The sequence below is a fragment of the Lissotriton helveticus genome, chromosome 7 (assembly GCF_964261635.1).
Source record: "Lissotriton helveticus chromosome 7, aLisHel1.1, whole genome shotgun sequence".
NCBI classification, from domain to species: domain Eukaryota; kingdom Metazoa; phylum Chordata; class Amphibia; order Caudata; family Salamandridae; genus Lissotriton; species Lissotriton helveticus.
The window spans coordinates 1,935,905,924-1,935,978,012 of NC_136068.1; the positions used below are offsets into that span (position 1 = coordinate 1,935,905,924).

Consider the following 72,089-nt stretch of genomic DNA (forward strand, 5'->3'; position numbering starts at 1 on the left):
GGGAGCGAGTTCCAGTGCTAATGTTTGCAGATGACACCTTGCTGGTCTCGCGGACCCCCAGCGGATTACAAAAGACAATTAACGCTTTTGGGGAATTCTGCCGGATTCGGGGCTTGGAGATAAACACATCAAAAACTAAATTCATGAACCTGAATCCCGCAAAGAAATTCAAGGGGAAAATGAACTATAATGGGTCCTCATTGGAGGAAGTGAATGCTTTCACCTACCTAGGCATCTCCTTAAATGCCAACATGAACTGGAAATCTCATATGGATTCTGTGGTGCTAAAGTTTAATCAGCTGACAGGGGCAGTAGCCCAAAAACACAAATCTTCATTTACAAAACCCATCCAGCCAATAATGGAGATTTACAACATGAAAGTGTTGGGCGCCTGCCTTTATGGATCAGAACTATGGGGTTTCTCCAATTTGAATTCACTAGCAGCCGCAGAAAATAAATTCCTCCGTCGAATAATTGGTGTTCCGCAGAGTACCCCCTCGACTCCACTCCAATTTGATCTTGGGAGGAAAAAGATAGAGGATACGGTCAGACTACGCCCCCTCCTTTATTGGAGGCGTGTAAGAACTACCCCTGAACTGAGCCACTATGCAGCTGCTCTTCTGGATGTGGTTAATTCTGATAGGTTCCACAAAGTATTTTGGCTTAAGGAAGTAAGGAAGCTACTTCAAAAATTGCACCTTGAGCACTTGTGGACTGCAGTAGACCCACATGTTTTTCCATCTAAGATCCTATTGAAAAAAATGTATTGGGACATGATAAACAATACTGTACTGATTTCCAACCAACAATCTGTGCTGACATCCCAGTTTCTGGAATTTAAAACTACTCCAAAACTAGAACAGTACTGGGATTTGATTGCTAAGCCCCTAGACAGGAAACTGTATTTTCAGTTTAGAATTGGCTCTTTACCTCTCAATGCTTTCACGGTCAAATGGTCTTCCAACAATGTAAATACTTGCTCTCATTGTAAAATACATGTAGAGGACATCCCACATTTTTTGTTTGTTTGTCCATTATATGCTGCCCCAAGAAGTAGATGGTTGAAGCCGGTTTGCAGGAATTTGGGGACAAGGAAATATATAGAGGCGTTAAGAATTCTAAAATCAAATTGTGTCCCCAGCCTTGCAATTGCTGTAGCCAAATACATGGGATGGGCCTGGATTATTCGCACGCGCACTTTAAAACTGTAACTAATTACCTACAATGTCAACCTATTCTTCTAAGTTCTCTGTGCTGTGACTTGATTTTTAACATGTACAATTTTTAAGAGATATTCGCCAACAAAGTGTAAAATTTAATATGTATTTTAAGTTATTCTTAAAAATTTTGTGTAGTATTTATTCTGTTTAGCTTAGGGTTACATGCTTTTATGACAATGTTGTCGAATAAAGTATTTAAACTTGAACTTGACTTGTGTTGGTTTTGAAACGAGATAAATAAATTGCATTGTCATTTACAATGCCAATAGCTTAATCTGTCACAAATGCAAGACCTATTGCATTTGCACACAGAGCCGCACACACACACAGAGAGCCACACACACACAAAGATCCACACACACACACACACACAGCCACACACACAGAGCCACACACACACACACAGAGCCACACACACACACACACAGAGCCACACACACACACAGAGCCAAACACAGAGCCACACACACAGCCACACACACACACGGACACACACACCTACACACACAGCCACACACACAGAGCCACACACACACACACACACAGAGCCACACACACACACACACACAGAGCCACACACACACAGAGCCACACACACACACACACACACACACAGAGCCGCCACACGCACACACAGAGCCGCCACACGCACACACAGAGCCACACACACACACAGAGCCACACACACAGAGCCACACACACACAGAGCCACACACACACACACACAGAGCCACACACACACACACAGAGCCACACACACACACACACACAGCCACACACACAGGCTGTTACTGAGTGGTTGATCAGCAGCTGCTTGGCCTACCCGACTGACTTTATTAGTCATGTTGGCAGTCGTGGAAGGATGAAATGCCGAATCAGCAATGGCAGGATTAGCCTTCAAGAAGCCTGGCACACAATATCTCAACAGCACACCTTAGCGCGCGCGCGCTTCGTGCCCCTTCCCGGCTCCAGGGACTCTCCTCACACATGCCACGCGCACAGGAGCAGCTTTAATGCGATGAGAGCTGGTAATCCGGGCTCAGTCTGTGTGTACTTTATGAGACACCTGCCACAACCACATTCCTGAGCCCCGTGCTCAGGGGGGACATGCCACCTCCAAAAGATCCGGGGCTATCGCGCCACAGTGCCTTGAAACACAGAGCAAGCAAATACAAGCGCCCAGAGCAAGATATATGCTTTTCCGGGTAAGCAGTTGGTTTATTGTTTTTATTATCAGAATAGAAGAATTATACGAAGCAACAACGCCGCTGTGCTTTCCAGCATGATAGTGAACAAAATAGAAAAGGAAACGGAGTGTGCTTGCTCTGTAGCGGAGTTCCGTCCAAGGAATCGCCTGAAAAGCAAGAACATCAGACACAGAGAAATTAATGTACTGAGTTATTTTTAAAGATTTTCTTCTATTGGTGAGGCACCTGAAAGGGTTGATGCGTTTCTTGATGGGATATGTGTGAAATCTGTAGGGTGGGCTCGAATGCTGGCAGAGTCAACTCATCTTTCCTTTTTCTGAAGTCGATACACTGCGTACCTTAGATTGGAGAAATAATGACAACTGATTTTGCGCTTTTACTGATTTACTGCGCTATTAAAGAGAAGTTATTATCATTTTGTCTGATAATGTGTGTGTATACTGGGTTGTAGTTTCCAACACATCAGGCTTTCTACATTTTGTGGTTTTATTGTTTTTGTGTTTCTTCAAGCAGCGCCAGCACAGAGGTTTCAACTATCTTCCTGTTGTATAGCTGGGTTATTTTATTCTGTACTCACAGGTTGATGAGTGAAGCCTAGTTTAAAATGGAAAAAGTATCGCTTCCTGTGTGCTGCAAGCACCTGGACCCATAAAGAAGCTAAGGAACCTTTTACTTCTGGAGTAAGTCATGTCACCCAGTCTGAAAAGGACGGGGCTTAGATAGAAAGAAGAACGTCACTAGGACCTCTTCTCCAATGGCTGGCCACCGTTTAGGAGGCTAGCCAATGGAGAAGAGGGGCGGGGCTTAACCTCGCTAGTGATGTTCTCTCTATCCCATTAAGTCTCGCCAGCTCGACTGCGCATGTGCGCAGTCTTTCGCAGGCGGAGACCTAATGAGGTCCCAGTGCCACCTACTGTCCTCCTAATACTTCATGCCAGTAAAAACAACTCTTAACAAAGTCCCGCAAAATTATACTGTCAGAGACAATTTACATCACTTTCACCTAGTGACCCCTCCTAACATATCTCACCATTAAAATGAACCCTCAACCAAGTTCCACAATGCTAAAGTGCAAGATGTTATCTTGCGAGAAAACTGTGTCTTTATATCTACACTGTTATTCTAAGCCTACATGGTGATTGTTTTGCCCATCTTATTCCAATATTATCTCGAGCATATACTGTTATCTCAAGTTGATGCTGCTTCCTATCCTACCATGTGCCTATAGCAGCGACCCATCCTTTGTGATGTCTACTAGTCTATGCTGATATTGATATACTACCTATGATGTGGGTGTAAAACTTGTATATATGCCGTCGAATATAAAGGACGTTTCTGCAGACTGACCAATAAGCTCCATCACAACCTCCAACTCCTAGATACCATGGCCACTAAGAACCCAGTGACATCAACAGGCCCACCGGTGCTTTTCGGCATTCAAGGCCCCCTTTTCCTCAAAGGGATCCTACCAGATCGCCTTGGTGACCTTTTTTACACGCCTCTGACACTCGCATCCCACTCTTCCAAAGAAGTGCCCACCATCCATCTACTGAAGGACCCAATGTTACAATCAGGCGGCCATCTCTGCTGTTGGAGGCTGCCTCTTGACCACTATGCACAGCTCTGAATGCTTCTCCTGAAGTCTAACTTTGATTACCCCCAGAAACAACTTCTGAGTATCACTTCAACTTCGGGAGCGTGGAAAGATACGCCCCCAACTCATTTCTGCAAAACCTCTCCAAACATGCTGCTAAAAAGTATAAACACAAAATCCTTAAAGAACACCCAGAGACTCTAATAACAGACATCTTCTACAAAGCAACACACAGAAGTCTTAAAATGGACTTCATCTTCTACACTATGAAACCCGCCAAAAGGAGAGAAAACTTCATTCAACACCTTCATGTAACTAATGCTACCAATGTCCCTTATGGATCTAAACAAACTATATCCCTATCCCAGAACTTTAGCGGAGATCTGTCCATAACTATTTACAGAAATGGGACTATCCTAATCCAAACCACTGAACATAATTGTGTTCCCAGACTGGTTAAAGTGCAACTCAATGTGGGCTCTGTGTGCGTTCTTTAAGTTCTTATTATGTTGAGCCAGGGAGGTCTTATACCTTTCTTTATCAATTACATCATCGGTGTGATGCCAACGTTTTTCCAAAGACATTTTTCATTCAGTAAATCTAGAGAGAGCCACACTTCATATTGGCACCTGGCTGATTTATGGTAATGGGGCTAGCTGGTCTATGGTTGTTTTTACTATGGAGTTATAGCTGGCCAAACATTCCATTTGACTTTTATTCTTCGAACTACACGCACTTCAAATACCAGAGTGCTTAGGGGCGACCCGGAGGAGGGGCTAGCGGAGTGCGATCCATTGCAGAATTCTACTTATCGCTCCCTTGAGCGCCAAGCTGACGAGCTTCTGGAGACGCCCTGCGAGCCAGAGAGGCATCGAGGCCTGTGACGGTTACTTGGCGGCCTTCTCATCCACCCCATACTTGTTCTCTACTGATGAGGGAAACTATCCCGAAACCCGAGCCATGTCTTGGGTCTAGAGATTTTGGGAACAACGAGTACCTACTCGCACCAACTTTGGTGAACCACTTATGAACTTGACTTTTATTCTTCGAACTACACGCACTTCAAATACCAGAGTGCTTAGGGGCGACCCGGAGGAGGGGCTAGCGGAGTGCGATCCATTGCAGAATTCTACTTATCGCTCCCTTGAGCGCCAAGCTGACGAGCTTCTGGAGACGCCCCGCGAGCCAGAGAGGCATCGAGGCCTGTGACGGTTACTTGGCGGCCTTCTCATCCACCCCATACTTGTTCTCTACTGATGAGGGAAACTATCCCGAAACCCGAGCCATGTCTTGGGTCTCTAAATTTTGGGAACAACGAGTACCTACTCGCACCAACTTTGGTGAACCACTTATGAACTTGACTTTTATTCTTCGAACTACACGCACTTCAAATACCAGAGTGCTTAGGGGCGACCCGGAGGAGGGGCTAGCGGAGTGCGATCCATTGCAGAATTCTACTTATCGCTCCCTTGAGCGCCAAGCTGACGAGCTTCTGGAGACGCCCTGCGAGCCAGAGAGGCATCGAGGCCTGTGACGGTTACTTGGCGGCCTTCTCATCCACCCCATACTTGTTCTCTACTGATGAGGGAAACTATCCCGAAACCCGAGCCATGTCTTGGGTCTAGAGATTTTGGGAACGAGTACCTACTCGCACCAACTTTGGTGAACCACTTATGAACTTGACTTTTATTCTTCGAACTACACGCACTTCAAATACCAGAGTGCTTAGGGGCGACCCGGAGGAGGGGCTAGCGGAGTGCGATCCATTGCAGAATTCTACTTATCGCCTCCTTGAGCGCCAAGCTGACGAGCTTCTGGAGACGCCCTGCGAGCCAGAGAGGCATCGAGGCCTGTGACGGTTACTTGGCGGCCTTCTCATCCACCCCATACTTGTTCCCTACTGATGAGGGAAACTATCCCGAAACCCGAGCCATGTCTTGGGTCTAGAGATTTTGGGAACAACGAGTACCTACTCGCACCAACTTTGGTGAACCACTTATGAACTTGACTTTTATTCTTCGAACTACACGCACTTCAAATACCAGAGTGCTTAGGGGCGACCCGGAGGAGGGGCTAGCGGAGTGCGATCCATTGCAGAATTCTACTTATCGCCTCCTTGAGCGCCAAGCTGACGAGCTTCTGGAGACGCCCTGCGAGCCAGAGAGGCATCGAGGCCTGTGACGGTTACTTGGCGGCCTTCTCATCCACCCCATACTTGTTCTCTACTGATGAGGGAAACTATCCCGAAACCCGAGCCATGTCTTGGGTCTAGAGATTTTGGGAACAACGAGTACCTACTCGCACCAACTTTGGTGAACCACTTATGAACTTGACTTTTATTCTTCGAACTACATGCACTTCAAATACCAGAGTGCTTAGGGGCGACCCGGAGGAGGGGCTAGCGGAGTGCGATCCATTGCAGAATTCAGAAATTCCACAATATTCCCTGATTCCAGGATAATAGTTGCTGGGAATGTGTTTATAAGATGGTCAGGTGTTATTTTATGCCACTGACTACGGAGACTGTAGGGGGCCATGGAAGGGGCAGAGTTGACCCGGGGTACCCTAAGTTAATTAAAGAGTGATCTGTCCACAAAAGATGTTTGGAGAGTTGGTCAGGATAAGATTAAAGGCTCCTCCATGTCATGGAATGCCCGAAAGTGTCATATGGGTGGTTAATACATTTAGATGTGCTTGATCGTTTGATATCTAGGCGTTCCCGGCCCGTATAAGAGTATATCTGCCTGTGTCCCAAGTCAAGTATGAAAAGAGCAGTGGTCCGGGCTCCTGGCAACAGCTGGGCGCATACACATGAGATGTTTGTGAAATATCTTTGGTTCTATGAAGGCATCACTACAGTTCTCATGCCCTTTTATCTGCAGCACCACCGTCTTATAATGGGGGCGACAAACAGATAGGATCCCAGGTTGAACGTGGACACTAAGACACCGCAGTCAGCAGAAAGTGTTTGGAGACACAATCGTTTTGCACAAGCCCTATGCAGCCTAAGAGAGCTGCACACTACTTTTAGACAACGTTCAATTAAACGCACATTGTCAAACTATACATGAGGGGGACAGTTTTCAAATGTAACTCAAAATAGAAAAATCACTAAAGAAAGACAGGCAGGATTCAGGGTGTGGCAGACAGATCACTGTACCAGCCAAACCACCGGTCCTTCCACCAGCCCGGTTTTGGAGTTGGAGAGACTGTCATCTTTCCATTGGAGATCACATTGGGTCTGTCAATGAAAAACTTCTTCCGAAGGAGAAGGGGCACTCTGAGAAAACCCATCAGGCATTATTAGATAAAGAAGCGCTATATAAGAACCTTCAAATAAAAATGTAAGTCAATTTTGCATGTGACAAATGCATATTTAAATCCCTCGTAAGGGAGAATGCTTTCAAATACTCCTCATTCGGTAGCATTTTTATGGATTATTAACGAGAGGAATGCCAAAATACACACATTTTTTGTTTTCCAAATTAAATCTGGTATTTATTGGGTAAAAACGACTGACTTAAGTTCCCAACACAGGAGTGAAGCCCAGATCTCAGTATTAGAGGTAGCACTTCTCTCTTCATTAACACAGATGCAGAGGTGGTACCGTCTCAAGCAAAGAACCGCCTCTCACTCTGAGAGAAGGCACACTGGGGAGAATAGTCCACTCTGATACCACCAGCGCTAGACTCCCTGCTGAAAGCAGTCATGCTATCGAGATTTTACCCCTCTATTGCCAAATAAATTAGGCTCCTTGCTGACATCACAAATTATCTTTATAGTTTAGGGAAGAAATCACATTTAACTTCTTTTTCCATACAATCAGCAGTCAAATACCATGAATTCAAATACATTTTTTGTTTTTATTACAAATCAAAACATACATTTGTTAGTAATATTTAAAATCTAGTCATCATTGTGTACACTTCATAGTCTCATGATTGTTCATGCTGTATCATAATTTAGTTCATGTTAACGTTAAAGTAAATTGAGTTGGATCCTGGTATACACCTCTGTAGTGTGGTTTTTAAAGGCTCTTGGATGTCCATACATAGGTGGTGTTTGGATGTTTGGTTATGTATCATTAATACCGATTCATAAAGTATTGGGTTTGAAATGTATTATGGCACCAATGGCCGTACAAACCACTTGTTCGTAAATATAATTTGTTCAGTTTAGAACTTGTTGCTGTTAACATGAAAGTAAAGTGAGTTTGACCCTGGAGCAAACCCCTGTAGTGTGTTATGCATAAGGATGGGTATGCTGAAGAGCAGTCTCATTGCTTTTCCTCACTGGCTGGGTGGTGGCGGTGGTGATGATACTCGGCAGCAGGAAGAACTTCCCGGACTCAACACTTTGTTAAAATTACCTCGGTGGAAAGCATTAGTTTCTACTATCTGTGGCTACTGAAGATGTATCTTTTCTTCTGATATGCATATTATATTGGTGAACTCCTTCCTCTACACAAGGCTGGACTATGAGAGCACTGTTTATTTGTCAGCTCCAGCAACACAAAAGCACATTAGAGATGAGTCAGAATGCTACAATCTATCTTATTTGTGGTCTGAGGACCTCCCAACTGCATCACAAAGTTTCACTGTTTTCTCACGAGGCAGCACTTTTTATGTCCATTCATTCACCGGCTGTTTATAAAACAAGAGTTTCTTTTTACTTGTAAATACAAACCTGAATATCATTTGTGTCGAAAATCAGTATCTTTTGTGTTCCTTTACTTCTGAATCCAGATTTTTTTACAGTGCCAAGGTTCAAGAAATGTAAAGCAGGGAGTCGATAGTTTAATTCTCTATGAGCTGGAATTTTTTACTGCTCAAGATTCAATCTTTACCTAACACTCAATCTTTCAGAAACCTATTCAGAGCTAAACTTTTCAACAGCTCTCTCTCCGATCAATAATTTTGCCATCATGCACGGATTCTGTCCTTTCACCAGTTAAGAGTTGGTTGGGTGATTCTCTGTAAATAACACACGTCTAAAATATATTCATATACAATTAATCTCACTGTGAATCATTTACAGTCAGTGGTGAGCCAGCAAATTTCCCAAGAGTCCAGCTTGATATTGGACACCTCTGGGGAAGTGACACTATGGTGGGTGCTTTTACATATGCATGTGATGATCAAAATGAGCATAATTTTTTCCTGCGTCAGGGCTTCAGAGGTAAATGTTGTGCACTGCAAGCATTATCTCTCAGAGTTACAGGTCACATTTTCCTACTTTGACTTCTTGTGCCTTTGGACGTTGTTCTCTAGCAGCTGTCATTGAACCAGTCGTTGTACAAAATGGCCAAACACCAAACCCAGCTAAAAATATTCTCCAGTCTGTGCTTGTTAAATGTATTCAAGTGTGTTGTGTTTATAGGTTTTGTCACTAATCCCTGTAGTTAGCTGAAAACCCTTTCTGCAACTACTTCCAAATCCCCTGCAATGGTATGGTTTCTCCCCTGTATGTGTTTGCTGATGTCTTCGTAGTATTGATAATCGACTAAAGCTCTTCGCACATTCAGGGCACTTGAATGGCTTTTCCCCTAAGTGTGTTTGCTGATGATTTCTTAATGTTGAAGGGTCACCAAAACTACTTCCACATTCAATGCAGTGGTAGGGATTTTCACCTGTGTGCTTTCGTTGATGTCTTCGTAGGTCTGATAATGGACTAAAGCACTTCACGCACTCACTGCACTTGAATGGCCATTTGTTATATTCTGTATTTCCCTTTTATTTGGATTGCCCTTTTAATCTTGGAATGTGTATTCATTTGACTAGTGGCACTTGCCTTGCTGTTTATGTGACATCATTTGGAATGTGTTTGGGATCCTGAACTGATTTCAGCCTGAATGGATGTACTGTGCTCACTGACAATAAACTGGATTTCTTTCTATGGATTTTGATCTTTATTATTGGACTTTTACACTTTTCTCCAGTGTTTATTCACTGAGGATTCCATCATTTTGAAGATTCCTTAAAACTACTTCCACATTCGCTACAATGGAATGGTTTCTCCCCTGTGTGCGATCGCTGATGTATTTTGAGGTGTGATAAACAACTGAAGTTCTTCACACATTCACTGGCTTCGCCACTGTGTGTGTTCTCTGATGTCTTTGGAGATTTGATAACTGAATGAAGCTCTTGAAACATACATTGCAATGGTATGGTTTTACCCCAGTATGTGTTCGCTGATGTCTTTGGATTTGTGATAACTGGCTAAAGCTCTTCACACATTCATTGCAATGGTATGGTTTTTCCCCCAGTGTGTGTTCGCTGATGTCTTTGGAGTTGTGATAACTGGCTAAAGCTCTTCACACATTCATTGCAATGGTATGGTTTTTCCCCAGTATGTGTTCGCTGAAGTGTTTGGAGCTGTGATAACAGACTGAAGCTCTTCACACATTCACTGCATTGGAATGGTTTTTCCCCGGTGTGTGTACGCTGATGTCCTTGTAGATGTGATAACTGGCTAAAGCTCTTCACACATTCCTTGCAATGGTATGGTGTTTCCCCAGTATGTGTTCGCTGATGTCTTTGGAGCTTCGATAACTGACTGAAGCTCTTCACGCATTCACTGCATTGGAATGGTTTTTCTCCTGTGTGTGTTCGCTGATGAATCTTAAAAGTTGAGGATTGACTAAAACTACTTCCACATTCATTGCAATGGTATGGTTTTTCCCCAGTGTGTGTTCGCTGATGACTCCTGAGATTTGAGGATTGACTAAAACTACTTCCACATTCATTGCAATGGTATGGTTTTTCCCCAGTGTGTGTTCGCTGATGTTCTTGTAGATGTGATAACCGACTGAAGCTCTTCACACATTCATTGCAATGGTATGGTTTTTCCCCTGTGTGTGTGCGCTGATGTAGTACTAGATGTGATAACGCACTAAAGCTCTTCACACATTCACTGCACTTGAATGGTTGTTCCCCTGTGTGTGTTCGCTGATGAATCCTGAGAGTTGAGGATTGACTAAAACTACTTCCACATTCACCGCAATGGTATGGTTTCTCCCCAGTGTGTGTTCGCTGATGTACTTCCAGATGTGATAACGCACTAAAGCTCTTCACACATTCACTGCACTTGAATGGTTGTTCCCCTGTGTGTGTTCGCTGATGAATCCTGAGAGTTGAGGAATGACTAAAACTACTTCCACATTCACTGCAATGGTATGGTTTGTCCCTTGTGTGTGTTCGGTGATGATTCCTGAGAGTTGAGGAATCACTAAAACTAGTTCCAAATTCATTGCAATCGTATGGCTTTTCCCCAGTGTGTGTTCGCAAATGTGTTCGTAGATTTGATAACTGACTGAATGTCTTCCCACATTCATTGCAATGGTACGGTTTTTCCCCTGTGTGTGTTCGCTGATGCATTTGGAGTTGTGATAACCAACTGAATGCCTTCACTCATTCATTGCAATGGTATGGTTTTTCCGCCATGTGTGATCTTTTAGGAGTGCTAACTGACTAAAGTTCTTCACACATTTATTGCAATTGCACGTTGCTTCTCCTGTGTGTGTTTGTTGATGGCTCTTTAGTAGTGATGACAAACTAAAGCTCTTGCTGCTTTTGAATGATTTTTCTTTCTTGGTTAGTGTCTCTGGGTCGGGTTTATATTTGTCTGCATCCCATGACTGTGTTTCCTGAGGAGCTAACACGGTTGATAAAGCACTTGTGTTATTCTCACATTCCTTGTATGTGTGTGGTATTTTGGATGCTTGATTTCAGATTTTACAACGAAATACAAGACTCACCAACTACATATATTATACTTGTGGCAAGTAAAGCTTCTTTGTATGTGGTTATGTCTTTAGATTGTATAATGGTTTTGCATGTTTACGAGTGAAGATTAGTCTTCCTTCAGGTCGATGCAAATTGGGACAGTCTTGTAGATCATTGCTCCTCTCTCTCCTTCACTCTTCAGTTGTCTGGCTCCACCCCATTGTGCTTTTCTCTTGCTCCTGTGGTTTAGCCAGAAATAGTTTACAATATACCTAGTGCACTGAATGGTGGTCTACCATCATTACAGGAATGCTGTCTCCACCTCACACAGATCCAATCATTAAATCTTGGATACTTGTTTATACAGGCAGTGGTTAGTTGTTATTGCTGTTGCGTTAATTTTCTAGAGGTCATTTCTTCGTCTTGTGGCATGGAGGTGCACAGCTCAGACTCTTACATCCATTGAATTGCTCGTGACTGCTTCTTCCAGGATCAATCAGTTTATGTTCAGGTTCCTCAGTCTCTGACTGTGCAGCTCTTTACCTGCATATTGGAGCAAATTTTTTCGGATGACTTTTGCACATTTACACGATTAAAGTCATTATTCACAATCATTTGTGCATTAAAGGCTGGTTTCCTGTTGGATGTAAAGAGATTTAAAATTACTAAATGGAAATGTAAGAGAATGTAAATACACAATATTTAACTATTTGTAAAAGCCATCTCTTCTTTACCACTTTTTTAAGTAACCAAGAGATATTTCACCATACACAGATATTTAAATGCATTTTCTATTGAACATGCCACATCTTAATTCAGAAAAGGAGGTGATAAGTTAGTAAAGAAAGGGCACTCACGGAACACCCATTCGCTAGAGGTATAGCTTTAGGAATACGCACAGTCAAGATTTCATTTAAACAAGAAGACATTGTGGAAAAAGAAGTGATTAGGATATGCTGCTGTCACTTCAGTTTTACAAAGTGTATAACAACTGTAACTCTTCAGGAAGTATATGACAAAGGAAACTCTTCAAGATGTATGCAATAAAGATAACACTTCAGGAAGTATAAAACAAATGCAGCTCCATTCACACTCTTCTTGACAATACTTTCCTGTTCACACTGGATCAGCTGATATTCCAACTCCCATCTTTACTTTTCTGTTTGTTAAGTTATCTTTGCCACATTCCTAGGGATGGTTCAAGCATTTGGTGGAAGATTGCAGCATTTATAATGGAGATTTTATCACAGCCAGTGATATACCTTTGACATCCCTGCTGCCAAGAAGTGTGTGCTTTTTGTCTTTTTCTACCTTACCATGGTATCTAACTTAATGTCTTACGTTTGCTTTAACTTGTCTAAGAAGCTGTCAGACGGACGTGCGCTGCTCCCGGAAGAAATACGATCATTTTGTCATCACTGAATATTTATTGAAGGCTCCCAACACGTGACTCCTCCCAGCCGGTGGATGTCAATTGAGCCCTTAGATGAGACTTGTTAGAAATGGGATTTCAGGTTGGCTAGGGCTTGAGCCTTATCCAGGCAGAAACCACTGCTCTAGTCAGAGCAAGGGAGTTACACGCCAAAGATGACCCCAGCTCACCTCCTTGGTAGCTTGGCATGAGCAGTCAGGCTTACCCCGGAGGCTATGTGTAAAGCATTTGTGCAATCCACACAGCAACAACATACTAGGCACACCACAAAAGGAACTCCACACAAGTTTATATACAAAATAGCCTTTGTATTATCATAAAACACATTAGAATAGTAATCACACAATATACACTGTGCCGACTGGCACGGGGCTATATTTACAGGGGATTATATACACATGACAGGGCCACTTGGACCACTGTCAGAACCATCACTTAAATGTAAATGTAGTTGAGCTTATATAGCGCACAGCTACCCGCAGTGGGTTTCCCGGCGCTTGCTTAGGGAACCCTTCCTGGTATTCCCCTGTGAGATAGCAGGGTATCCACAAGGTGAAAGTCAGGCATCCCGCCGCGAGGGGCCGTTGTGGAGATTAAGCAAGCTATTGCCCAGAGTCGCAGAGTGTGAACCCGTGAGTCGAGGAGGCACCGGGGCGAGAATTATCGAGTCCGTGGAATTTTTAGCCCAAGACCCGCCGAGGCGGGGAATTGAACCCTGGTCCAGGACCGATCTCAGCTTCCGGGTCTGCTGCCTCTAACCCCTGAGCCACACTTCTCCACTTAGTAAAGATAGTAAACGGAGAATATATAATAAGCTTGGAACACAACCAGCAATTAATGGCAAACACTGGACTCCGCATCATCCTGTAACATAAATCATATTATCCACTGTATCACATTAGGCGTGAAATATATCCTGCACCAACCTCATAAGCCTAAACATATTAGACCATAACCTCCTAAGCATAACTCACCTTAGGAAATAGGGTGTGTAAATCATACTACATAAATCACATTTCCTAGCACCACATCCATCACATTAGGGCCTGGCACCCTACAAACCTGACAGTCGCTCTGGCCAACCGGCCTTCTCAAAGGGGTTCAAAATGCCCTATGTCCAAAGTGTCAGGGCAGCTGCCAACGCAGCAGAATCCATATGCGCAATTGCGCAGACCTAAAAGATGCAGCTGGCACTGAGTGATGCACAGCTGTGAAAGTAAGGGGCTTAAAGGTGGGCACTCAGAGGCACATCTCCTCAGCTGCAGCGGCCCACAACATTATTAGCGATGATTTTTGTAGTATGGCAAAGGCGGGCACTCAGCGGCACAGCTCCTAAGCTGTAACGGCCCACAATAGCGATAGCGATGATTCTCATAGGACGGCAAATGCGGGCACTCGGAGGCAACAGCTCCTCAGCTGCGGCGGCCCACAATAGCGATAACGATGACTTTGGTAACACAGGCAAATACAGGCTCTCAGTGGCAACAGCTCCTCCGATGCGTTGGCCCACAATGGCGATAACTATGACTTTGGTAACACAGGCAAATGCGAGCTCTCAGCGGCAACAGCTCCTCAGATGCGGCGGCCCACAATAGCAATAAAAGATGACTTTGGCAACACAGGCAAATGCGGGCTCTCAGCGGCAACAGCTCCTCAGCTGTGGCGGCCCACAATAGTGATAACGATGACTTTCAGCCCGCGTTCCCCGCAGTTGAACCAGAGGCTCTGGAATTCTCCACAGAGGCCTCACTTGCGAGGAGAATTCCCCTCAAATAGGAATCCAGACGGCTGATGGGTGAAGTCTAATGTCCCTGAGACTTCAGTAGGAGGCAAGCTCAAATCAGGCCCTTGGGTAGTTGCTTCAGCAAGATGGATGAAAGTTTCAAAGTCCTTTCCCTCTAGTTACACGGACAGAGGTTCGTCTTGGCATCCAGAAGTAACACGTTCTTCCTCCAGGAAAGAATTAAAATATATCACTCACAGGGTGCAGGGAGCCACAGCTCGAAAAGAAAAAGCACTCAGCAATCAAGGGGGCAATGCAGGGGCCAGAGAGGCAAGCACTCAGGGCAGTTCCTCCTGGGCCCCAGCAGCAGCATGCCCCAGCAGGATCAGGAGCAGCACATCATCCTAGAAGAGCACCATAGAACTGAACAATTTCATGGGGTCACAGCCCCTTTACTTATACCACCAAAAGACTTTGTTCTCAAAAGTCACAAGTCACTGAACCCAGCCAGAACCAGTTCGTTGTGGTCCTGGAGAACTGCATCCTGACTTTGAGGAAGAGGGGGTCTGCCATCAGCCGCACAGTGGGAGGTGGAGCCATCATTCCCCTTGCCAGGCACAGCCCTGCTCAGATCAAAGGGTCTCCCTCCCCATACTCCAACTGCAGATCTCGCTATTCAACCCACGTCTGGCTCAGCCTGCCCTGTCCCTCCAAAACCAGACATGCAATTCACATCAGGCAGGCGGACACATAGCACACAGAAATGCCAACTTCTAAAAGTGGCATTTCTCACAGTCATGATAAATCTGCGCACACCATTGCGCAGCATTTATTCTCACAATTTCATACATACCAGGCTTGACCATACTGCTACTCTCATAACAGAAATTACCACTGACACACACTGAGCAGGGAATCCCCCATGCATTCCTATGGGAGGGCAGACCACTCTCACTCCCACTAAATGTAACAGAGAGCGCACGCACTTTACACTGGACCACAGGGCTAAAGTGCCCAGCGGCCTTAGACCACTAACACTACACAGAGAAAAGGGCTGGGAGAAATGCTAAAAGTTTAGGGGTGAACCTGCAAAAAGGGCGAAGTCCAACACAACCCCCTTCCAGCCAAAATTCAGGGTAGACCAATCACTACGTTGATGGGCTTCCCTGCTTCGGGTGATAGAACACCGACCTGGGCCCGCACTGCAGGGACACCCTCCGGTTCTACGCCACTCTGAACCCACATGGTTACCCCCGTAAAAAAAACTCTCAGACCCAACTAGGCTACCCCACTGGTACTCCCTAGTTGTCCACGGCCAGGCCCAGGCCAACCAGATGTCATTGGTCCTTAAACCCTGGCACATAATAGCCATTCTCCACTCTCCCTCTCAGTGTAGTTCCAAACTACCACCGATCCTTCAACCTAGGGTCCGCACCCTCAGGCTGACCAGAGGTCACGGGCGAAGCGTCTCCTCACCCTACCTCTACTTCTGGGGTACCGCACTCTCCCAGAAGAAGTACCCACCAGAGCACAACTCTCCCACCAGTTCAGGACCTCTCTCCATCAACTGGTCTACCACCTGGGATCCACATTTACCAGCTGCACTGGGGTCAGAGGCGAGGACTCCATCCCTCTGCACCCCCTTCCAGAGCCCTATACCCTCCCTTCTGACGATCAGGGTTTCTTCACTTAAGATGGGCCCCACCTGCTCTAAAGTTAGTACTACCACACAATGTCAGGGACCCTAAAGATCGCGGCTAGGCCTGCACCATCCATCTGGAGTGGTACCCCTAGAAGGCAAACCGGTCAGGACACTGATTACAGTTGATCTGCCGTCCAGGTCGGAAAACACCTGCTCCTGGCTCCCCAACCCAGGGACGGTACCCTTTGGTCAGATGCCCGGCGAACCAGGACTTCATGGAGGGCACGCCTACCCCGCTCCCCAAGGGTGACACATACCTAATGTGTCGTGTGACAGTCTCGCGACCTCCTGTCCCTCTGACAGTGCGCGAAGATGCCCCAGGACAGAAGTGGCGTCACCATGGCCAATCCTTGGTGACAGCCCTTCTGGCTTGCCCCTGACCCAATGGTTCTTCCTCTGGGGACTCTTTTCCCCTGTCACCCCTCAATCTGGACTTCCGCACATTCAACTTAGGAGGGGCACTGCCAGACACCAGAACTCATGGAGGTCTGATTACAGACACTACCAGCTTACCTAAAATGGGAAGATCCCCTCGAAGAACGGTCCGATAGGACAGACTAGACTCCCTACCTGGTGTTCCCTCTAAGAACCATCCTGCACTGGAGACTGAGGTTGAGGCTCGGAAAACGGCCCAGTCTCACACCTTCCCCTGTGGGACAGGATGTGAGGCCTTGTAACCTCCTCACTTACAAGGTCACCTAGCTGGGCTACTCTGAACCATTTCCACTACTCTGAGTTGGAAGACACTTGCACCATTCTTCTAGTATCCCTCCCCCAATGTAAGTTTCCTACAACCACAGAACTTAAACACTCCAACAGGTGTTGGTGCGACTCCGGAAAACAATTACGGGGCCTGTTCGGTCTGACAAAATGTTTTGAACAGCCCTTTAACACCATTTACCGTGCTAACAAATCACTCAAACGTCCAGTGCATCACAACATTCATCCACACTCCCATCCCAAGACTGGTGAGACATCATCTTACTGCCCCTGAATCTCAACCTGTCCCCCTCTTAACCGAGAGCGAGGTACCATACTCTGGGAACTAGGAATGGGACTTCCTGTTGTGGAAACTTGGCAGAGACTACAGTTAGCATGAGCTGAAGCAATTTTGTTTTTAGCATCCGTTTTAGTTAAGCCCTGTGTTTGCCATGTGCTTCCCAGTCTTTGCTGTTGCCCGCTTCTCTATTTCGCCTGAGTCATCATCTATAATTAGCTCCTGCAGCAATGAGCCTGAGTACTGCACATGCTCAGAGAGGCCTTAGCTGTTAGGATGCACCTGTCATGTACTTAACTGTCAGGCTATTTAAACTGATGTCAGCAGCATTGTAGCTGCTCCCATTCTGTTGACTAAGCAATTGTGATGTATCCTTGTATGTAACGGACTATTTGTGTGTACAATTGTACCGCCTCTGCAGTAAAAGGTGTATATAAGGCCCATGGTTTCTGTACTCCATGTGCTACCTCATACATTGCCTGAGGGTTCTGTAGCGATGTAGGTTCTACTCATGAGTCTTAATAAAATAGTTTCTTGATATTTCAGCTTCCATGCCAATCTCTACTTTGTCAGTCTAAAGGACCAGTGCGCAAAAGGGCGAACGCCTGCACCATGTGGTCTCCTGAAAGGGCTCACCCCCACAAATTGGCACCCGTTACGCGGGGCTCATCGGCGACTCGGATGCCCGACGGAGTGGTCTTTATGGAGGTTTAGAATCTCACTAAAGATGTGCACTGCATGAGGAGGCCCTTGTCTTTGCAGGCCGAAGTGCTCTTACGATTTTCCTGATTCGACCCTCCAGGTGGTGCCGGTCTTCGACTGAGATCTCTTTTGGCGTTCGTCTTACAGTGACCATTTGGTTGATTCAGAGCTTGGCAATTGGAGGCTGGAGACCTTTGCTTGGTAAGATCGCTAAATGTGACGCTTTTTGTTTGGATTTGCTTAGCCAAGATTCTAGTTTGGTTATATATATATTGCAATTGATATAGGCAAGTAATATTGCGATTTTTCTCTAATTTTTTTAATTCTTGAATGGTACAATATTCGTGTTAAGTACCACTTTGTTATAATATTATATATACTGTTATATTTTTGGCATGCCGGTTTCAAGCACGCTTCGAAGGATATGTTGCTTTCTTGGAGGTACCAATATGGATTTAGAACAAAATCAGCCGGCTCCCCCCGAGGGGACACCAAATAGGGATATGTACATTAAAAATGGTATTTCTTCCACAATGTATAGTTCACTATGGAATAAATATACTAAGAAGGATCCTGATTTATGATGGCCAATACATGGTTCATTCGATATTAGAAAAATTCAGTTTGTGGAACAGTGTGTGTTTAAGCGCAAAAGTAGACCAGATATGTTTGACATTATGTGCGAATGTGGATGAAAGAAACTCGTGAGAGAGTGAGGAAAGAGCAAGTTTTAGCAGACAAATAACAACGCAAAAACATCTATCTGAAAGCGCAGGAAAGGAAAAATAAAGAAATGAGGGAAATAAAAGAAAAAGAGGATAGGGAGCGCAGTTTACAGGTAAATGGCCAATACCCTGTTGGGCGTCCTCTCTATCCTCTACTTAATAAACCACAGGATGATTCAATTTTGTTAGATCAATCTCCGCCACTATATACTTTTCCCTCTGCCCCGAAGATGATTCTGATGATGATAAATCTTCCCCAGATCACACAGAGTTAGACCCTAAATGACAGACTTGCTCTTTTTTGACCGCGACCGTGCAGCCACTCTCAGATCTGCTGCTCGACAAGGCAGCTCGTGGTGATGCCTCTGCACCAGACATTTTAGCAGATGTTCAGCAATGGCCAGACTCAGAGCAGTTATATTTTACAGAGTCGTTTACCGGAGAAGTAAATGCAAATTTTAGGAAACATTCCACAGACTTAGAGCCTTTTCAAATAAAACGTGATCATAAACAATTGAGTGACTGTCTTTTTCTCTCTTCCCAGGTGGCCGATTTAATTATACGTGTGGTTAAACTATGAACTGATGCGTTCAGTTTGTGAGAGGAGAAAAAGGCAGCTGCTGCAGCTGAACAAACAGCTCAGACCCCCATGCCACAGGAGGAAGTTCCAGGGACAGATAAGGATACTGTATTTCATGGGAAACCAATGTTTGAAGCTGCGCCTTAATATGTCCCTCCTAGGGGTGCAGGTAAAAGTGATAATAAAGATTCAGCAGATGCAAATTTATATTTTGTTTACAATTCGGTTTATACTCCTTGGAGTAGAGCGGCTGTCATCGCGCTTAAAGCTGCCTTGTGCAAAAACAACAGTTGATAGACAGAATGCAGAACAATGTCATAAATTCACCCCAGTACAGGGATCTGGGCCTAAATCCATCTTTTTTTGCTCACCATGACATTCCAGTTTGAACCCAGCCATATGCAAATCAGTCTTGACCCTGTGCCTCTTGGGAACAGTCCATCCGGAACTGCCAAACCAGGTCCTCCCTGGACTGGAAACAAGACTGGCAGGTACAAAGTTTAGAAGCATTATTCAGAGCCTGCATCATCCCAGAACAAATAATGTTCTTAAATGAAACTGTTCAACAGACATCTTGTCTTGACCTGGCTAAGATAAAAGATTTAAACAAACCGTCCATACCTAAGTCCACACCTGGACTTAGGTATGAACTAGAACTACAGATGAGGAGGTAGACGTAAATTATATTTTACAACAAAACAGAACTAATCCTGATTGGAAAAAATTGTTAATTGGCCCACAGACAAGATAGATTCCTGAAAACGACCCAGGATTTAAAGCAACTAGGCCAGATCCAAGATATGTCCAGAGACAACATCCAGGGATAATAACAACTTACAGTGTAGGAAAACTGTGCCTTGAGTGGCTACAAAAATCTGCACTCCCAGATATTAAACAACACTTAACTTTACTTAAAGATGGAATTGATTTGAGAGAATTCTTACTTGGACCTCGCAAACAACGTCATAAACCTTTCATATACGCCGGTATTTACGCTGCTTATAATGAAGCATGGAAAGTCACGCAAATGGAAACTGCAGAACGAATACGAGAAATTGATTGTATTAATTTAGAGAAAGCTCTCTCTGTAGTTGACAATGGGTTAACAACTCTGTCATCCAGAATTTATTCTTTGGACAGCATCATATCCTCTGCCATAGACATAATGGAACAGGACTTGCTAATGCTACAACATGGCCAGTCTCAATTGCGTTCTATAATGCTGCTAGGCTGGACGTTACAAAACCTTCGTTCAGGCCATGTGCCTTGGCGTCTAATCAACACCAAGTCATTGTTTACTGGTTTTAACCTTACACATAAACAAATCTCTTTGGCACAGAGAGGAGCAAACTATACGGTGCTGAGCATAGAAAAACTAGAAAGATTACCGTTAACCGTTTCTGAGAAACCAGCCGTTGAATGGATAATACATGGCACCATCACGATACCAGTGACGATTTTCCAGTTTCAGTATTGCTTAAAACACATACCCGCAGGCCTATAAATGTAAATGTAAATGTAAATGTACAGGAATTTATATAGTGCAAATCACCAATCGGTTTCTAAGCGCTTGCTTAGGGAACCCGTCCTGGTATTCCCCTGTGAGATAACCCCGGCAGGGTATCCGCAAGGTGAAAGCCAGGCATCCCGCTGCGAGGGGCCTGTATGAAAGGTTGGGTAAAGAATACATAGAGTCGACACACACAAATGTTGGAGTGGGGAAAAGGAGGTATTTCTTAGTGGTAAAAATTGCAAAACCACATTGAGCGGTACGCTTCTATGTCAAGGCATTAATTTACATGGAGACTGTGATGGTTCTTCAAACAACTTATCATGTCACCTGCAGGGTTCCCCGGCAGCAGTGATAGATCCAATTTTTAGGCAGCTTTCCAATGGGAGCTACATAATGCTGAATGATCACAGCTGTTGTGGAATGATGCCAGGAATAGCCTATCTTGTTAGTGTGTCAGCCATGATCACGTGCTGTATGCAAGTATTGTTTCCAAAAACTAAGACAGACGGGGAGTCGCCACTATGGCCCTCACGAATATCTCTTCTATACGAATTGATACTTTAAGCAGAACAAAAGCCATTCTTTTACAAAAAAACTGTGCCACTGACCTCGTCCAGAGAGAGTATGATCTGCAAGTTTCAAGGTCCTCTGCAGAGATGCATGCCTTATTATCAACAATCTGCCCCATATATTTCGCAGAAATGTTAGGTCGTATCTTAAACATGTCTGATAACAGTGGTATTATACATGTATTTAAGATGATTTTTTCGGGTCTGTTAGCACCCTTTGAAGCAGTCCTAGGCATTTTTCCTAACTTTGTGCACTCTGTGTTCGGCGGACTGCATCTCATCTTGGGACTCGTAGCAGGGATACTACTTTTATTTCTCTTGCTCCTTTATGGCAAGTCCGGTCACCAGCGATACCCAAATTACCATGGAGAATTCTCTACAGGAAGTGCAGTATCGTGAACGCATAACACAGATTCTTGGCTTGGCTCGTTTGAGAGATCTGAATACCACGTGGTTCCTGTCATTCAGACCGATCTGGCAAGATTACATCTTACCTTTTCTATGATGCCTGCTTTGTGGAAAGGAATGCGTGTTGGATATCTGTCTAACACTTCCATCAGCACTGCCAACTGTTGTTGACGCTTTGCTAGGTCCGGTAACGGCTCATGCATTGTGTTGCCCCCAACGGCTACCAATCCTGATGACGGCATTCATTGAGATCTCACCGGCAATTCCAGCTGAGGGTGAGATACCCGGACCAACAGGCACACTTGTACCATCTACTACGAACATTGCTAACGCGGCTGACGCTGACGGCGATGCTTCTCATCTGTGTACGATTGATGTACTTAATGAAGTGGTTCAACTTTCATCTACTGTGGTAGACGATTTCTTTGCCAGCCTAGACGATTTAATGTTTCCCCCTTTCACCGAGAATAACTTTTGAAGTTAGCACACACCGTTCTTTCTATTCTGAAATTTGACCTTTGTTTTTTCAAAACAAAAACTTCTAACTTTGGAACTGTATTTTTTTACGATTTGATTTGACTTTTTCCCAAAAAAATTAACTTTGGCACAAAGCAATCTGCTTAAAGTAGAACTATTCTTAGAGAACAAGAATTGTTTGAATACTTCCTAGAAACAATATTGACCTTATCAAGAAACCAAAACAATTTATATATTCGGCTATGGGATGGTCTCGACCTTTTTTCTGTATTTAGAGCCATTATATAAATGTAATTTTTATGATTAATTCAGTTAGCAATACTAACAACATGCTACATGATTGAAATTAAATCATTCCGTTTAAAATGCGTTCAGTATAAATGCTCATTTATTTGTGTACAACCTTTTCAAATGCATTTTATGTATTTTTGGGTGGGATTGTAAACACATGCTTTAGATATGTTTTAGTGCTGATACTTAGTAATGTTGAACATAATAAAGTGGATTGGGTGTTGTATAGCATTTTAGGACCCTAGTGTAATTTTCCCGGTTCATGCCCTTACATAGGTATAATTCACCATACACTTATATAGGCATAGAAATCATAACCATATTTAGACAAAGCTCATGCAGTCCAAATATGGCATGGCTACTTCCACTAGTTCTGAAAATCCCCAACGATTTCTTGGAAAACTCGGCTTCAGCAGCTAGGGACTTCCCCTTGCTTGACTATTGATTTGTCCAAGAACTCATGGAGTTTTCAAAGAACTGAGACTCTTTGTTGATGTTATTATGTCTACCTTTACGTCAAACTCGGCACCTTCAAATTATAAATATGCCCACACTTGCCATACCAAACACACGGTGGTTTGGAGCAGTTCCCCTATCTATTTGCCCGATGCATCCTACTACAGCAAGTGCTGAAGGAACCCTCCAGCAGATGTACTGAGAGAGACGCTGTCTTTTCTCTTGCCGAGAAATCCAGCTCCAGTGTTTCCAAGCTACCCTTGAGGGTTGTTGGGAAATCGAGTCCTGAGACTGACCTCATTCATTCTAAACCAAGGTACGGAGCGGATTAGACCCTAAGAGAAATCTTGGATAGATTCTTGGCAAAGAAAACTAAATTTATGCTACACCTCACTTACTTCTTCCTTCGTACAGACTTAGGTTAGGTACATCGGGGTAGGCGTATTTTAGAAGCACCAGTTGAGTATGTTTTAGCCTTTGTTATTTATGTATGTATTTATCTATGGTCTAGGAACCATACAATGCTTTTACAGTATTACTTTATAATACTCTTCTTAGTGTACGCATTATACTTTGGAACCAGTATCACAATTGTAGCAGTTCATTTCTTCAGCTTGAGAAAGAAGACTGTTCAATAAATACTTTTATTGAAAACGCCCGTCTCTCTATTTCTCTGCACCTATGGTGAAACGAAGCATGCACGAATGACTGAGTCAAATATCTATCTATTGTTTCCAAAAACTATTGTATAGCATTTTAGGACCCTAGTGTAATTTTTTTTTTATTAATTTTTTTTAAATTTTTTATTTGCATCAAGGGGAACAAACAAGAGAAAATCATACTAAACAAGATTTGTCTACAAAAATTTCAGCAAGAACAGTAAATTAACATTTGTAATAAAAAGATGCGTAAATCATGAGCAATGTAGAGGTCATACAAAAAAAAAAAAGAGAAAAAGAAGAGTATACTGTTGTTGAGACATGATTAACCCCCAGATTCTGTCAATTTTTCGTTTAGCCTGCAGGCCCCTTGTAGCAGCAAGGGCAAGTTCCATATTATATGTTTCCTTAACCAGGCTCCACCATTCCATAACCGTTGGTGGATTTTTTTGAATCCAAGCTCTAGCAATAAGTAGCCTTGCACAGGTAACTAAAATATTCAACAAATCACAGAATACACTAGTACCCCCACATATACCCACCAGCACATCCATTGATGAGAATATAATAGGTTGAGCTAGTCTATCAGAAACCACCTTAGTTATTCCATCCCATAGTTCACTCAGATGGGGGCAAGAAAAAAACATGTGGACAATATCAGCACCACTTAGATCGCATTTTGGGCATTTCGTACGCTCACTGAAATTATTATTCGTTGCCCATTTAAGAATTCTCTCGGGGGTATGATACAGTTGGCATACAGTTTTAAACAGCTGTAATTTAAGACTAGAAGATTGAACTGATACATTTAGACTTTTGAGAGATAGAGTAATTAAATCAGATGGTACATTCATTGCCAGTTTTCTATTCCATTTCTCGGTCAATTTTGTAATGTCGCTAGTGTTAAAGCCAGAAAAGATCTTATATCCAATACTAATCATGGCCTTATCTGCTTCTCTGTAAATGCAGTCCCAGACCTCAGAGTCTAATACCGTAGTAAGCTCTAATTTCCTCACTAGATAATCTTTGCTCTGATAGCATTTAAACCTAGCCCGTTCCGTCCTAGTGTAATTTTCTTGATTCATGCCCTTATATAGGTATACATCACCATATCCATAGAAATCCTAACCATATTTAGACATAGCTCATGCAGTTCAAATATTGCATGGCTACTTCCACTAGTTCCAAAAATCGATTTCTTGGAAAACTCGGCTTCAGCAGCTAGGGACTTCCCCTTGCTTAAATATTGATTTGTCCAAGAACTCATGGAGTTTTCAAAGAACTGAGACTCTTTGATGATGTTATTATATCCACCTTTACGTCAAACTCGGCACCTTCAAGGTATAAATATGCCCACGCTTGCCATAGCAAACACACGGTGGTTTGGAGCAGTTCGACTGTCTACTTCCCTGACACATCCTGCTACAGTAAGTGCCGAAGGAAGCAGACCCTCCAGCAGACGCACTAAGAGAGACGCTGTCTTTTCTCTTGCCGAGAAATCTAGCTCCAGTGTTTCCAAGCTACCCTTGCGGGTTGTTGGGAAATCGAGTCCTGAGACCTGAGACTGACCTCCTTCATTCTAAACCAAGGTACGGAGCTGATTAGACCCTAAGAGAAATTTTGGATAGATTCTTGGCAAAGAATACTAAACCTATGCTACACCATACTTACTTCTTCCCTCGTACTAGACTTAGGTTAGGTGCATTGGGGTAGGCGTATTTTAGAAGCACTAGTTGAGTACTTTTTAGCCTTTGTTATTTATGTATGTATTTATCTATGGTCTAGGAACCATACAATGCTTTTACAGTATTATTTTATAATACCCTCCTTACTGTATGCATTATACTTTGCAACCAGTGTCACGATTGTAGTAGTTCATTTCTTCTGCTTGAGAAAGAAGACTGTTCAATAAATACTTTTATTGAAAACGCCCGTCTCTATTTCTCTGCACCTCTGGTGAAACGAAGCATGCACGAATGACTGAGTAAAATATCTATCTATTGTTTCCACGACTCTGAAGATCAGTTTTATCTTGGGGAAACAAAGTTGTCATGTTTATGCAGTTGTCAGAAACTAAATCCCTTCTTGTGACCTCGAGAAAATTTCTATTGACCTCTGAACTAACTGGCACTCACAATTAAGTTTAATATATTCGATAGCGATCTAGTAGACATAAGTCCTACGTCACATCTATAGGATATATTATTCCAATGCGCAGAGCCTATTGGGAATATAGGAACTACACTACACAACATCCCAACCATGGCACATTATATATGTGTCTAGTTCTACCCTTACTATGTGAGCATAGGGATACTTTTGTGATCTCTGGGATTGGACACCTAACTATATGACCTCCGGGGGCTTATTATATATAAAATCCCGTCGGTGTGTGAGTTGAACACTACTCCTCTAGGTCAAGGTGTATTTTTTATTATTTATAAAATATAAGAGCGTTGTAACAGGCCAAATACCTCACCAATAGAAATATTGTGAGTAGAGAGAGAGTGCCTCACGGTAGTGCACCCGAGGGGGTTTCTGGTTAACAGTCACCAGTTTACCCACTTCTAAGTGGGTAAACTGGTGAAACTCAGTCATTCGCTCTTATATTTTATAAATTATAAAAAATACACCTTGACCTAGAGGAGTAGAGTTCAACTCACACACCCACGGGATTTTATATATAATAAGCCCCCGGAGGTCATATAGTTAGGTGTTTGAACTGGTATGGCTCCTTATTGTAGTGTGTTTCTCTGAGAGGGGGGCGGCCTTACTGTATACCCCCTAATACTCCATTGTGTGTGGACTGATCTCAGGGATTGGCCCAAGACCCCTTACCTAGTGTAAGTAGTAAAATGGTGCACATCATGAGCGTAAACTTAGTTTACGCAGGGCTGCATATCGGGCACTGCTGTCATTCCAGAACAGCAAAACACACAAGGTGATGGACGGAATGTTGCACATTGGCAAAAAATTCACACCCAGTCACAGATATGGATTTAATCCATCGTTATTTTGCTCACCAAGCCACCCCAGTTCAGACATGGCCATATGCAAATCAGTCTTGACCTTGTGCCTCATGGGAACAGTCCAGCCCGAACTGCCAAGCCATGTCTTCCCTTGACACCCTAGCAAGAGTGTCTGGCCACTTAAATCCACTTGGCTTTGGCCATCACCTTACAGCAATACTTCACATTGAACATCAGTCCCTCTAAAAGAAAAAAACATTAATAAATGCATTTCAGAGCAATTACACCTCATCACCTGCAGGGGATGCCCTTCCGCAGACATCTCCAACTCAGCTCTTCACTCCTTGAGGCAATTATCGAAACACCCTCCGCCGAAGAACAGAAGTTCCAGCCCAGAAGGTGTTAACTGCAAGTTGAGACCTGGAGGGGTTGACTCCTTTGAATTCCCAAGACACTTGGAGTGGGACTTTGCTCTTTGTGCTGTGGGGAGACTGCGCTGCTCCAGCAGCTCTCCAGCACCTTTGCACATGTAGGGTAGTGACCCCGTTCTCCTGGGGCCACCACAAGCCTTGAACATGCTGGATTACTCTTGCAGGCCGGTCCTGGCCTGCATGGCATTATGGGCCTGGCTGCATAAATGATGAGCGGCTCTCCCGCTGCTTCGGGCCGCGTCTTGGGCCTCGGTGGGGGGCCCGGTCCCACCCAGACCCCCAGGTGAGAGGAGGTGGCTCGGGGAGCCCACCCAGCCGTTCTGCCAGTTGTTGGGGGGCCCGGTCCCACCAGGGCCCTCGACGCCGACATCATTGTTCTGAGGGGCCCGGTCCCACCAGGCACCCTCGCGCTTCACCTGGGTTGAAGGCCAGCCCAGGGAGCCCACCCCTGGCTGCCCCCGAAGGCTCCCTGCGCGGCTAGCACTCTTCTGTGCTGCCGCGGGAGCCGGCCGAGCACTTCTGGTCTGCCCGCTCCGGCGGGCAGACACAGACTCAGCGGTCCCATCGGGACCTCGGGGGAGTGTAGCTGCACTCCCCCGGCCTTCTCCTCATCGTCTGGGCCCGGGGATGGGGCCCCGGGCCCCTGGATATCTTCGGGGGAGTGCGGCGGCACTCCCCCACCTCCGCCTGACTTCGGGGCCTGGGGATGAGGTCCCAGGCCCCCTCCATGACTTTGGGGCCCAGGGATGGGGTCCCAGGCCACTGGACATCTTCGGGGGGGGGGGGGGGGCGCGATGGCGCTCCCATGCATCCCATATCAGCGGGGGGCCAGGGTGGGCTCCTGGCGCCTCCTGGTGGCAATTATCACGGGGGGCGTGACTGCGCCCCCCTGCCCCCCTCCTTCACATCACTGGGGGCCAGGGTGGGCTCCTGGCCCCCTGCTGGCATCTTCACAGGGAGCGCGACGGCGCTCCCTGGCTTTGCTTCCTCCTGGGGCAGCCCCTGGGACCTGACCCACCCTGGGGGCATCTCTGAGACCGGCAGCGGAGCCCCACGCGCTTCATCGTTGGTCTGCTTAGGGGTCAAAGGTTGCCTACCTTCCAGGAGCCATATCAGCCCCTGGGGTCCAATCTGCCCCATTTTAGCGTCTTTTCGCTCATGGTGCCGTCCCCCAGCCACTGGGAGCACTCCTCTGTCCTCTGGGTCTCCAAGAGGGTGCATTCTGCAGGGAGCGGTCTTCACTGGCTCCATGCGCCTCTCTTCTCCCTGCGCAGATGCCTCTCCTTCTGCGCACCGGACCTGGGCTCTCCTTCTGGCACTGTTAGGGGCCTGGGAGGCAGTCAGGGGTGTCCTCCTTCCAACTGCCCATTGCACCAGGCTCTAGCACCTTTCGCCTCCGCAGACCACACCCCAGAGAGAGCTTCTCTTCCTGTGCAAGTACTTTTCCAAAGTTGAGTAGGGGGCTGGCAGAAAGTGTCATGCCTCACACGTTCTCCTCCTCCTACACTGTCCCTTTAATCGTTCACTATATAAGACTCTCCGACCCATGGAGCGACGCTTCACGTTCTTGCGTCTAGCTCCGTTGGTTTACTTCCGTCCTACTGTCTAGTTGCCTGACTTCCGGTATTTTGAGCCTTCCGCATTTCCCCCTAGGGAGCTCCCGGCCCCCTTGTCCATCTCGGGCTCCGGTCTTTGCTCCCTCCCTTCGTGGGTTCCAGCCCTTATCGAGCGTTGTTTCCAGCTAACGCTCGTCTGTTGGAATTCTATTCACGGAGTCTCCGTGAGTCTACTACAGTTGTGAAGCCCTGCACGGCGGCCAGACTTTTCTTCCCGCCTACTGGCCGGGCTATCACTCTCTTTTTCCCCCACTGGAGTTGCTTCGCCCGGCATGCCGGTCTTGCTATCCGCTGCCCGGCTGGGTTTACTGCAGTGCTCCTGATTAGTTAGTTAGTAAGGTTTTGCATTTCCCAGTGTGTCACTTCCTTCCCCTTCCCTCTATATATATCTCCCAGTCCATTCTTTCACTGTGGAATACTGCTATCTCGAGATATCATTTATTTGGCAGTTGATTCTTGCTTGGACCAGAGGGGATTTCGCATTTCTACTCTTCTAGAATCACGGTAACAGCGCGGTAGCGCTGCATTTTCATTTGGTTACGTGTTATGACTTATTGCAGTATTTGAATATATGTTTGTTTCCACAGATGTTAGTACAGCTATCCTGTGTTTTGGTACAAGAGTTGGAGCGTTCCATCTGTATTGTAAAAGAGTATTTCGAGCACTACACAAACACCAGAGTGAGCAGTGTATTGGTCATTATATATTACACTGCGTGTATTTCAGGCACACTGTACTTACTGATATTACCATCTTTTCCTATAGCTTCAAAAGAATTCCTTACAAGAGGTCCATCCACAACCCTTCTGCGATATTTAAGCTACTCCAAGCATACACAGGGTAGGAGAGGTTCATATGGGTCACGGTTGTAGAGATTGTAGAATATTGCTGTATTCAGATACATGTTATTACTTCTTTGTGTTACAGCCAACTCCTTACCAAGCACTCAAGTGAAGTGGAAAAAACATCCTGTCTGAAGATTACCATCACACATTTCTTCCCCCCAACCTTTCCTTGTTTTGTTTCCCTGTTTTCCCCTGGCGCGCCTCTCGAGCTCTAGTGCTCGATAGAGTCGGAAGGCCGCAGGGGAAGGCTGTGGATTTATCTTCGGACTCCTGACGCTCCTGTGGAATCATCTTGTATCCTTTACAGAAAGTCTCTGTGTGTCCTATCAAACAGCGACACACCACTTCCCTGCCCCTGCTCTCTCCTTCTTGTCCAGCCTCTGGGTTTGATCAAAATGGTGTTGTCCAGTGTCTCTGGCCACATGGCCTCTGAAACCCAACTCCTTCTCCCCTCACTGCCTTCCCGTGGTTCAGCTTGGTGCCTGGCACCCAGCGACAGCAGTTGATGGATTGGCTTGTGGCTCCACCTATTATTTCTCCTCGGAGGGAGGATCTTAACTCTGGGATGAAAGGTCATTAATCTAACCTGCCAGGGCCAGACCCCAGCCAGGGACTCAGAGAAATATGACATTTCTGGACGACCCAAAAGCAGTACAAATATGACTTTGGACTCTGCAGAATACTCATTTTCACATCCACTACACTGGACTTTAGTGCGTGTCTGTAATCTGTCGGCCTTGTGGAAGTCATTTTAGCCATGGGCCCCACATCCCCATAGGGGAATAATGAAGTGAAAACACAGTAAAACACACTGGCTTTCCCTGGCATGTTCCTTCCCAGGGTATAAAGCCTATTCCAGGTCACAACCCAATTCTGCATAAGTCCTTACACACCATTCACTCTGTTGCTGCTCCTGGACTGCGCACGCTAGGAATCTCCCCTGCGCAGCCCCTACCCGTGTGCACACGCATGTACACCTGTGTCTACATGTAACCAGAACGGTGTCCCATACTCTGGCTGCTGCGCAGCGGCCTAGTCAAGCCAGGGGTACACCAGTAAAATTTCCATGCAGTCTCCTTCATTATGAGTTCACTGTGGGTGAGTCCCAGATTATGAGGCTCCCCCACAGTAAAAGCTCAACAATTAGGTGCTCAAAAAGTGAAAAATCCGGGCGTCCCCCAGTGTCAGAACCACCTTCTAACAGCTGGTCTAAATCCTGCTTGCTGGGAGTCAAGAAATTGTGAATGTTCGATAAAAGAGCTGAGGCAGTTAGCTACATGAGCTTCTAAGGTCTTACTAAGGTAGGGAAGTAATGAGATAGGGCAGAAGTTGCTCAATATCGAGGGGTCGGCTTTGAGTTTCTTCAGTATGTGAACAACTTTAGCAAGTTTGAAAACATCAGGGACAATGCCTTTTCTCAAAATAATAACACAAATGTGTTATATGTGGCTACGCAGAGCGAGCCGAGGCACCCTAAAATGCAAAACTAAACAAAGAGGTGAAAATCAGCGAAACACCGAGAGACGAAGCAGCAAGGCACCAAGATGGGCAAACCAGACAGAAACCAACCAAAGATAAACTTCCATCAAGCAAAGAAACCTCAAGAACAAAATGGTGACGGTCATCAGCCAACCGCTCAATCTGCGCAGGCAACGGGAGAAGTTGCGACAGATAACATACAGTCAATGTTCCATACGATCCAAACGGCACTGACAAACATTGATGGTAAAATTGACAACCTTACGCACAGAGTCGATCGAATGTCTGAAAGGTTGGACAGACATACGGAGAGGATTGATATGGCCGAGCGCAGGATATCGGAGGTGGAAGACGCGAATACCCAAATCTCTGCAAAACAAACGGGCGTGGATAAACAACTAGCTGCACTGACAGCCAAAGCCGAAGATTTGGAGGCCAGGTCCAGAAGAAGTAACATACGGATTATGGGAATTGCGGAAACCACCAACACAGGCCCAATGGAGCAGTATGTGGAGAAACTATTAATAACCCTGATGGGTAGAGAAACGTTCTCAGAAGTATTCCTGATCGAACGAACTCATAGATCCTTGGCCCCGAAACCACCAGTAGGCTCCAGGCTGCGTCCCATCATCGCAAAAGTATTGAACTATCGAGATCGCGACGCAGCTTTGCGTAAAAAGCGTGAATTGAGGTCTCTGAAACATGAGGGAATGGACATAGCACTATACCCTGACTTCACTCAATCTGTCCAAGAAGAGCGTAAGAGATACATACAGGTTAAGAAAAAACTCAGAGATCTGCAGATCCCATATGCCATGTTGTACCCGGCTAGGCTGAAGATCACGGATGACGGAACTACAAAGATATTCAATGATCCCAAGGCTGTGTCGAAATACCTGCAACTGAGGAAGCCAAAAGGAGAACGGAGGAGATCGCCAAGAGACAGACAACAAGAACAGGGTCCCATGTCAGATGTGGAATAATGCGATCAGAGTGGGCGAGAAAGTTGCAATTGAGGGTGGCAGCCGTCTCTGCCTAACACGACTCTGCCCAAGGGAACTATTGACAGTCTACATCACAAGCACCAGGTAGACGTGCCCCTAATAGGCGGAGGAGAACTGCGAATCCTGAGGCATTGAGCTCTCCACATCCTGTGAATCCAGAGATGAAGACGGATGGATCAGATAAGTGGAATACAGTACACATTGCACTATACGAAGCAGAGAAATGTTGTTTTTTTGTGTGTTAGTTTTGGTACAATGCACCTAGAGTTTTGTAATACTAGACTAAGTTGAGTTCGATTTGGGAGAGTGGTCCACTGCCGCAGTGCCCTTACATGTTGATAAAAAGGCCTCCCCACCCAGGTAATTTTGGAGAGGGGAGGGCTACAGCCAGGCAGTTCCCGCCCACTTGTGAGCACCACAACTGTTTGGTAACAGGAGGAGAAGGAGACAGTGGGGAGATGTCTTTGTCCAGGGGTTTGCGACAAAGTGGGTGGGGGAGGGACAGGTTGAAAATCACCAAGCGGTGGATGTCACCACTAATATCAGTTCACATGACGACATTGTCTCTAGACCAGACCCTACTACACGATCTGCCCAATACGACTGGGATGCACAAGATGGCCACGACACACCAGGTTAGGACGCTGACTCTCATGTCATGGAATGTAAGAGGCCTACAAGACCCACGCAAAATTAGGAAAGTAATCGCATATCTAGACCAACACCAGATAGATGTCGTATGCATCCAGGAGACTCACACCGCGCCCCGGAGGGATAACAGGATAGGGTATAGATGGGCCCAATACCGGGTGGCGTCATCATATTCAAACTACGCCAGGGGTGTACTGATATTAGTAAAACGCAACATCCCGCTTACACTCCATCACACGGTCACGGATGATCAGGGAAGATACATAGTACTGAGGGGAGTTTTTGGTGGAACTGATCTTACAATAGTCACGTCTTATGGCCCCAACACGGACGACCCAGAATTCTATGATAATCTCTGAATCAAGCTCCGTGAAACATACCCGAAAGAAGTAATATGGGGTGGTGACTTCAATACATGTTTGGACCCGCTGCTGGATGCTGGATAGAGCTACTGGCGCTGACAGACACGGGAGACGAGCGGCGCGATCTCTCCTTGAGGGCATGCACGAATGGTCTATGATAGACGTGTGGCGACTGAGACACCCGGGGAGGAAAGAGGGCGCGTTCACTTCACGTGAGTCACGGAGGTGGAGCACCTGCCCAAGACCCTATCGGATCATTCACCCGTAAAGATGGTGTTGGAAATACCCACTCACACCCCAAGACAGTTCACATGGCGGCTCAGACCATCAGCATTGAAGGATCAGGTGTTTAGTGAGGACTTGAGGCAGGCCATTGAGGGGTTTTTCCAGACAAAAGTGGACACAGTAGAGAGCTATAGGACTTTGTGGGAGGCCTTTAAGGTGACCATAAGGGGACATTGTATAAGTAAGCATGCCGGAATACTAAGGGATATCAGGCAACAGTTGCAGATGTTGGAGAGGGACATCCAGACACTAGAGTTGGAATATGCTGACACCCTACCAGGCTCCATTTTAGCGGATATACGAAATAAGGTGAACACATATCATGAATACGCGGACACAGAGATAAAATATCTTTCCAAACAGCACAGAGCTAGAGCATACGGAGAGGGAGGGAGACCAGGCAGGACGCTGTCGCAAACTATCAAGCCGGTGTCGGACACTTCCCTGATAACGCAAATTACTGACAAGCAAAACGAACCGCTTTACGATACCCCCTCTATATTGGATCAGTTCCGCACGTATTATTCCACACTATACACCACTAGAACAGCGCATACACCACCAGACATTCACGAATACCTAGATGACGTAGGCCTAGCATGGCTATCGGACTCACATAGGGAGTATCTGGGACATCACATAACGGAAGAGGAATTCATAGAGGCGATAACCTCACTGCCAAATAACAAAGCCTCGGGGTTGGATGGGCTGCCCAGGGCATTTTATAAGGAATTCAAGGACCTACTGATTTCACAGCTGGCTCAGATGTTAGAAGAAGCATACGAGGAAGGCGCTCTCCCGCCAACGCTACGAGAGGCGCTATTGATAGCGCTTCCGAAGCCAGGCAAGGACCCCACGCTTTGTGAATCTTACCGCCCTCTCTCCCTCATAAACACAGATGTAAAAATACTTGCCAAAATACTAGCTACCAGACTACAACCGCTGTTGAAGATGCTGAAACTCCCAGACCAGGCGGGGTTTATACCCACGCGCTCTACAACCCAAAACATACGAACTATATTTACAATGTACCATAGTCTGAACCCTGAACTACCGGCAGTCGCCGCGCTGCTCGACGCAGCAAAAGCCTTCGATTCAGTAGAATGGGACTTCATGATGACTGTACTATCCAGGATGGGCTTTCCACAAGCCTTTCTAAAATGGATAGCGCTCCTTTATGTAGAACCTACAGCCAGAGTGCGCATTAATGGGCATACCTCACAGCAGTTTGAGATAAGCCGTGGAACAAGGCAAGGATGCCCACTGTCACCGATCCTCTTTGCGCTCACACTGGAACCGTTGGCCTGTAAAATCAGACAGAACCACCCAGAAACGGCACTCCAGTTTAGCTTACGCCCTGTGAGCATATCGCTCTATGCGGATGATATTGTGCTGTATGTTACACACCCAGCCACGAACCTAAACCAGCTGATTAGGGAATACATCAAATTCGAACAATATTCAGGTCTCAGTATCAACTGGGATAAATCTGTAGTGATCCCCCTAACGCCGGCGACACCCGAGCCACAAATGGATTATCCACTGAAGTGGAGCTCGGACCCGGTGAAGTACCTGGGTGTCTGGGTTAGGCATGGGCGGATTTTGCGGATCCACGATTCGCGGATTTGCGTATTCACGGATCGTGGATCCGCAAAATCCACAGATTTTGCGGATTTGCGTACCCGCGGATTTGGGGCGGGGCTTCGATGCGAGTGCACATGGCTCTTGTGTGTATAAAAGGTCAGAGACCGATCAGAGCAGAAGATGAAAGATACAGTCCTCTGGGTAGATGTATAGTGCTTTTACTACACTACAGCTGCTTAAAGTGCCAGAGAGTTGTCTACAGCGACCACGTGTGTGTTACTATGCAATCGCGCCGAAGGGCGCAGGGGTCCCTTGAGTGATCTGCCCATCATAGTGGGTAAATGGCGGGAAGACGGTGCACACCGCGAGTGTGTGGGCGGGGCCAAACGGACGGCGCTTCCATGCGAGTGCACATGGCTCTTGTGTGTATAAAAGGTCAGAGACTGATCAGAGCAGCAGATGTAGAGACAGAAGCTCCTGGTCACATAACAGCACGGGGATTGCGCTCGTGAAGGTCAAAGATGCAAAGGCCTTTGTCCAGCGTCACAGCTGATTTTCGACGGTATATTTGGGAAGAAGGCACACCTGCCCAGCCTCCACAACGCTCACGATTGGTTTTGGGCAGATGAATGAGTCACTGAATTTAAGCTTCAACTAGGGCACATGCTTAATCGGTATTATTCCATTCCTGGTCTGTTGTAACTAATTTACGATGGCGCCGGCAAGCTGCCAGCGCCATCCTAAAATAGTTACAAAATTAGCTTCAACAGGAAGCTCTAATAGATTAAATAAAGCAGGCGCTCGATGACCTGCTTTATCTTATCTATTAGAGCTTCCTGTTGAAGCTAATTTAGTAACTATCTTAGGATGGCGCTGGCAGCTTGCCGGCGCCATCGTAAATTAGTTACAACAGGCCAGGAATGGTTGAACTTTTGCCCCCGGAATCCGTAGCTCGCGGATTGCGAATTTTCGGCAAATTCGCGAGAGTTCGCGGATCGCGGATTTGCCGAAAATTCGCAAAATCCGCGAGCGTAGCGGATTTTGCGCTCATGCTTAGTCTGGGTACATCGAGACCCGGAGACGGTCATTAAAGAAAATTACGGGGTGGCGGTGAGCAAACTGGAGGACTAAATTGATAGATGGATTAAACTGCCTTTGTCAATGGCGGATCGTATAGCACTTCAGAAAATGGTGGTGTTACCCCGATTCCTATACCTGTTCTGGAACATACCGATATGGCTCACACAAGCATTCTTCACAAGACTGCGCACAGCGCAGCAGAGACTTACATGGGCTGGGAAGCAGCCAAGGGTAGACTGGAAGATCCTCACTAAACCCTATCACCAAGGGGGCTTCGCCGCCCCCGACCTACAGTTATACTATTATTGTGCACAAGCACAGCATGCGCACTACTGGACTCAACCGCACTCTCACATTCCGCACATAGCGGTAGAAACGGACAGCGTACTCCTGAACAAATTGATTCAATACATCTCAGACCCGGTAGGCGACTACGCAAATGACACAATACACCCTGTCAAGTGCACCTCTAAGGCATGGCACACACTAGCATCACGAGCGCAGAAATTACCAATTTATGCACCGGCGATACCACTGGCGCATCATCCTAGACTGTCAGTCATGCTTGAACAGAACATTTATTTATTTATTTATTTATTTCACTTGTATCGCGCAACAGCTACCCAACAAAGGGTTTCCCGGTGCTACTGGTTCAGTGGTTTGTCTCTGGAAGTATAAGTTTCAGATGTTGAATAGCCAGGTCTTTAAGGCTTTCCCATAATTTTCCCTCCGGCAGGTTCCCTCTGCTCTTAAACTTTAAGGCTTTCCTGAACTTAAAATAGCTTGTCTCATTTCGCACAGAGAGTGGCATCGCATTCCACAATGTGGGTCCGAGAAATTAAAAAGATTTTCCACTCACTCTTGACAATTTAATTTTAGGAATTACGAAATGCTTAGCAGAAGCAGATCGAAGGACACGGGAAGGGTGTACTAGGGTTTGTAAATACTTTGGGGCGGTTTTAGTGGAGATCTTGTGCATAAAGCAGAGAGATTTAAATTTGATCCGGTTCTCCACTCTTAGCCAGTGAAGATCACGGATGTACTTAGAGGTTGATGTCGTATATAGGATTTTAAATAGCAGTCTGGCCGCTGCATTTTGGACTGTCTGCAGTCTGCGAATCGTTTCTTTCTTTGCCCCTAGATATAATACATTGCCGTAATCAAGCCTAGCTGTAATTAAAGCATTGATTACCGTTTTCTTTGTGGATTCTGGCAATATCCAGCAGATCTTCTCAAGCCATTTTAGAATCGCAAAGCAGGTGGCCGACGTCCTCACTGCTTGTTGGCGCATATTAAGGGAGGCGTCAACAATGATGCCGAGGTTTTTGGCCTGCATCACAGACACTGGGAGAAGGCCCATTTCTCGAGGCCAATGTTGTGGGCCCCCCAGTTCCTTATCTTTCCCTAGTATCATTACTTCGGTTTTATTACCGTTCAATTTAAGAAAATTCTCTTGCATCCATCCTGCAATCTCCACAAGTCCTTGTTTTAAAATGGATGGACTATCCTTTTTCGCAGAGGAAAGCGAGAAGAGTAGCTGTGAGTCATCAGCATAGGAAAACATTTGAAGTCCAGTCTCTTCCGCTACTTTTGCTAGTGGGCTCATATATAAATTAAAGAGTAAAGGGCTTAATATGGAGCCCTCTGGTACTCCATGTTTAAAAATCTGAATGTCGGAACAAGCAGAGCGAGAGAAGACTTGGAAGGTACGTTTATCCAGAAGTGACTTAATCCAATTTATGGCCGCTCCTCGAAATGCCCATAGAATATAGTGTCCGCATTAACACAGAATGTGATACCGTGTCGAATGCGGCACTAAGGTCTAATAACACTAGTGCCACCGTTTCACCTTTGTCCAACATAGATCGAATGTTCTCTGTAACACCAAGTAAGGTTGTCTCCGTAGAGAAACCAGAGCGAAAGCCTGATTGTTGATGGGGGGGGGGGGGGTGGGGGAGTAGGTCATGGGCTGTAATAAATTCGGTTAGAGCACGATGTACATGCTTTTCAAAGGTCTTTGCAAATATAGGCAGCAGAGAGATCGGTCGAAAGTTTTCGGGCAAGTTTGGGTCAGCTCCAACTTTCTTCAATAAAGGATGAATCATAGCGTGTTTCCATTCACTCTGCACATATTCTTCTTGAAGAGATGCGTTTAGAAGGTCTGTGATTACAGCCATAGATTTTTTTATTAAGTTGTTTGAGCACTGAACATGGCAGAGGGTCATGGGGCGATCCTGATTTCATGGAGTTGAGTATTTCAATGACAGTATCAGTGCTAAGTACAGGCCAACTTTCAAGTATACTAATAGGGGTATAAGGAAGCCATTTATCAGTATGGTTATTTAGTACATCAGCGGATGACTTTGGAGAGGTCATATTAACCTTATTCTGAGCTTGTTCTATACCTTGGTAAATTTTATCTACTTTATTTACAAAGAATGCCGCTAAAGAGTCACATTGATGTTTATTTAGGTCTGGCGGAGTTTGTGCTGTTTTTGAACCAGCTAACTCTTTCACCATTTTAAAAAGTGTTTTTGATTGATTTTGGGCCTCTGTAATGGTAGTACATGTGAAGTCTGCTTTAGCTTTACTACAAAGCACTTGGTATTTAGCTAATTTAATTTTATATTCTTTTTTGGTTTCTGGAGAATAGGTCTTTCTCCATTTACGTTCTGAATTTTTGCAATTAGTTTTTTCTTGTTTCAATATATCATTAAACCATGGAGCAGGGGATCGATGATTTTTGCATTTTAGTTTAGTTTTCAGAAGACATGTATCAATGGCCGTCATAAGCCATTTTTGAACTGTCCCAGACAAGTTTTGGACCGCTGACTTAGAGCAAGGTGTGTGTGTGCCAAGAAAGGTATTTAAAATGTCAATATCTAGTTTCTTCCAATTTCTAATAAATTGAGTTTGCATAGATGTGTACCCTTTTATTTGACAACACAATTGGAAATGAAAATTTGATGAGATAATGGTCCGACCAAGGAATGGGTAAAGCAGGGGAGGTGACCATATCATTAATATTTGAAAAGATCGGATCAAGAAAATGTCCAGCATTATGTGTTGGTCCAGTATTCCTCAAGGTTAAATTGAGGGATGCCAGGTCAGCTATGAATTCTGCAGCTTTTGGACACTTTAAATTGTCCAAATGAAGGTTCATGTCACCAATAATAGTGAAATTAGCCGTCTTCATAGCCAAAGGACTAATAAAGTCCGGGAGGCTTGTTGCCCAATTTGTGGCCATCCCTGGTGGACGGTATATGAGTGCTCCTGATAGTGTATAATTGGGGGCGAGGGTGAGTTTAAAAGTGCCTGCTTCGCAGCCAGGGCAAGGTAATTTAGTGAATTCACAGTTAAAAACTTTCTTAAAAATAATAGCAATCCCTCCAGCCAACTGATTTTTCCGATCCAGACTTAGAATGGCATACAGATCTGGGAGGGCTTCGGCAATTTCAAGTCCTGAACTTTCCTGAAGCCATGTTTCCGTAAGGAACAAGGCGTCGGGTTCTTCATCTATCAGTAAATTAAAAATCTCCATTTTGTGTTTTGGTAGGGAACGACAGTTCAAACTCAAAAAGGAGAACGTTTTTGAATTAGGCTCAGGGTATTTCTTCATTCTATCTCTACTTTCCATAGCTTTGGTCCAGACTGGGGTTATAAGGAAATTGCAATTTGGACAAACTGCCTTTTTCCGACCTAAGTGCAGTAGGCTGCATGTGGTTAGCAAGGAGGGTCTTAGAGCTCGCAACTGCGCTGAGTTATATTTTATGGGTATGTACGCATTTTTCTGTGTGCATACATCAATAAGAGATGTTACCTGATTATGCTCTTCATATGGTAATGGAAGCTGGGCCATGGTCCTAGACTCGTCCTAGCTCGTCCGATGCGCGGACGGGCGCAGATGGGCTGGACTCTGGCGTGACTCCGGCGTTGCTACGACGCGTCCACTAGTCGCGTCCGCTACGCGGAGAACGCCCGTCTCCTTATGTAGGGATGTCTAGAGTGCTGACAATGAGTTTGAGTTTAAAATATTTCTTAAGCGCGCGTACACCAAGCGGTTTCACGGCGCTATAAAGTACTGAAAACCTGAGGGGCATGGAAGACGGGAGAACAAGGGAAGGAGCCTATGGGGAAAAGGCTTGTGTGAAGAGAAAAGTTTTTAGTGCCTTACGAAAAAGGGTGTACTGGGCGCAGGATCTGAGGTGAACCGGGAGAGAGTTCCAAAATGCAGGTACAAGCGTGGAAAATTTGGAGCCTCCCCATTTGTTACGTTTAAAACGAGGAACTACGAGCAGTTGTTGGGCAGATGAGCGTAGCTGCCTGGCCGGGACATATGATTGGATTTCTGAAGAGATGAAGGCAGGGGCTGAGCCGGACCGGGCATTAAAGGTGATGCAGCCCAGTTTGAACAGAGCTCGTTCTCGGATGGGGAGCCAGTGTAGGGACTTGAGGAGAGGAGTGACGTGGTGGGATTTGGACAGGTTGTATACCAGGCGGGCCGCCTGGTTCTGGACTAGCTGGAGTCGTCGCACACTGTAGGCGGGCATGCCGCAATAAAGGGCATTGCCGTAATCCAGGCGGGAGATAACCATCGCCAATACTATGAGTTTAAGGGCCGGGAGAGAGAAAAACCGAGAGACTTTGCGGATAGTGCGAAGAGAGAGGAAAGCCGAGGACACCACCGAGCTGACTTGGGAGTGAAGGGAGAGTTGATCATTCAATTTGAACCCGAGGGTTTTTACAGAGAAAGACGGAGTGGGAGGGGGACCTAAGGAGGGGGGCCAGAAGAGAGAAGACCAGGGACTGGAACAACCACATGTCAGCACCAACTCCGTTTTGTCGGGGTTTAACTTCAGATGGTTGAAGTTCATCCAGTCCTGGATGAACATCATGACAGACTGAAAGTTGGACATGGACTCAGGGGATGCGGATAATGAGAAAATGAGCTGGAGGTCATCCGCATAGTTGTAGACGGAGACCTCCAACTGTTGGAGGGCGAAGATGAGGGGGGCAATATACAAATTAAATAACAGAGGGGAGAGGGAGGAGCCCTGTGGAACCCCGCATTGAATCGCACGGAAGTCCGCTGAAAAGTCGCCCAAGCGCACTGCTTGGGTGCGGTCTCTCAGGAAGGAGGACAGCCAGACCAAGGCGGAGCCTCCGATCCCCGCCGCTCTGACACGGGAAAGTAAGATGGCATGATCAACTGTGTCAAAGGCGGCGGAGAGATCAAGGAGAACCAGGGCCTGGGGATGGTTAGTGTCCATTACCTCTCTGAGGTTGTCAAGGACCAATAGCACTACGGACTCCGTGGAGTGTGCGGGGCGGAACCCAGCCTGACGGGGGGCTAATACCCTGTTCGCCTCTACAAAGGCACTGAGCGTGCTGGTTACATGGCGCTCCAGTAACTTCGCCAAAAAAGGCAAAAGTGAGATGGGGCGACAGTTGATAGGTACTGAGGGGTCGGCACCAGGTTTTTTGAGGATCGGCAGGATGATGGCTGATGTGAGAGGTGGAATGACAATGCCCTGTGATAGTGAGCTATTGAGAAGGGTGAGAGGGGGCAATGCACAGGCTGAAAAGATTTGTTTAAGAATGTGAGCAGGACAAGGGTCTAAAGGGGAGCCCGACTTAACCAAAGGTAGAAGGGAAAGAAAAGATTCTTCTGTAAGAAGGGGAAAGGAGTCAAGAGATGCGTTGGCGGGGGGACAGAGGGGGTCGACAAAAGAGGGGGAGAGGGAGCGGATGTTTGCTTTTATGTTGGAGATTTTATCTAGGAAAAAAGTATTGAGGGAATCACATAGATGCTGGGAAGGTGAGGGTTTCAGGGTGGCCCGGTCAGAGTATGCGAGGTCGTGCACAATGGTGAAGATTTCTCTGGGCTGATTTTTGGCGGTTAAAATTTTAGAGGAAAAGTAGGCATTCTTAGTGGCCAAAATAGATTTTTTGTAGCAGGCCAGAAGGGTGATGTACTGGTTCCTGAGGTTCGGACAGTAGTGTCGCCTCCAGGAGCGTTCCGCACGGCAGACGTTAAGTTTAAGAGCCTTCAGTTCCTCATTAAACCAACGGTTAGCATCATTGGTGCGAGGCTGGATGACACCCGCCTTAAGGGGGCGACTAAGTGGCAGCCTGATCAGAGCCAAGAGTTGATGGAATCGGCTTGCCCAGAGCACAATGCTGCCGCCTCCCACCCAAGATGTCCGCTGTCGGGAATATTCTCCCGGGACTCGGTGCTCAGCCCTAAGATTGGCTGTGACCGCCAAAGTGCAAGGGAAAGGGAATAACAAACAGAAATAATTATGAATGTTAAGGGGATGTGCAAAATATTTTTTACATTCGCCGCTTTTAAAATTCGGTGAAACCTCACACTTGTATTCAGCAGAGTTACACAGCAATATTACCTCCCGGCTTCCGCCTCAGGAGGGTTCCAATCAATTAGCAAACACAAATAGAATCTCGCGTCTGCTCTTGATGTGCTCCTTATGTAGGGATGTCTAGAGCGCTGACAATGCTGCCGCCTCCCACCCAAGATGTCCGCTGTCCGGAATATTCTCCCGGGACTCGGTGCTCAGCCGCTTTTAAAATTCGGTGAAACCTCACGCTTGTATTCAGCAGAGTTACACAGCAATATTAGGGGAGACTCTGGGCGAGATGGAACTAACAACGCTAGGCGCATTATTCCTGCACAACACATTCATTTCCATTGGTGACCCGGCCTTGTGTGCCCATCAGACACCACTACAAATATTTGCATACTACAGACTGAGGGCAGCAGTGAGAGATCTCTATGACGAGTTCCCGGCGGAACCCACACCATTGCAAGCTCTCCAGATATTACTCACTGCACCGACACATGTAGCGCTGGTAACTAAAATATATAATGCATCACAGAATGAGCAGAACACTGACCAGGACAAAGCATGGGCAAGGTGGGAAGAGACAACAGGGTCCGTTATAACCGAGGAAGAGTGGGACTATAGTTGTGCACAGTTGCGCCTACTTAGGCCGAACTGCAATCTACGCATCATACATTTCAGATACCTCCACCAGACATATTACACACCAACGAAATTATATAGATACGGACTTAGAGCAGATGATACCTGTAAAAGATGCTCCGCTCCGGGAGCTGACTTCCTCCATACAGCATGGGCGTGCCCCGCACTGGACTGGAGGGGTTTTGGCGGGAGGTGACGGACGCACTATCCCGAATGCTGTCCGAACCAATCCCTAACACACCTACAAACTGTCTGTTAGGAGTCAATAAGCTTAAGCAGAATAGGCGGCGTAAACTGTTGGCAGTGGCGCTCTTGTTGGCGAAAAGAAGAATAGCCATGAAGTGGGGTAGCAAGCGACCACCCAGGTTCAAAGAATGGCTGTCTGATTTAGCATATTGCAGAGAGACACTGAATACATACGAGGAGGACCTGCCACAGGCTTCTAGGCCAAAGGACTTCTGGCAGCCTTTTGTGGACTATTTGCAACATCAATCAGTAGACCCCTCAGAGGAACAAGGGGGGGAGGAAGCTGAGATCACCCGAGGTTATGCACCAGGGGAGTAGAGTACAACCCCAACGGACATATAAATATAATGATTAAATGCAATGTGGTCCTAACAGGTCGGCATAACGATGAGTTAACGGGTGCGAAAGAGACATCTATGGTAATGTTTAGTAGACAGCTGGCGACAATAACGGGATGTGAAAATGTTGTCAAATGACGTTTCAATGTATGCTAAAAAATGTAATGTGAACTGTACACATATTCCATTGTAAGACTAATTGGTGTGGATGTAACTACTGCTTGGTGAACAACAACAAAAAAAAATGCAAAACTAAGGGAGAACCAAAGTGGACACAAAAGGGAAAGGATTACATCTTTGTCTTTTATACCATTCTTTTAATGCTGGTTACACTGCTTTGTTTGTGTTGCCTGACAATTGCAGCACACTCTTTTTACACAAGAATACAATTATTTCAATAAATGTTTGAAAAGCCAATTCGTATCTTCCTTGTGTTTACCTTGGGCATGCAAAAGTAAACAACAAAAGGGTAGGGTTGTTTCCACGTTTCCCTTGGAGAGTACAAAAGGGGTCATGTTCATGGTTGCTGAATCCATCTGGAATCCTAGTGAGTTTAGGGGGTTCAGATGGGGCACTGTGAGCTAGTTAGGAATCAGGCCAACAATTCCTGATGATACTCGTGAACCAAGTTCCCATATTTTGACGTTTATGTTGTCCAGAATACACAGTTCTACTTAATTCGTAGGAACCGTCTAACATTCCCATGGATAGGACACAGGCAAAAAGGAATTGTGTTTCAAGTCAGTACAAAAGGAAAAGAACATTCCTCAAAAGCTCAAAGGGATAACTTGCTACAGGGGTCACACTGAGGGGGCATTCAGTAAAGAACTGTCATGTGACAGTCGTGTCTCAGCAGCACCCATTATTGTGAGTTGTTAACTTGGGTAATGGGTCCCTGTTGGACTCAATATAGCAGCAATCACCATTTTGAAGGGGACACAGATGTCCCTAGGTGCATCCATCCAAATATCATGGGGTCTGTGCTGTTAGTTATCCTCCAAGGGAGAAAGGTCATTACCCTGAAGGATGCAGGTGCTGACAGGACTATGTTCGTGAGGGAGTATCCCGAGCATGAGGAGATTCTCTCTAGTGCCGTTTGGCACAGGCTGGCTATCCAGTGGGGATGACATGGAGTGCCCGATTGCTCGAGATGAGGTAGAAATTAATGTCACATCTACAACGGCCAATGAAGGGTTGAGCGAGAAACAAGGTGTAATGATGTGATTGACCCTGGTTAAGTACTGTTGTGTCCCCAAACACAATTTAACACCACAGGACACAGTAGCTTAGTCTTGAGTATTTATTCGTGGGAACAACGAGCCACCACTACTCTCACGACAGAAGAGAGGCACCAACTGTCTTTCTTAGAACTCCCCACATCCTCACACCATGACAACACATGGTGTTCTGTATAGAACCTCAAACAAACATATCTAGGTACAACATATTAACTCATTTTGTTAAAAAAAAACCAAAATAAAGTCATACAATAAAAATAAACAAAGAAACAATCATTAACAAAAGTCAGAATGCCGGAAAATGGAAATACAAGAAAAATATCTAGTATAGAACAATTAATGCAGATGAGAAATTTTGAAAAGTTCATTGTAAACTCCAAGGAACACGTCTAACACGAATAGACCTCCTTGACACAATGGTTTCAGAAGCATTACCTAAAGGTACATTAGTTGTTCCAGAAGGAGGATTGCCTGCAGAAACATTAGTTAGTCCAGAAGGCAAAACAACATCTTCCCTGGTGCCATTACAATTATGTGCAGCAGACTGAACTTTCACAACTTTTCCTGCATTCTACCAATGCTCACCACGTACCATAATGGCACCACCACAAACTTTCTCGACACAGACAGGTTCACCAAAGGACATACCACCTTTTTTGACATGTTTCTAACCCGAACCTTGTCCCCAGAACACAAATTGACTGTCTTGGCCGACTTCTTTTGATTATACCTGTCGGACATTTTCTGCGCAACTACGACTCAAGATTCTAAAGCAACATGATTCACCCAACATGAAACTTTGTTACAAACAGTTCTTAAAAGCCAAGCTGGATAAAGAGCAGAAGTGGGTACTCTACCTTTGAGTGAAACAAAGGGTGCAACTTTTGTGAGAGAATGTGGCGTTGTGAGGTAACACCACAACATGGATCTGACAGCACCCGCCACATCCCAAAAATTATGTTTAGCCCACTTAATGCATTCCACCACAACCCTGTTCATCCTCTCAACCAGACCGTTGGTTTGAGAATGTCCAACCGAACTTCTTAGATGTTTCACGCCAGATTCATTAAAAAACACGCTCATTTCCTGATTGACATACTGCACACCATTATCAGAAACTAGAGCCTCTGGAAACCCTGCTCTTAAAAAAATCTCTTTAACCCCTTGGACGCTTATGACGAGCTCAGCTCGTCATTAACCACGCCACGGTTACCGTGCGCTCATGACGAGCTGAGTTCGTCATGACCGTTAGAACGCTCACATGCGGGGCTAATTCCCCTGCTGTGCGAGCGTTCTAAAGAAACGGGTGTGGTCATGACGAGTTCAGCTCGTCATGAGCACACGACCACCGTGGCTCATGACGTGCCGAGCTCGTCATGAGCACCGGGGCGCTGTGCGCACCCTCCTTCCCCGCAGCACAGCGGGGGAATGAGCCCCGCATGCAAGGGGTTAAGGAAAAGAATAGCATTGCTTGCTGTGGGAGAAGCACAAAACTTGACTTCAGGCAACTTGCTGTGAAAATCCATTAACACAAACGCAAAGCGTAAGTTGTAGGGAAGAAAATTGAATTGACCCACTAAATCAATCTCCACCTTAAGCCATGGCTTTACAGGAAAAGAGATGAGCTGAAGAGGAGATATGGGAATGATGTATTCTGGGGTGTCTAATCACTTGTTTCTCTGTGAGTGAGTAGGAGAGCAAGTGAATCACCATAGCTAGTCGGTCCTGGGTTTATGGGTACTCGGGTGGTAGGATGACTCAGTCCCTACTCACTAAGAACCCATAATCCTACGCATAGCTCTGTTCTCTCACCACCCCTTGTTGTAAATATTTTTGTCCACCCTAAGCGTGGAAGGGTATACTCAGACATGAGTCCCTTGCTCATTGCACCATCAGGATTCAAGCAAGCCGGGCCGAAGACGGCTGAAATGCCAGAAACCGGTCCCCGGAAGCTTGTTTCCTTCCCAGTGTAGGAATTGGCTTTGTAGTTTGGTTTGCCCTGTTCCCATCATGCACTGGGACAGGAACAGACTAATTTGCATACAGCCGGGTTCTGAAACTGGGATGGTGCAGTGAGCTAAAAAACGGTGTTGGATCTAGCCCTGATCTCTTGACTGGGTGAGAGTATTCTTCTTAATTCAGAGACTCTGTCCCTCACCACCCCTTGTTGTAAATATTTTTGTCCACCCTAAGCGTGGAAGGGTATACTCAGACATGAGTCCCTTGCTCATTGCACCATCAGGATTCAAGCAAGCCGGGCCGAACACGGCTGAAATGCCAGAAACCGGTCCCCGGAAGCTTGTTTCCTTCCCAGTGTAGGAATTGGCTTTGTAGTTTGGTTTGCCCTGTTCCCATCATGCACTGGGACAGGAACAGACTAATTTGCATACAGCCGGGTTCTGAAACTGGGATGGTGCAGTGAGCTAAAAAACGGTGTTGGATCTAGCCCTGATCTTTGAACTGGGTGAGAGTATTCTGCTTAATTCAGAGACTCTGTCCCTCACCACCCCTTGTTGTAAATAGCTCTGTTCTTGGGCAGAATCCCTGCAACAGAGCACTCTCTAAATTGTGTCCTGTCTGACATCCTACCCTGGGAGGCTTGATCCGTATCTTTAGTTGGGTCACAACCCTGCCCCTTTGAACGCAGGTCCCAATTCTACCCCTTCTTAACCAACCCAAAAATGCCCCTCAAAGTCAGAGGTCAGCAATTTCTTTTGAGCCCCTAGATTATGGCTGTATTATTTGGAATGCACAAACGTTATTGTCCCCCCAGAACCCAGCTGTGAATTGGAGACAGTCAGATAGGCACACAGAGCCATGAGCACAGAAATGCCCAAAGTGGTATTTCCAGCATCGTAATGTCGGATCTACTCGCTGCACCGGAGAGGGTTTGCTATTTTGAACTCATCAATGTCAAACACTATACTGCCACACTTCTGTATGCAAGAAATCCAGCTTCTGCGCCTTTCCACAGATCCCTCACATCAATCCAATGCGGGAAACATGCCCTACTGCACAGAAACACACCACCTGGTGCCACTCCTTACCAGTGCATGTAGCACAAACGCACACATGCCCTACCTCTTCCCGACACCGCACCCTGTCACGAGGAAGTACTCCGATATAGCAAGAGAATTGTAGAACCTTTGCAAGTAGCCTTTTAAATCACAAGCCAAGTAACAGTAACCTGAAAACAGAGACCCCGTCATAGCAAACCTGTGGCACGTTTAAAGAGCAACCTCCGTGGTGGCACAACCAGTGCTGCAGGCCCATGGAGGAGCCTTTGAGTTACATGCTCTAGATATATATCTCACCTATAAACAAAGTATTTACAGCTAACTCGGGTCCCCTGAGTTTTTGCTGGACAGGCTCCAGAGGGTCCAATCAGCTGCTGCTAAATTGGCCCTGGGGCTGCCGAGAAGTTCTCATGGAGCATCCGCACTGGCAAAACTGCATTGGCTTCCCATAAGGCAGAGGATCCATTTTAAGACCCTCTGTATAGTTTTTAGGGCTCTCCATGGAGCTGGCCCAGCTCCTCTGCAATCTAAATTTGCCTGGTATACCCCCACTAGACAGCTTTGATCCTCTGACGCTAAATTGGTAGTTGTTCCCAGATTCAGGAAGGTCAGAGCCGGTGGCAGATCCTTCGAAGTGACTGCCGCCAGACTATGGAACACTCTCCCTATCGAGATTAGGCATATCAGTGAACTCCTCCCGTTCAGAAGGAGGATTAAAACTTGGCTATTCCCCTGCTAGCCCGCTTCTTTCCGGTCTCTTTATCTCTCAGCGCCAGGATGCCTGCAATGGTGACAGCCGCGCTTTACAAATGTTTAAAATAAATAAATAAACTCATTTCAGCCAATCAGGTCTACACTAATCACCGGCATGTATATGACGAACACAGCGTTTTTGCACTAAATGGCAGTGTCAAAAGTGCTAGTCTAGCATATAGATCAGCGGAAAACCGGAAGGGAGAAAAGCAAAAAAAAAGTCTAGGAAAAGCACCATCGCAAGCGCCATTTCCAACAGAACTTATTAGGACTGGTATGTAGGATACAAAATTACAGATCTGTGCAGAATGTGTATTAACCCACGTGGACGCTTGCATTTGACAATGACCCAACATTACATGCTGAACTCACACGCTGCTCCAGTAACATTGGAGCCTCGAGTGAGCAAATCAGGTTTCCTGAAAGGGAGTAGCTTTGACGAAGTAAGTAGACGCGCTATGCCCAACATCCCGTAAGCGATTTGTCACGTCGTTTTAGACAGTATTCTAACTTCAGAGAATTTCTCATTTATTAACGTACCTTCAGGGTTTGACTACAGGCGTCCCTTCAACTCCTCGAAGGACTCATGAGGCCCGGTCAAGGTCTCTGATCATGTATGTACTTAACCTCAATCACCACAGTATTATGACTATGTGCCAGCAGTTTATGCTTTTTAAATGTTCATATGTTTGTAATGTCTTGTTAGTCCAATTATCACAGCATTTTCTCACTTTATACGCACTGGTTTGGTTTATTTTCACCACTATAACCTCTGAATCACCAATGATTTTTAACCCATTGTTACCCAGAAGGTCGTGCGTTTTTTAACCTTTTTGTTTCTCTTCGTAACTCTGCAGAACTTTTGAGATTTAAAGCAGACCAATTAGGTGCTGTATATATATTTTTTCTTATTTTTGTTTTCAACTTTAAATGTGCTAATAGCAAAATCAGGAGTGGGAGCATCATTTCTCCTTTGAGGTCCAAACGAAAAGCCTTGGGGTAGGGGCTGGAACTAGTCGACCAACCAGGGAAACAGTAGGTAGTCACGCCTCTAACAGTTCCTGCTTGTCCCCAGATTTTAGTGTCTCAATTAGGGGTAGAAAATAAAGTTGTTTTTCTCCCACTATTTTGATATTTTTAACGTTCACTTCCAAAACCCCCTCCATCTTCATAACAAGACCACATAGGTAAATGTAAAAAAATCTGTCTTTGTAAAGTGAAAACTACTCACCCTTACGGGTCTCAAGGCGCTGGGGGCCGCCATGAAGGTTAAGTGAGCTATTGCCCAGAGTCACATGCTGCTGAGCTGAGCTGCAGCCAGAGCCAGGGATCGAACCATGAACCCTGTACTCCTAAGTCAGCAGCCCTGGCCGCTGCACCACACCTCTCCACTATAGGTGTACAGGGACACCCTTACTTTTCTATTCAGTGCTCCTGCGTATTCGTAGGTAGCAGCACGCCCCTGTCCGTAGAGGGCAGGGATGGACCCTATGAAGAAGCATGCCACCGAGGGGAAACCTGGGAAAGGGGTAAGGGTTATTTGAAAGAAAACGTTTTTTCTTTCTTTACAGTCCTAGCAAGAGGTGCGCTTTCCTTCTGCAATACAAGGGACTCTCTTTTTGCTTATTTGACAAGTTTCGTGGAGGACGAGTCCCTATCTCTCCTACCTCTACTCTTCCCCTTTGTGATTGACATTAACCTATTTATACAGGAGGACAGGGAAACCTAGGACCTCCTGGCTATCTCACTAGAGTTAAAATTGGTAACACGCAGGAAAATACATTGATTCCTACATTTGGTTCATTTGCACCGTTTGTTGATTGGGATTAAATCCCAGACCCATAGCTCTAAAGTTGGTTCAAGTATTGGTACCACTAAACAGCACATTACACCTATAACTCTTGAAGACTCACATTCAAAGTCATACTTAACTCTCATTTTTAGCTCACAACATACAATTCAACTTTTGCCAATTTCCACATAATGTTCGTTACATTTATTTTCCTGCCCTTCTTTAAGAACTCTCGTTCCCTCCCCTACAAACGTATTTCTTTCATATTTTGATCAATATTAATGACTTGACTCCACACTTCACGTTACTCTCTCTGTCACTCTTATTTCTCTTTTCTGGCCTCTTCTAGCATTTTCTTCTTGTTCATCTTGTTCTCCTCTTCCTGCTGAAGTGACAATCAGAGACTTCTCATAGTACAATCCTCATCAACACACCGTTGATGAGAGTACAGTAACCCTTTGCAGCATTATCATACGAGTAGCCTTGGGTGCTTGGGTCACTCACACAGTTGGAGGTTGTGCTTAAGTCTCACTCAAACCTGCCTAATTCTACCGAACTATGGGGAAGAACTAGAACGTCACATGTGACTTTGCTGAGACGTCTGCTGTGTGCAGAGTAGTACCTGACTATTCTACACAGAGCAGAACCTCTTACATCCAGTGATCCTAAAGATTTCTGTACAGAGAGGAGAGGCCAATAAGAGTGACTGACAGTAGCCAACATCTGCTAAGACAGACACACTTGAAAAAGACACACTGTAGACGTCTCATACACACACACACACACACACACACACACAGCCTGCAGCAGACAACGCTACCCTGTTCACATGAACACACATCCAACCTGCAGAGATAAATCAAAAACACAGACACGTACATTCCACTGCTTGGAAGGTCTCCTACCTGGGAGACCCAAGGTCAATGCACACACACACAATCCCTGCAGCAGATAATGCTATAAGCCAACCTATACCGCTGGAAACTATTGCAATGACTGAGGTTTTACCTAGAGTGAGATATGAAAACAGGGGCAAAGGGGCAGCAGGGAAGGCTTGACGTTCAACTGCCTGGGGGACAAGCTTCTGGCACAGGGGTACAGGTGAACAAGTCAACAAACTAACAGCGAGAGCCGAGCAAAGAGTGTGGACAGATTTCTCATAGAGCGCTAAGATGCAGTGCAATGAGAACAGATCTGTCACAGTACAGTAAGATGCATTGTAGTGAGACAGATTCCTCATAGTGCAGTAAAGTGCAGTGCAGTGTGCACAGATTTTTCACAGTGCAGTAAAGGGCAGTGCAGTGCATAGATTCTTCATAGTGCAGTAAGGTGCAGTGTGCATAGATCTGTCACAGTGCATTAAGATGCAGTAAAGAGTGCACAGATTCCTCGTAGTGCAGTAAGATGCAGTGCAGTGGCACAAATTCCTCATAGTGCAGTAAAGTGCAGTGTGCATAGATCTGTCACAGTGCATTAAGATGCAGTAAAGCGTGCACAGATTCCTCGTAGTGCAGTAAGATGCAGTGCAGTGGCACAAATTCCTCATAGTGCAGTAAAGTGCAGTGTGCATAGATCTGTCACAGTGCATTAAGATGCAGTAAAGCGTGCACAGATTCCTCGTAGTGCAGTAAGATGCAGTGCAGTGGCACAAATTCCTCATAGTGCAGTAAAGTGCAGTGTGCATAGATCTGTCACAGTGCATTAAGATGCAGTAAAGCGTGCACAGATTCCTCGTAGTGCAGTAAGATGCAGTGCAGTGGCACAAATTCCTCATAGTGCAGTAAAGTGCAGTGTGCATAGATCTGTCACAGTGCATTAAGATGCAGTAAAGCGTGCACAGATTCCTCAGAGTGCAGTAAGATGCAGTGCAGTGTGCACAGATTTTTCACTGTGCAGTATAGGGCAGTGCAGTGCATAGATTCCTCATAGTGCAGTAAGGTGCACTGCAGCGTGTACAGATTCCTCAAAATATAGTAAGACGAAGTGCAGTGACACAGATTTGTCATAGTGCAATAAGATGCAGTGCACAATGTGTAGATTTCTTATAGTGCAGTAAAATACAGTGCAGCATGCACAGATTTCTCAGTAAGATGCAAAGCACCGTGCACAGATCTTAAAACAAATGATGACCACAAACACCCCCAGGGCCAGAAAGAAAGCCCCTGCCCCCCACCCCCCCCTCCAAATAGAAGAGCCCGGCTCCTGACAGAGATTTCCTCCAGTATTATTCAGTCTATTTCTACAAACACAGCAGAAGGTGCTGACAATCTCCTACCTGAGCAGAGACCTGTGCAGACATGTCCAGGCTCTCTCCTCCTCCTGTGGCTGGGGTGGGGGGGCAGGGGCAGATTTGGGGTCTGGGAGAGGTGGGGGGGCTGTGAGGGTCTGAACATGAAGATAACTGCACAGACAGACAGGGCTCCTTCCTCCTCTGCAGCAGGCTGGACACAGAAGGAGAGGCAGGAAATGATGTCACCATCAGGTGCTGGTGCTGTCTCTGCCACCGCTGACCTGGAAGAGGAAATTCTATGTCAGTCCACGGAGGCTCAGATTATGCTTCTCTTTACTTTACTGACAGATACAGCAGCCAATAAAAACTTTAAACTGGCATGACCCCGGAAGGACAACCCCCTCCAACAGTCTGCACCAATCAGTCTCAAGTCCCTTGTATAACTGTCCATACACATAATACGACCTCCTCTTTCTTTGCTGCTGCAGCAGCGAGTTAAGTGCCCTTCTATTTTACTTCTTCCTAGGGGGTAATGTGTGTAAGGGCGGTGGTTGTAGACGGCGCGCGCGCGCGTCAGTGATGGTATGTGCTGAGCGGACCTCCGCTCGGGGTTGAGGTGTCTTTGGTGACTTTGTGATAATTGCCTTTTTTCATCGTTTTTGGCCCGCGCGGGCGTTTTCTGTTGTCAGCGCGTAGCGCGACTGGCGGTGTGCCGGTAGGGGGCGGTGGAGCGGGAGGAGGCAGACGCGAGACGCTCGCGCGCAGGAGGCAGTCGAGCCCGGCCCCCACACGCACTGCGCATGCGCGAGGAGCCGACTTTCGTTTTTCACTTTGCCGGCTCCTCACGCATCGCGCTTTTAGACTGCATCAATCCTGGCCTCAGTAGAACGCTGAACGGAGCGCATCCGCATTAGAGCACTGCTCTAGGGGAGCTTACAGCTTACAGTGTGCAAATTAGGGGTCTCCTTCCACCTAGTATTCAGCCTCATTGCCTGGAGTGATTTTGGTTGTTGGAGTTTGTGTGTGTGTTGGAGGCTCCCCTGGGCTACTCCCCCCCTTGAAGCTCCTCCACACCTCCCTGCTTCTGAGCTATGGCGTACTACGCCGAGGAGGATAACCAGTGGGCAGAATATGATGAATATGTAGACTATGAGCCACAAGAGGAACATTTGGAGGAGAATTTGGTAGAGGCCCTGGATTCCCACGTCCAAGGGTCAGTGAAGACTGCACTAGTCCAGGCTCTTAAGCCCTTTGCTAAGCCCCTTAAAAATTACGGAAAGAGAAAGTTCAAATCTGCCGGGAAGGGCGGTACCTCTTCTCAGTCCTCGGCCCAGGTGTTGGCCCGAATGGCCAGGAATGTCCTGAAGGACCATGGCTCAATGGCGAATGACACGTCTGGGGACTCTTCCCCGACTCCGCCGGATTCATCTGATTCGGAGGTGGAATCAGTGGCCCCCAGGAAGAGATCTAGAAAGGTGAAGCACACCCAAAAGACGGACGATGGTCAGGTACCCAGGAATCTTCTGTTTAATCCAAACAATATTGTGCACCCTCGGTCCACTGAGTGGATACCGTGCCCTGAGGTGGCACAATATGTGAGCAACAACCTGCGTCAGGGTTTCGATAATGGAGTGAGGGCCACGTTGCGCTCCGAATGCCCCAGGCCATCCTTGACAGGGAAGGTGGCTGACACACCGGATTTGGATCCCACAATGGCGGCGTTTATGCGCAAGTTTGCGAAGGATCCAAAGAAGGGGCTGGATAGAGCATGGAGAGGTGTCCAAGACAAAATGTTGGATGTCACCGGTCCCCTAACGAAGATTCTGGACGCGGCAGTGATAGCCAAAGATAGGAATGTGCCGCTGGATGTGTCGGAGGTTCTGGAATGGGCACAGCGTGCCATGTGCTTTTTAGGTAATGCGAATGTGGCCGTGTCTACAGAGCGGAGGCGCTCTTTTCTTATGAGACTTGACTCCCAGCTGGCGGAGATGGCCCCTTCCGAACCTGGTGTCCTAGCTAATGGTATGCTATTCGGAGACAAATTTGTCAGGGAGATGGGCAAATATGTTGCCACCTTTTCCGCATTGGACAAGGCCCAGTCCAACATCAAGAGGGTTCTCCATGGTGGTGTTTTTGATAGGGCCGGACGCCCAAGAGGTCGAGGGTCCGGCCGAGGTTATGCACAGACCTCACGTGGAGCAGAGCAGAGAGGCAGAGGTAATCGCCGCCCCAACTTCTATCCCTCCCGTGATAGAGGAGGTCGTGGCAAGGGGCAAAGAGGAAACTATCGTGGACAACAGGCGAACTCAGGAGACTACTCCTATTCAGGTACGACTTCTATGTCCATCAGAGCATATGGTGGGGGGCAGACTGTCACTTTTTCTCCACAGGTGGCGCCAGCTCACGAACGACCCTTGGGTTTTGCAAACGGTACAGGGTTTCCACATAGAATTTTATGCCTCCCCGATGCAGCGGCGGAGACCAGGCCCACTGTGTTTTTCCCACACAGAACAGAGTTTCATCGACGCAGAGATATGCTCCTTGCTCCAGAAGGGGGCGATTGTGGAATCATCCCCACACGAGCTAGGCTTCGTCAGCACCGTCTTTGTGGTCCCGAAGAAGGACCAAGGGTATCGACTGGTGTTGAATCTCAAGGAGTTCAATGGCTGGGTCGTTTATCGACACTTCAAAATGGAGGGGATACACCTCCTGAGAGATATACTATTGGAGCAGGATTGGATGGTGCGTCTGGATTTAAAGGACGCCTATTTAGCAGTGGCCATCTATCCTCCGCACAGGCGGTTCCTGCAGTTTCAGTGGCGCGATCGGTGGTTCGAATTTTCCGCCATGCCCTTTGGACTGTCGTCCGCCCCTTGGTGTTTCACCAAGCTGATGAAACCCATCGTGCAGAGGTTGAGGGAACGGGGTGTTCGCCTCATTATTTACCTCGACGACATCTTGATCTTAGGTCGGTCACCGGAGGTGGTGTCGCTCCATCTGTCGTGGACGATCCACCTCCTTCAGGACTTGGGTTTCCTCCTGAACATACAGAAGTCGATCTTGCAGCCTTCTCAGGTGATGGACTTCCTGGGTTTCCAGGTGGACTCGGTGAAAGCTCAATTACTCTTGCCCCTCAAGAAGAGGGTGGCGGTGAGGAAGGAGTTGAGGAGAGCGCTTGCCTCTCCGACAATCTCCTTGAGGACGTTGGCACGCCTGGTGGGGCTTCTGGCTTCTTCGATCCAGGCGATCTTTCCGGGTCCTTTGCATTACAGGGCCCTGCAGCGTTTGAAGGCCTTGCATTTGCGCAAGGGCCTGACCTATGCCCAACAGATTTCTCTTTCTGCGGAAGCACGTACGGAGATAAACTGGTGGTTGGAGCATATGGATGCGTGGAACGGCAGAGCCATTTTCGCGGCCACCCCGGAAGTGGTGATAGAGTCGGATGCCAGCCGGTGGGGCTGGGGAGCCCGTTGCGGCTCAGTGGAGACCGGGGGCCGGTGGTCCCGCGAGGAGTTGAGTCTCCACATCAACTGTCTGGAACTCCTGGCGGGTTCTTTTGCGATCCGCACTCTGTCCCCTCAGGGAGTTTCGTGCTGTATTCTCCTCCGCATGGACAATGTGTCCGCGGTACGCTATATAAATCGCCTGGGAGGCACCAGGTCGCGTCTCCTTGCGGAGATAGCCAAGGACTTTTGGCATTATTGCCTGGCACATCAGATTTCGGTGACGGCGGAGTATATACCGGGATCCGCCAATGTGACGGCGGATTGGAACTCTCGATACTTGAGAGATGCCAGCGATTGGAGGTTGCACCCCCGGATCTTCAGAGCACTGGATCACAAATGGGGTCCGTGTGTGGTGGATCTGTTTGCCTCGCGGCTCAACAGACAAGTGCCCCAGTTTTACAGTTGGCGGCCGGATCCGTTGGCGATCAGCTCGGACGCCTTTCTTCAGTCATGGACGACGGGCATTCTATATGCGTTTCCTCCGTTCATTATGATCCCGAGGGTTCTGGCTCAGGTTCGGAGGCAGAAGGCGGAGATGATATTGATCTCCCCGTGCTGGAAGGCGCAAGCATGGTTCCCAGAAGCGATGAGTCTCGCCTGTGCATCGCCGGTGCGGATCTCGTCGTTCCCGGATCTTCTGACGGACCCGGTGGGTCTTTACCATCCGCTTGTCCTTCAGGAGCAGTTGTCTCTTATGGCATGGAGACTTTCCGGCGCCGTTGGCAAGTGCCGGGAGTTTCGCAAGACGCTATCTTTTTCCTATCTCAGGCATGGGCACCTTCCACTCACAAGCGATATGAGTCAGCTTGGAGACGGTGGGTCGGTTGGTGTGCTGAACGACAGGGTGATCCCATGGGATCCGATATCACTGTGATAGTGAATTTTCTCTCTGAATTGGCGCGGTCAGGTATGGCTTACAGATCGGTGAATAATTTCAGGTCGGCTATTTCGGCGGGACATCCGCATGTTGAGGGCAAGCCGGTGGGGGAGCATCCCTTGGTTTGTAAAGTAGTTAGGGGGATTCGCCTGGTGAATCCTCCTCAGCCACGGTACACTGAGCTTTGGGACGTGTCTGTGGTCCTTCGTTTTTTGACGACCTGGCCGGCTAATGAGGGGCTGTCTCGCAAGCAGCTCTCGGCGAAGCTTACACTTTTGCTCTGTTTGATCTCGTGCAGGCGAGTATCGGATATTTGCGCCTTGGATTTGGCAGGTAGAGTATTCACTCCCTCGGGAGTTTCTTTTACGATTTCTAAACGTACTAAGACGCATACCAAATGTATTGCTTATCCTGCTTTTCCTCATCACAGTAAATTGTGTGTTGTTCAATGTCTGAAAGTTTATGAGGATTGTACTAGAGAGTTTAGGACTGGTTTTGGCCAATTGTTAATTTCCTTGCAGAGGCCTTTCCGCCCAGTCGCCTGTGCGACTCTGGCCAGGTGGGTTACCTGGCTGTTGGACCTTGCCGGTATTGATACCTCTAAATTTGGAGCTCATTCTGTGAGGGGTGCTATGGCATCTAAGTCATTTGGGGCTGGTTCTCGGCTTCAGGATATTATGACTGCGGCAGATTGGTCTTCTGAATCCACATTCAAGACGTTTTATCATAAGCCTATTGTGGATGTAGCCTCAGTGGTGGTGGAGAAACTTTAAACTAGCATAATCTGAGCCTCCGTGGACTGACATAGAATGAAAAATTGTCTAGCAGACGCGACAAAGAATTTTCAATTCTATTAAGGACACGGAGGCGAGGATTATCCCACCCGGGCTTGCAGACTTGTCATGTCCTGCATTATTGAATGATTTTATGATGTACTGTACCCACCCGAATGTTTATGATGGCTTGTTTGTATTTCCAGTTTGAGGAATAGCCATTACCACATATATTCTTGTTTCAGGTGATCAACAGAAGCAGACGTGAGTCGACCTGACTATGATCTGGATTGTTTGCAGTTATGCAGCGGTTGCTTTCCTCGACGTTGGATGCGATAGTTGCCATGTTGGCCTCCGGTCACGTTGGACGGATGATGTGTTCGCAAAGAAAGAGGAGGTCGTATTATGTGTATGGACAGTTATACAAGGGACTTGAGACTGATTGGTGCAGACTGTTGGAGGGGGTTGTCCTTCCGGGGTCATGCCAGTTTAAAGTTTTTATTGGCTGCTGTATCTGTCAGTAAAGTAAAGAGAAGCATAATCCTCGCCTCCGTGTCCTTAATAGAATTGAAAATTCTTTGTCGCGTCTGCTAGACAATTTTTCACTCTTCCCTTCCATACAATGTGCTCAGTGGATTCATTAGCCGGCGAGGAGCGCCCTCTGCTGGCCACTAACAGAACCTCCTTTTCCAGTCTTCAGGAGTGAATACATTTCACAGGAACACACATGTTGTTGCAGGAAATGCCTGGGCTTTTAGAGGTCACAGATATGGATGTTTTAAGACACACACAGTCCAAGTACAGGGTCTCACTCTCGGTTGCTGCTGTAGAAAAGTATTTACAGCGTCACTGTACATGAGCATCTTCAAACCACTGATGCAGAGGACTAAAGAGTATTTACAGGAAGCTGTCAACTGGAAGCCAGACTTTGTATTTCATTAAATATATGAGAATATGTGTTAGAGATGCAATTAAACTGGGCAAATTATTTCTTTTTTCATTTCATTTTTTTAAACACTATCAGGTTTTTCAAATGCACAGCAGGGTATACAGCAACGTCAATAGAGAAAAATACCATGAAGTTTTATTCACCGGATCAAATTCAGTTTGGCATAAGGCATGCTTTAATGCGGAAATTAAAAGAACAGCCTGTTGGATTCGTTACGGCAGTGCCAACACGTAAGTGTATTGTTTTGGTTGTGTTTGCTGGCTCTGCCTACAGCTCCGGACACACTTTTCATTGATGACTACACATGTGGCAGACGCTGGGCTCTGCAGGTGCACAAGGCCAGTGTTTTTCAGGCCAGCTAGAGCCACTCTTCTTTCATTTCACCACTGCACCTCCTTATCTCACTTTCAGGACCTATGGCAGCAGGAGACAGCTCAGCGCTAGCCTCTGGTGCCTCTCCACCCCCATCCTGCAGGCTTGAGCAGAGCCCACTATGACTCTGCTGGGCTTTTCATGCTGTCACCTCAGGTAGGGTTGATCCCTTTCAACAAGATAAATACTGACCAGTTGTTGTTGTTTTAAGAGTCTGACAGGCCTGGGAATGACACCAAATAGACTTTAAACAAAATCAAATATATACATTTGTAACATCACTTTTCAGCCTTAGTTTTCTCTTAACTCTTAATCAGGGTATCGTACTCTGTACTCCTAGGTGCATCAGGGCACTCAATATGTCCTTGTGCTGCAAGGACACCGGTCTTAAGCCATTTTTCCCTCTCCTTACACACTTCACAATCCACACACAAGCCATGATCTGATCATCCATACATTGTCACCAAAAATCCTGCCATACCCGTTGTCATAGTTTGCCCGAAGTGCCCATCACGATAATATTTTTGCACCTCAAACCCTCAGGTGGGACAAACTTGTCATTTCTCCTTAGAACTTTTGTGTCAGAGTTAGTTCGTCCAGCATCTTAACAAATGGTCTCACAGAAGGAACAACCATGCTCTCCCTACGCTCGCCATGCACTACTATTTGATTAACACTCTTCAAGACTACGTCCCGATCCATGCACATAGCCCAAGGCATTAAGCGGGCCAGGTCCTGCCGGTGCTCACCGGCAGTTCTAAAAATCAAGTACTGAGATGGTTCCCTATCGGGCTCTCCATTTTTGACCTTACCCCCAGGGTGAAAACAATATCTTAACTCTGCAGCAGTGCCACCCTGCACTGCCTTAGATGTAACTTCAAAGAGCCTCGTTTTAGTTCTCTCACAGTCTCATTTCAGAATGGAAGTATTTTCAATATTATATACAACAAAGCCATAGTTGTTGCTTATTTATCTTATACAAATAAGAACCAATGACAAAGCCAATAGCCCTAGTTTATGCTTAGCATAGTGGAGAAGTGTGGCTCAGGGGTTAGAGGCAGCAGTGCCTCCTCGACTCACGGGTTCACACTCTGCGACTCTGGGCAATACCTTGCTTAATCTCCTCAACGGCCCCTCGCGGCGGGATGCCTGACTTTCACCTTGTGGATACCCTGCTATCTCACAGGGGAATACCAGGAAGGGTTCCCTAAGCAAGCGCCGGGAAACCCACTGCGGGTAGCTGTGCGCTATATAAGCTCAACTACATTTACATTTACATTAGCTTAGATGTTTTTAAGCCACGCCCTTAATTACATCGACCACACCCCTTTGAGAGACCCCCCAGTTTTCATCCCACTTAAGTCCCTGCGAACCCAATTGATCAGCACAGACCCAGCCACAGCCACTGCTACATTCTTCCACATCGCACAATGAAACCAAAGCCCGCTCCTGATCCCAGGCAGACCCACTGTGACTGTTTCCCCAGGACACTCCAAGGAAATACAAGAAGGCAGTCAATATTGATATATGGGTAATGTTGTAACAATACTCCTGAAGTCTGGACGCCAGTCTAGCTAGCCTAACTGAGCCATTACCAGTACCACCAGGACTCAAAACTTTCACCAAGGGTTTGTGATCAATGCGTATGCAAAAATGTAAACCTCATAAATAGTTCCTAAAATGCTCGACAGACCAGGCAGCTGCTAGGGCCTCGAACTCTATAACTGAATAGTTGCTTTCACGTTCCCACAATGAGGCAGAAGCCACCGTTTTTTTGCGTACCTGTCCGCACCTGGCATAATACTGCCCCAAACCATGCGCACTGTCATCCACCATTAGAAATGTTTTAAGATTAGTGTCAAATGGTGCAAGAATTCCCAGGTCACAAATATCTCTCCTTACAGGATCAAAAACCCTTTGCTGAGCATTGCCCTAAACCAATGAACACCCCTTCCGCAATAACATTCTAGATTCTTCAGTCTTGTTTGCAGAATTAGAAAAATAAATTGTATAGTATTCGATCAAGCCCATAAATGAACGTAACTGGTCTTTATCATGTCGAATGGGTGCAGACTTGATAGCTTTCAACAAGTAAATTTGAGGTTGGATGCCCTGCCCTGAAATCGTACGGCCAAGGTTTTCAATTTCCTCTACAAAGAACTTGCATTTCTCCTTCCTTAGGGTAAGACCAGTCCCCTGAGCCTACCTAAAATAGACCTTAAGATGTTGTTGTGTTCCTGAGGGACGCTCAAAAAACCAGAATATTATCTTGGAAAAACTTTAGGTTTTCCAGACCCCTGAAAACCTCCACCATAATCCTTTGAAGCAAAAGACACAATTGATTGTTGGAATGCAGGACAAATCAGAACATTCACCCCCAGTCAAGAGATCTCGGTTAAATCCATCATTCCTTTGCTCACCATGCCACCCCAGTTTAGGAATCGCCATATGCAAATCAGTTTTGACCCTGTGCCTGATGGTAACAGTCCAGCCCAAACTGCCAAGCCAGGTCCTCCCTGAACCGGAAGCAAGCATCCTGGTACCGGTTTCTGGGTTTCACCCCTCATCAGCTAGGCTAGCTCTAATACAGTGGCACAGTGAGCCCAGGACCCATGTCTGGGCATACCCTGCACACTTAGGGCGAGACCGCAAAAGACACACAATTCCGCCGCTGCAGGTAGGAGCGGTGGGGCGGTGGTGCCAGCTGGGAGGATTTCGAGAGACGACCACCAGGGAAAATTAAATGAATAATTAATTTTCCCGCGTGGTTGTCTCTCAAAATCCCCCCCAGTCGGCCCAACTGCCACACCGCTCCTACCTGCAGCGGCCGCGAGTGACATAATTGATCGACGGAATGGCGAACAAATCAGAACATTCACCCCCAGTCAAGAGATCTGGGTTAAATTCATCATTCCTTTGCTCACTCATCTACAGACCCCCCGGATCCCAGGCTCAGTTCAGCGACTCCATCGCCGACCTCGCCAGAACCCGCGCACTCGCTTCCACGGACTACATCCTCTTCGGGGATCTGAACTTCCACCTCGAGAACAACAACGACGCCAACTCCGCCACCCTGATCGCCAACCTCGCCAACCTCAGCCTCAAATAACTCGTCACCGTACCCACCCATGCCGTCGGCCACACACTGGACCCCGTCTTCTCCACAGGCACCCACATCACCTTCAACCACACCACCAAACTCCACTGGGCGGACCACCGCTGCATTCATTTCACCTTCAAGAAACCAACCAGGCACCACCGCACCCAAAAGCTGCCTCGCCGCTGCTGGAGCAAAGTCATCGAAGACCGGCTGATCACCATCCTCACCCAGAACCCACCCACTGACCCCACCAACCCAGACGCCGCAGCCCGCAACCTCAGACAGTAGATCGACGACTGTGCCAACACCCTCGCCCCACTCAAGAAACCCTCCAACAACCACGCCAGCAAGAGAGCCACCTGGTTCACCGACGAGCTCCAGACTTTCAAACGCGCATGCCGGAAAGTGGAGAAAATATGGCTCCACGAACGCACACCGGACAACCACACAGCCCAAAAGGTCGCCACCCGCAGACATCACCACCTCAACAGATTAGCCAAGAGATCCTCCTTCAAAGACCGCTTAAACAACAACGCACACAACAGCAAAGAGCTCTTCAGCATCGTAAAGGAACTCTCCAACGCCAACGACATCCCGCCCTCACAAGAACTGTGCGACTCACTAGCCATCTTCTTCCACCGCAAGATCGCTGACATCCATGACAGCCTCAGCACTACAACCGCCCCGACTACGCCAGACTCCACCTCCCCTGCGAACACCACCAGCGCCATAAGCCTGACCTCCTTTTCCAAAGTCAACGACGACGAGACACGCAAGGTCATGAACTCCATCCACTCAGGATCTCCGTCAGACCAGTGCCCACACCACGGATTTAACAAAAGAGACACAGCCATCGCACCCCAACTACGGAAGGTCATCAACATCTCCTTTAAAACAGCGACATTCCCGGAAAGCTGGAAGCACGCCGAAATCAACGCCCTCCTCAAGAAGCCCAAGGCGGACCCCAAGGACCTCAAGAACTTCAGGCCCATCTCCCTGCTCCCGTTCCCGGCAAAGGTCACCGAGAAAATCGTCACCAGGCAATTGGCCCACCACCTGGAAGACAACAACATCTTGGACCCATCCCAGTCTGGATTCAGACGAAACCACAGCACCGCGACAGCCCTCATCGCCGCCACAGACAACATCAGGCGCCAACTAGACAACGGCGAATCATCAGCCCTCATCCTCCAGGACCTGTCAGCTGCCTTCGACACGGTCTGCCACTGCACACTAAAGACACGCCTCCTAGAAGCTGGAATCCAAGAGAAGGCCCTTGACTGGACCACCTCCTTCCTCTCCGGCAGAACCCAGAGCGTCCGCCTCCAACCCTTCCGATCCGAAGCCACCGACATCATCCGCGGTGTCCCCCAGGGCCCATCCCTCAGCCCGACGCTGTTTAACATCTACATGGCCCCCCTCGCAGTAGTGAACACAACTGTAGAGGTCTTTTCGTGCTACAGAGTAATATGGCGCACACCTGGGTAACCGCTGATGGGTATATATTCGCAAAGTAAACAGTGTAGGCAATGGGGCGAGTGGTAACACCTCCCAACCACTCAATATAGACCAGAAACTGGTCTGTAACAATTTCAAACTGCAGTGCCCCTGCACTAAACACAAATTGTAATAATATGATAATGCTATGTATCAGCAAGCAAGAGTCGATTTCAATCCAAACACATAGTGATTATTCAAACATTCTGTGTTCAAGAGCACAAATAAGGCTGTAAAAAGATCTATAGTCCGTTTTTATAGTGTTCGTTTTCTGTTTAATGTTCCAAAACCATATGCCAACACGTGTTTCATCGCAGGGAACAACTGCGAATCTTCAGGGCTGGAAAAGATGTTTCGTGTGGTAAGTGTTTCAAGTCGAGAACACTTAAGATATAGAGGCGAAAAAAGAGCCGGTCAGTGTGTAGACTCTGGTTCTTGTCGGGAAAGAGAGGTTGTGGATCGTGGTTATTCTAATGAGCACAGCCTAGTCTAGGCAAAACTCCGGATTCGCAATTCTCGGACTTCGGGTAAAAAGGCAGTTTTTTAGCGTTTTTTTGTAATGATCTCGATTTTTCACAAATGGAGTGAAAACCGGGAGGAGACAGGTCTTCGTGACAGGGCGGGTGTGCCTCTGTTCACGGAGTGTTTCGTCTTGGTGAAGAAAATCCCCCTCTTGAATTTCCCGGCGCCGTGTTCCTGGTCCGTACCAGGTGTGAACAGAGGCACACCCGCCCTGTCACGAAGACCTGTCTCCTCCCGGTTTTCACTCCATTTGTGAAAAATCGAGATCATTACAAAAAAACGCTAAAAAACGGCCTTTTTACCCGAAGTCCGAGAATTGCGAATCCGGAGTTTTGCCTAGACTAGGCTGTGCTCATTAGAATAACCACGATCCACAACCTCTCTTTCCCGACAAGAACCAGAGTCTACACACTGACCGGCTCTTTTTTCGCCTCTATATCTTAAGTGTTCTCGACTTGAAACACTTACCACACAAAACATCTTTTCCAGCCCTGAAGATTCGCAGTTGTTCCCTGCGATGAAACACGTGTTGGCATATGGTTTTGGAACATTAAACAGAAAACGAACACTATAAAAACGGACTATAGATCTTTTTACAGCCTTATTTGTGCTCTTGAACACAGAATGTTTGAATAATCACTATGTGTTTGGATTGAAATCGACTCTTGCTTGCTGATACATAGCATTATCATATTATTACAATTTGTGTTTAGTGCAGGGGCACTGCAGTTTGAAATCCCCTCGCAGTAGTGGCCCGCCAGCACGACCTCTACACCATCTCCTACGCAGACGACACCCAGCTCATCCTCTCCCTCACCAAGGACCCACACACCGCCAAAACCAACCTCCACGAGGGAATGAAGGCCATTGCCGACTGGATGAGGAGCAACTGTCTGAAGCTGAACTCGGACAAGATGGAGGTACTCATCCTCGGACCCACCCCCTCAGCCTGGGACGACTCCTGGTGGCCAACCACACTGGGAAAAGCACCAACACCCACCGACCATGCACGTAACCTAGGATTCATCCTCGACTCCTCCCTCTCCATGGCCAAGCAGGTCAGCGCTATCTCCTCCTCATGCTACAACACCCTCCGCATGCTCCGCAGGATCTACAAGTGGATCCCCACCAAAACAAGAAGAACGGTGACACAGGCCCTCGTCAGCAGCAGACTGGACTACGGCAACGCACTCTACGCAGGAATCCCAGTCAAACAACTACAATGACTACAACGCATCCAAAACACCTCCGCCCGACTGATCGTCAACGTCCCCCACCACAGCCACATCACCCCCCACCTGAGAGACCTGCACTGGCTCCCTGTCGACAAAAGGATCACCTTCAAGCTCCTCACCTACGCACACAAAGCACTCCACAACGTTGGACCAGCTTACCTTAACAGCAGACTGTGCTTCCACACCCCCACCCACCAGCTCTGCTCTGCTAGCCTCGCCCTCGCTGCTGTCCCCCGCATCCAATAAACTACCTCCGGCGGCAGATATTTCTCCTACCTCGCCGCCAAGACCTGGAACACCCTCCCTACCCACATACGGCAGACCCAAGACCTACTCGCCTTCAGAAGACTCCTCAAGACCTGGCTCTTCGAACAGTAGCAGCACTCCCTCCCCTCAGCGCCTTAGAATGGACAAACAGGAGAGAAAGCTGCAGCATAGCGGACCATACAGGGCAGGTGGGACCGATCAGGGGCATTACCATGGAACAGACAAGCCAGGCGGGAGGGAATAGGGCTCTGCACATGGAAACAGAGGGATGGGGGCAAGGGGGCAGAGCAGGAGCAGCAAGCTGACCATAGAGGTCAGGCAGGATGGGCACTTAAGCAAGACACAGCAACAGTGAAACTATAATGGCATACACACAGACCATGGAGGGAAGGTGGGAGGGGGTAAGGGGCAGCTAGCTGACAACACAGGGAAGGCAGAAGGGGCTGTGGCAGCACAGAAGACCACGCATGGCAAGCAGGCGGGTTAGTGGCAGCACAATGGCCATGATGGGCAAGAAGGAGGGGGCAGGGGCATAAAGGATAGAAGGGACATCTTGCAATGGAGGGAAGTGGCAGCACATCAGCCCATGCATGTGCCGGAGGGAGGAGGCTAGTGCATGGATTCAGACAACAGAGGATAGGGAGGAGGTGGATGGAGCAGCAAGCTAACTGTTCAGAGAAGACGGGAAGGCCAGTGGCAGAATCACGGCCACACAGGGCTGTAATAAATGAGGAGCAGCAAGCTTGAGTGGGGGCAGCACAATGCCAGGCCAGTCCCTGCTTCCAACCCCCTAACATCCATTGTGATATGCATCTTACATAACATTAAAAAAACTAGAAATTTGCATAAAAAACAAAGATTACAGGGACGTTATAGTTAGACTCAGATTTCACTCACACAGAACCAGTGAAATTCAGCAGTTGTAGTTACCTGAGCAAACTATAACTTACGCCCCCAAAATGTACTGCTAATGACCTCAGGCATTACATCATCGAGGACATGGTCAGTCACATCACTCATGACAGCACTCATGACATCTCAAATGAGCTGTGAATGGAATTGAACTATAATTGCTAGAAATGTATTTAGGGTTAGTGTGTGTATATTAACACAATAGGTTTCAGGGGTATTAGGAATTATCATTTAAAAAACCTTTGAAATTCAATGAAAAAACACAGGTTTTAGGGACGTTATAGTTAGTTGGACATTTCACTCGTACAAAACCAGAGAAATTCAACTGTTAGTTGTGCTAACTATAACTCGTGCCCCCACAATTCACTGCTGATAACGTCACATATTACATCACTCAAAACATGGTCAGTGACATCACTGATGACATCACTGATGACATCTCAAATGGCATCACTGATGACATCACTGCTGACATCATCCACGTGATCATCTGTTGCACCTCCACACACCCTAATATAACCTTTGATACACACCCTCTAAAATACAGGCTACCGTTCTCAAAACCAAAGGCACATCAATACCAGTTAGTACATACCCACTCACTGCTTCATAGGTCTACACAAACATCCACTCACCTATGCAGTTATGCACTCATACACCTGTACAGATACTCACAACCCTGCCACTCACTCATAGTTACTCACACACCTAGTCAGTCTTGCAAAAAAACAATCACACTTCCATTTACTCACCTGTACAGGTATACACACCACCTCACTTATTCATGCAGATACTAACACATACTTACGCTTTTCTACAATCACTGACCCAGGCACACACTCATTCATACAGCCACTCTCACAATCACTCATTGTCACATATAGTCAATTATATAGTCCAACACTAACATATACTGCCTTTCACATATGTAGTTACTCACACATGTACCACTGTGATATCCGTTCACTCACAACACACCCATGCAAACAATCACCCACCCATATAGCCCTTCACAAATGCACTCTTGAAGCTGTACACCCAGTGAATCACCCACTCACACATCTATGCACAGAGTGACACTCCCCCTACCCACCCACACAGACACTCAGGTACCCATACAGATACTTAGACAACCAATCAATAACCCATATAGACACTCATGTAGCTACTCACCAACCTATGCAGCCCCTTACACACCAGCTGACAGACTGATACAGACATTCACACAGTTTAGTCACTACACCAAGCATTCAGTAAGACACCTTTAATTACTCACTTATAAAGTCAGTCACTCACCTACTAACTCATCCATTCAGACACTCATACATCCACTCATTCTTCAATCCACTGTGGCATATAATTATTGTGGAATGATTATATGATAAAGGAGATCAAAATAATTGAAAGACAAAAACTACATGTCCCACAATTCCTCCTGTGATGCAACAGGAAGTCACATGATGAGTATTTGAAAAAGTATATACTGTGCAACAAAGCGTCAGACATCAACCGTGATCAAGGTCTCAGATGAAACTTAAACGCGTTGGTTGAAGCGACGACCCGTGATTTGTGAAAATAAAAGAATATATCGTGAAAGTGGCCATGAGTGCGCCTCCATTCTTCTTGGAAAAGAGGGTTGAAAGTATATATTACGTCTTGGCTCTGCTGTGGAAGCTGCACCGCAAAAGAAGCGCCAGAGATCCAACACCATTGAGCTGCACAGAAAGGGTATATATATACAATAGTGTGCTACATGGCACTAGTTTCCACCTGAAAGCACTTATGAGAAGCATCCCCTACGGTGAATATATCAGACTCAAAAGAAACTGCTCCAAACCGGATGATGCAGAGATGAAAATAAATGAAAGCAAGATGAGATTCAAATCAAGAGGATATGAAGATCGGGTCCTAAAAAACTGTAAAAAGAAGGTTGACCAAAAAACAAGAACAGAATTACTGGTGGAAAAACCAAAAAAAACAACGGAAAAAGACCCGCCTAGATTCATAACCACATATAACAAAGAAAGTGGATTGATTGCCAACAAAATGAAGAAATACTGGCATCTTATATCTGGGGACCCGGATATAGGACAACTAGTAGGGAGGCAACCGCAAATAACTTATAAAAAAAACAAGTCTCTTCAAGACTGTCTAGTGAACAGCCACTTTCAAATAAAGACACAAACAGACTGGCTGACGAATCAACGAAAAGGTTTCAAACCGTGTTCTAGCTGCAAGGCATGTAAAATTGGCACCAGCAAGAAATGCATTGAGGAACCCAACGGCAAAATAATGCATATTGACCAACAGATCACCTGTACATCAAAAAACGTTGTATATGTCATTGAATGCAGATGTGGCAGTAAATATATAGGCAGTACTACCTGTATGTTGAAAAAGAGAATTTTGGAACACATCAGAGCGGTCAAGAACAAAAATATGCTCTATGCAACGTCAAAACATATAAATGCATGCCAAAATGGTGATTGGAGATCTATGAGGTTTTATGGATTGAAAATGCTTATGAAAACGGAAAGAGGCGGTGACACAGTTCGTAAACTGAGACAAATGGAGTCCCGCTTAATCATCCGTTTACGTACAAAAATGCCGAGAGGAATGAACTTTGGGGAGGACCTCCATGTACATTTAGAGTGACTTTTACCAATACCAGTTAAGACTTTTCAAATGCAATAGGGTACTATACCCGATAAATCTTGAAAATTAATTGGGAACTATTCCATTGATGAACTTTGAGGACTAAGCCTGTCCATATGATTTAAATATGTAGCGCTTGTTTACTAAAACGCAAAAATCACGACATACAGCAGTCTTTCTTTTATGTTTTTGAAAAATGTTTTTTGAAATATTGTGTGTAAACTACGTATCCCATAATGCCACCTAAGGCTAAGATGGGCCAGTATAAATAGAAAAAGAGTGGAAGGACTAACTGACCGTGAGCAAAGCCTGTTGAGGCTGAAACGCGTTGGTGGGGTGAAGCTCTAATTAAAAGCTTTGAAAAAGTATCCCGGTTGTGCCGCTCCTTTTGTGCAAAAAAATGATTTGAGGGTCTGGATCCGACCCCTGAGCGCAGCACACGCTGTTGAGTGCTCTCACTAACTGCTGGATCACTTTGTTGTATCTATATATATATATATATATATATATATATATATATATATATATATATATATATATATATATATATATATATATATATATATATATTACCTACTGGCGGTCACCAGTAGGTGGTTATAGTTAGGACCTATTTTCCATAGGAACTCCACAACATTTTACTTGGAATAACTTTGGCTCTGGTTGACGAATTTTAGCGAAATTTTTAAAACTAATGGCCAGTATACTGGAAGTCTCGGGGTGATTCGTGAAGTAGGGGTCGAGAAAAAAGAACTGATGAACGGAATTACACCAAATTTGGCAAAGAGGTAGTCCTTAGTTCAGACTCGTGCTTTTTGCTTAAATTGTGTAAATCCGTTCAGTAGTTCCTGAGAAAATCACAATTAAAAGTACATATATCTATGGCCGCAGTGGATCCGCGCATCCTGAGCGCACCCTAAGCGCTCAGTCCTGATCACATGCTGAATGCTAATTGGCTGTCAAGTGGTTGTCAACTTTCAAAACCTGGAAGTGTTGGCAGCCATTTTGTGCCTTGGTAGATGCGAGGCTGAAAAAGTCAGTGGAACAAGAGTGCAAACGTATAAAGGGGGTAGGGTAGAAATATCCTGACCTTCTAGACCTGCTTAGGGGGTTCTACAAGGACTCCCAGTGACCAAAAATCCAAGTCCTGGGGAGCACCATCCCTGGGGGTTTGTGTATTGTGGGCGGGAGGCTGTATGGCCCCCCTCCTGGAGCCATTAAGGGCCCTGGGAACTGCCATCTCCCAACGCCAGCTCCTACAGTGTCCCGGGGTGCCCACCCCCGGGACACAGCTGTTTCCTTTGGGAGGGCGGGAGTCTCGGGGCTCCTGTCCTCCCATACCAAACTTGATTTGGATTTTGAAAGAGAGAGCAGGGGAACCTACTCTCTAATTCAAAATCCAAACCAAATTGCTTTTCCACACGGGGAGCTGCATGTTAGCAGCTCCCCATGTGGTAAAGCAATGCCGGCTCCCGAAGGATGCGGGGAGACGGCTAGGACCATGGGGCATTGGGGCTTCCCCGCGGTCCCCAATGTTTTATATAAGATCCAGGGGATGGGTCCCCGGGGATAATAGAAATTAGTGATAGGGGCTATTTTTTTTATGATAAAATTAGGAGTCGCCCACCCAGCGCAGTGCTCAATGCGGCCCCCTGGTGTGTACATGTTGGATGCATGACTCCTAACGTGTAGGGTGCGTGACTCCATGGCATTTGGTGCATGACTTCTATATGTTGGGTGTACGACTCTGATGCATTGGGTGCGTGACTCCAAGCAAAAAAAAATAAATAATTTTGAGAAATACATCCAACTTATGTGTTTAGATCTTGGGTGGCTCTAAAAAGAGCCCTTGTGTTTATTGAGAGATTTTGGTACCAACAAGTAAGTACCTATGCAGAGTCTAATGTTGATGAGGAAGACTCTGTGACTCTCATCTGTAAAATTTACACAATCTTTCCTGTAGATGCCATCCATATTGAAACACAGATTGTTGTGGTAATTGGACTCCATCATATAATCACAGAGAAAAGCAGAAACAGATTTATTGGCGTGTTTCCTATCATTCTCAATCTGTGGACAAAATTGATTGGACCAGTTCCATTTCTGCTTTTGACATATGTTAGAATAGACAAAAGGCAGTTTGGGGGAAAAGTTACATCAATTCTCTTAAGGTGTCCTTCATAAGCATTTCCAGATTTACCTCAGTCAAAGTGCCTAGGTCATTGCCACCGCAGTGCACAATGATAAGGGCAGGGTGTTGGAGATGCAAAAAGGATTTAACCAATGGCATCAATTGGTGCCACTTTAACCCTCTCTGTCCGATCCATTTAATGTCTACATTTGGCAAAGCTAGGTCTTTGTCCATGCCTCTATTTTCTGCATACCTTTGGCTCCAGAAAATATAGATGTGTTCCACAATCCACACTATAAGCACCTTGAAGGGAGGTCTGGATGCACTCAGAAGGTATCTGTATGTGAAATGGCAGTTTGAGAATTGATTAAGAGGCAGTTTTGAAAAAAGAA

At 46.4% G+C, this 72,089-nt stretch overlaps 1 pseudogene across 1 annotated transcript; it reads right to left on the reverse strand.

The window, feature by feature from the left end:
- Positions 1-7,860: 7,860 nt before the first annotated feature.
- On the reverse strand, positions 7,861-53,017 carry LOC144767891 (uncharacterized; annotated as a pseudogene). Its single transcript, XR_013598375.1, has 2 exons — positions 52,947-53,017; positions 7,861-12,383 (listed from the first exon to the last, which is right to left on the reverse strand). The product of XR_013598375.1 is annotated as an uncharacterized LOC144767891 (transcript).
- Positions 53,018-72,089: the final 19,072 nt, after the last annotated feature.